This window comes from Atractosteus spatula, chromosome 7 (assembly GCF_055471065.1).
Source record: "Atractosteus spatula isolate fAtrSpa1 chromosome 7, fAtrSpa1.hap1, whole genome shotgun sequence".
Lineage (NCBI taxonomy): Eukaryota > Metazoa > Chordata > Actinopteri > Semionotiformes > Lepisosteidae > Atractosteus > Atractosteus spatula.
The window spans coordinates 34,915,751-34,975,021 of NC_142712.1; the positions used below are offsets into that span (position 1 = coordinate 34,915,751).

At 44.0% G+C, this 59,271-nt stretch overlaps 1 protein-coding gene across 3 annotated transcripts; it reads right to left on the minus strand.

The window, feature by feature from the left end:
• Positions 1-810: 810 nt before the first annotated feature.
• rap1aa (RAP1A, member of RAS oncogene family a) lies at positions 811-51,163 on the minus strand. Of its 3 annotated transcripts, none has more exons than XM_088920274.1 (8): positions 51,097-51,163; positions 18,952-19,040; positions 15,428-15,496; positions 15,259-15,315; positions 14,298-14,438; positions 6,797-6,940; positions 5,706-5,824; positions 811-1,846 (listed from the first exon to the last, which is right to left on the minus strand). In XM_088920274.1, exons 2-7 carry the CDS (start codon positions 19,006-19,008, stop codon positions 5,735-5,737), a joined length of 558 nt encoding a protein of 185 aa, XP_088776400.1. In that variant the 5' UTR covers positions 19,009-19,040; positions 51,097-51,163; the 3' UTR covers positions 811-1,846; positions 5,706-5,734. The 3 variants fall into 3 exon arrangements, with proteins under 3 accessions (XP_088776400.1, XP_088776402.1, XP_088776401.1); XM_088920276.1 differs by lacking the exon at positions 51,097-51,163 and adding an exon at positions 50,985-51,004; XM_088920275.1 differs by lacking the exon at positions 51,097-51,163 and adding an exon at positions 50,722-50,833.
• Between the last annotated feature and the right edge of the window lie 8,108 nt (positions 51,164-59,271).

Below are 59,271 nucleotides of genomic sequence, written 5' to 3' on the forward strand. Positions count from 1 at the left end.
TGGCAGACCCTGTGCCATAGCATAAACAGGGCAAACTGGCCACACATGGTGGTCCAATGCCCTGTTGAGTGACTTTACATTGGCATTTTCATTTTTAGGTCTACAAACTGTAGTTGCTCACACTAAATTATACAATAGCTCCATCTACTGGACAAAATAATTCCACCTAAAACTCTCCATGACAGAAATCAAGTTGTGAATGAAACGGACAACATTTACTCCCAAGTCAGACTACTTTAGTATCCTGCCCAATTCATGACCAGTTTTAAAAGATGTTTTGGTCGTTGAAAGGTTAAGCCACAGGTATGTTATTAGCATCAGGCCTGTGCCAAGTACTGGGTCTTAGAACAGAGCTTCCTGGTGACTGACTTCATGACTGGATCCATGCAGAATTAAGATAACTCATTAAGAGAGTGTCTGGTACAGAGGAAGTCCCATCCATGATTGCACATCTTGTTCATGGTTTTTGGGGATAAACAGCAGGTTATTTCTGGGTGAAGATGGCATAGTGATCAAGAGCTCCTTGGCTAAGCAATCAAAAGCTCAGTTAGTAAGCAAGATAACAGAATGAGGTGAAAGCCATGAATTTTGGGGCTCCCAATTTCTAACCCAAAGGTTCATCTTTAATCGAACACTGACTAACTCTAAACCCTAACAGTTTCATTTGTGAACTATTAAATATGCTAATGTTTCCAACATACCATACATAGGGCAGTCACTGGGTTTGGAAAGTGGTGATGAGGAAATTTCCAACCTTGTTGCTGTTTGGCCCCCTGCACCTGAGACTACTCTTCGACAAAATGCACCCAGTAAATCCGAAAATCATTTATTCATTCAGTTCACATTTCCATCGCAGGCGTTTTCTGAACAGCGATGACTGAGACACTTGCCAGGCAGAGAACCGAAGAAAAACATCATTAAGTTAAAAAAAAAACACCAAAAATGATAGAGCTCCTTTTGGATAAGAAACATATATATATAACAAAAATTACAATGACCAAAAAATAATGAAAATGTACTAAAATTTAATTATTCATAAAAGCCGGAATTGTTTGTGACAGGAAAACACAAGAAGCGATATTAGAGTTGGTTTAGTATAATATATTTCAGCTTTGAGAGACATAGAAACCAATTATTATTATTCCCACAGTTTTTTCTATAAAATACCTATTTTGTTTCCCCAAAGCATATTTATGCAAAAGAAAAAAAAACATTTGGAATTCAAATCCATTATGGGAAATCTGAAAGCCCAGTGACTTCAAATACAAAATAAAGTCACACAGGAAAAGAATGTTATTTGCTGCAAAGCCCATTAATGTCAGGAAATAAAAATATATATGGACTTCAATCTATTACTTTTGACACAATTAGTGCTTAGGACTGGTACATGATAATAAAAAAGGTCAATAATCATCAAATCTGCTTCCATTTGCAATATTATATATAATTTTAATTGAGGCCATGCTGTTTGTTTATAATCATAGATCTAAATTTCAACTGCCCCCCCCAAAAAGTTTATTATCTATTGCCAGACATGAAAATACTGTAGTCTTTAAACATTTTGTTAAAAAAAGAACAAATGGAGGCCAGGAAGCTGAAGTTTCAGGGTCTGTCTTGACAGTCAATCCTACCAGAGAAAAAATCCGGATTCTTCGGCTGACTGATGTATAAAAAGTACAGAGGAGTCCGTCCGAGATATGTGGTCGATTATTTTCACTTTTCCTTGCAGTTGTAGTTGTAGTAGTAAGATGCTTGTTTTTTTTTTCTTTTTGAAGTTTTCATTTCTGGTTGAAGGTCTGGAATGCTGGCACTTTCCAAAGAGGCAACAGTTCTTCATTTCAGCATTCTGCATCGAGAGAGAGACCAGGGTTAGAGCAGTGGCCTCAAAATGACACTTCAACACTAGGTGATACCGATTTCTTCTAGTAATAATATTAGGACAGCACTGAATTGAAAACTGAGGGGGACTTATGTAAAAATTGTACATTGTGCTTGTATTATACCATTTAGAACATGGGGCACAACTCATGTTATCAAGTACTAAAATGATATTAGTGCTTTGCAACCAAATCTAGGAGGAAAATAAACAAATAATTTGCTGTTGAAAAGAGAAATGCGAGGGGATTTGATTCAAGTTTTCAAAACCCTTGAAGATGATGAAGTCCACTTAATGTGAAACACATCGTTGCAGACCACAGGGAAGAGGTTTTAAGACCTGAAAACAGGAGCCTCCTCTTTTAAATAGAGAGCAAGTCTGAAACAAGCTACACAACCATCTTATCAAACCCATCTGCTCTCCTGAATGGAGGAAATCCCCAGATCAATTACCCAGCAACCCAAAAGAACGCAACCTTTCATACAGTTGTGATAAGCGCCTGTTTTTGTTTCAAAATATCCTTCTGACCAGGTCTAGAATAATGACACTGCAGGGTTATCAGCCTTTACCAGTTTCACTTAATCTTTCTCCTTATGCCCATCCAATCTGGAAGTGCTTACAGTTTCTCTTTCGTAAAGGTCGACACTGGTGAAAAGACTCAATCAAGCCACACAACAAAAACAAAATGAGTACATTTAACAGCCTGTGCTTCGGATCAATGTGGATACCACACGGTCTTGAAACTTGTAAAAAGGATGCAAAGACTGAAAAGGAAGAGCTCAGCACAAGTGGAATTATGCCTAAATTGAGTGAAGAAAGGCAACGGTACATTGCCGATGTGCGGGAAGGCAGGAGCCAGGTCTTCACACAGAGAGACTCTCTTAGGGAAGGCCAGCGGCTCAGGGTCTCTGATGAGTCAGCCGCTCCGAAGCTGTGAGAGGAGCTGGGGCCCAGGGCTCTGGGCAGCCTGCTCCATCAAACAGGACTGCCGGCTGATGGAATCAGCGTGCCTTTATCCCATTAGCAACGCTCGGCTGCCCAAACAGAAATGAATAAACACAGCCTCGGGCCAGTGCGCCGTGCGACAAGCACAGCTCGGCTTTAATCGTGAACGACATCGCATCATCATCTGGAATGTGTGCTGGCAGAGCCAGGGAAATGGAGAGAGAGGCAGAAAGCAGAGCTGTGGGAGGGCTCATTCAAGCACTAGGGGGGGTGTCTTCTGGGACAGAACAGTTTACAGAGGCACTGGCACAGGGGATCTACAGCTGCACGAGTCTGCATTGGTTGACTATCCAGCACTCTGCAAGAACTGAAAGCGTTTTGAAACTGAGAATAAATAGGTAATTCTCACCAAGTCTCTCATTCCACCCACCCACAAAAACAGAGAATAATAACAGTAAATTCAGCCCAAATGCAGACCTGACCTGACCTTACACAGGCCAAGTCAGGGTGTTATACTCCTGTTTGGGTTCTCCTGAGTGATCTGGCAGCTCAGCAGTGACACTCTGGTCTAAAGACTAGCTTGATCAGCAATCCCACACTGCACTTGGGAGGGGCAGCAAGTTAATCTTCTGCCCTTAGTTAACATAGTTAACAGAAACCTTATGAGTTAAGGGTGTTTGTCTATGTACCCAAGTCAGATCTATTGCAACATTATTATGGAAATTAATTTTAATCTGATTTGTCAAAATTGACAAAGCAGAACGGTAAAAATGAGAAAATAATGAGGCATCAACACAGCAACAATATAGTGTCATAATTTTAGCACAACCTAAGTACAACAGTGCAACCTTACTAAACATTAAAGTAGTAGTTTTAACTCCCCTGTTGAAGAAAACTACTTTGAAATAATAAATACACACTGTGCAAGCACTTTAAAACTCAACTGTGCCCACTGAAAAACTAGAACATGAAAACAACATCCTTTCCAAGTGATCCTTTTCAGTAAAGTCCCTATTCCAAATCACAACTCTGGTCAAGGAGTTACACAAGGATTTTTTTTCACCAAGCACATTTTAATTGAAGAGTATCCAGCTGTATACTTGCAGATGATCTGGTCTGTTTCTTCGAATCCTGCAAAAGCCATGAAATCTGGACTTTGTCTGTGCTGACATGTACTCTTCAAATACAAGTTCCACAAACCACGGCCTTGTAAACAACACAGCGCGTTTCACTTAATTGGGCTCAAACAGACAGACACATGGCCTGTTCACAGGCTAGTGAACAAGGGGAGAGGTGGGGAGGGGAAAACACATGAAGGAAAAGGCAAAATTGAGCAGGTGAACAGGAAATAAAGAAATGGGAGTAGGTAAGAAATTTCAGGGCCGGGTGTGAAAGGTGAATAGAGGGGATCAATCTGTAGCCTAAAGGTACAGCTATACCTGTTCCCCTGAAGATCATTTTTCTGAACATTCTAATTTTCACAGTGAACTGAAATAAACTGGGTGCCGTGGTAATCGCATCCCTACCTACAGGAAGGGTGCAGTACTGCTTGGTTAACTGGAGATGGTGCTGTTTCTGTCCAACACTGCTCTGAAGTCAGGAGTGTGAGGGCTCAAGGCCATGTCCCAATACGGACACTTGTGGTCTTATTATATTATTTTATGTAAAAAGAAAATTTCATTAGGCTGCTTTAGATTCATATTGTATGTATTTGAGGTATGAAGTGTTGAGATAAAGCTTTTGTCACCCATTTCTGCTGATAAATATTTACCTACTGTGTATACAGAATGACATAGTATTTAATAGTACAAAGCTCTGAGGTAATGCCCAATTTACCTTCAGTTTACTTTAACCACTTTGAATCAATCGTGTTCAACGGGAATAAATGCATTATGTTCCACGTCATTTTTGTACTGGGACAATCAAAATTAAATGTATTTAATAGGACAAAGCTTGGAATAAACAGAGAATGGTATGGCCAGGTTTTCTTCATTTCCTTCACCTGTTTTGAGCTGAGCCTGCTAAACATGAATGTACACGAATGTACTACTTTTTGGACAGATGAGATGACATGTAGTTTCATCAAACTGTGAGTGAAGAATGAAAAATGATTTTTAAAAAGTCGCTGCAAACACGCACATAGGCACTCTGGAAAAGAAACATCAACAACAGAAAGCATTCTAATTGTGAGCCATGGTACAAATGAGTGATGCTATGCAAGGGTGTCCTACTACCCTTTTATAACTGTGCACCCTTGAATGCTTGGTGCACTTGCACTATGTCACAGAAGTGCAGACTTGGAGGAAGGGTTTAGGGCTTAGTGTGGCATTTCGGTCACCGCCCTAGTCATCTCATCATAAGCTTAAAAGCCCCTGATAAGGCCAGTTATAGATATGAACACAACTTACAATAAAAGGAGTCAACTGCTGCCCAAAAAGAAAATACAGTGAACCTGGTGGTATCTAAATTCACATTAATCTAGAGTTGCCTACAAAATTGCAGTTTAAACGCTGAGGTGCAGGAAGTATATGATTTGCCTGCTCATCATCCAGGTTAATTCTGTATAAAAACATATTAGTCTTACTGTCGGTATCTAGAAAGGTGCCCAGAGGAGTAATACTTCTTTATACAAATGGATTGAACACCAAAAATGATTTAACACTTGATCTCAATAATTAACCTCAAAATTCACACACAATTTTCATGTGATGTCGATGTTATAAAATTTAACACAGCTCCTGGATACTGATATAATGTCACTTGGTACTGTCCTGCTGAAGTTTGATGAAGATTCCCGTTTGTAGATGGCAAAGGTACCAAGCCTCTGTCCCTGGCATCACAAACTCAGCTTCAAAACAGAGCGAGGCCAGACTGGCACACCCACCTGGCTCAGAGCTGCTGCTGGTGGGAGTTTTAGAGCAGTAGGCAAGACGATTTCTTTTTCGCCTTCTTCTTTTCCACTGGCGTTTTCCTATTTATCTGTCTGACCAGGTCATAGAAGATCTAGAAGGGAAAGAAAAACGGATATCAAAAAAGTGAGAGAAAGAAGATCTGGAGACAGCAGAGTGGGCTCTATGTCGGATCTATGTATCGTGACCAAGGGGAAAAAAATCCCACCCTGCCTTTGATAAACCTCTGATCTGCCATCTCAACACCATATCAAAAACAAGCTCCCCTCAAGCAGACTTTTCCCCGATTAAATCCAACATGAATGCAAGACGAAGCTGGCAAGGTTGTGGAAGAAGAATTTGGAAAAACCGGGAGGCATGAAGTTTTGAAAGGTTGGAGCGCTCCACATCCAAGAGGCACCGAAAAGCAGGAGTGGTGACACCTACTGAACCAAAATGTTCCTATGTCCATGGAGAGTGCTGGGAAAGCAACTCCAGATAAATGATAAATTCCAATCAAAAATTATCAAAACTTTCTACTTCAAAGCTGTGGCATGACATCAAATTATACATGTACACCTGTTTCAGGACCTTCAGCTCATCCCCTTCCTGTGCTCCTTCCATCAATCGCCGGTGATATTTTATACAGTTTTTGTCAAATAACAGAAGGAAGAACAAGGCCCTAAAAACATGCACTATATCTTGCTGGGGTACCCTACTCAGTGTTGGACAGCACCACCACCCAGATCTGTAGGCCCAAATCTGCACTTTACATTGAAGCTTCTAACGGTTGAGCAACCCGGGAGCCCAATTTCCTCCTTATCAACTCTTTTTGGCTGTACAACCATTATTCCAACGTGGAGCAAAGCTGTTAGGGGTCCGGTCTGCACTCCCGGCCCTGAATCTCTTCCCCTACTGCTGACTGCAGAAGGAGCGGTGTCCAGTATGGTGGAGATGCAGCCGATGGTGTAACCAATAAGACTCATCATGAACCACTGCTAACAGTCAGTTCAAAGTGTTAGCAAAATCAGTAAAAAGGAAAAGACACACCAAGTGTTGCTTTAAGCGCTGCAAGCTGGGTCCTTACCTCGTTAACGTTGATCTTTGATTTCGCAGAGGACTCTAAAAAGGCACAGTTGTTCCACTGTCTGGCGAGGTTCTGTCCCTGCTCCTTGCCCACTACCCGCTCGTCCTCGAGGTCACACTTGTTGCCCACCAGGATCATGGGGACCTGAGGGGGCAGAGACAGAGCACAGTGCTGATGGACAGGAGTGGACAGTGCTGTTGGGGTAAAAGAGTTTGATAGGCTCAATAGCCTCCTCTTGTCTTTACCCTGTATTCTTATCTCAATGTCTTTTGAATCCTCTGTGATTCAGGGACTCCATAAAGTTAGATAATAGCATGAGCTGAATGTGAGTGTAGGTGGCCTCCAGGTGATTGATAAACATACAAATAATACAACTTTTAAATCTTAGTCGTATTTAGCTTTTAGCCTTATGCTGAACAGGGTAACATTTCAAAACATACGCTACAGTACATGTAATGCAATCCTTCATACTATTCTTTCCTCCACTGTGTTTCACTGACTAAAATGAAACAAACAGGCAGCGTGTTCGTCCCACCCCATATGGTTTGGAAAAAGAAACGTTTCTAGCAAATACAGGTAACGGCAGACAGCTCCGAGTGAAGCTTTGCTCCATAATCTAGATGGACAGATAACTGCAGGATGATTTTCCTGCCAGTAATCCAACAAGCGACAAGGCCAAAAAGCTACACTTTGGCCTCTCTTTGGGCCATCATTCTTGGTGTACATTACAAAGAAAAGATCTTTCTGGGTGCTGAACCTAATCTTGTGTACATTGCTAAAACCCCTTAAAACATGTTTCTACAACTCCTGGGTAAAATTAGTTTCCTGCCTTGTTTCAATACCTCAGGTGATTTTTCACAGTGGGAAGAGGAAAGTAGAGTCAGAAAGAGCTTCTCTTCAGCTGAACTCCCATCAGCTCAGCTGGAAGCCCGGTTATGAAGAGCCTGTAAGTGTTGCAGTGGCTGTTTCTTGTGAACTGTACAGGAATTATCTAGTGTGTGAACTCTGCTGTGACACAAATAAGTGGAAACAGTCAAATCTGTCAGCAAGCAAAGACGGAAAGCAGAAGAGTTCCATCAGATGACAAAACTGGTAATGAGGGGAAGTGTTTTTTTATTAGAAATCCTGTAACAAAAGCCCTTTTGGGGAATATGCTCATTACACAAGAGGCAGGGCTGCCAAGAAATCACAGCACCAAGCGCCGTTCCTGAAAAGGTCTGTCTTGTTCTTTTGCTGGCCCTTTCCAAACCCCACCAAAGGAAGTTTTTCTGAGCCCCCAGGCTGAAGACAGGGTCCTCTCTTGAGAAACGGAGAACAGGAATGTTTGGACTGACCACACTATGTGGCCGCACTTCTTGTTTGGATTCCAAACAAGCGTCTGGCATGGGCTGAGAAAACACTCAAAGCAGACTTTCCCTTGCAGGGTCCAAACATCAACAGGCATTTCCACAAAAACACTCAAAGGAGCAATGCAGACTCAGCTTTCCAGAACACTAGAGCAAGGCCGCGCTAAGAGCACAAATCTTCAACCTGTCATATTTTTCCATGGGTAATGTATTCATACGTATGTACAGTATGCGGATTTTCTCAGAAGGTGATCTCGTGTTGGTCTGTACACTGTCAATAATGTTACCGTCACTGTAACACAGCTATGGACTGCAGAAGATCTAAAGACGAAAATGAAAAACAAACAGCACAAGATCTTGTATAATGGGAGTTAAAAATGTTTAACCTGAGTAAATGGTGGGCTGTTGTGGCAGAGGGGCAATGTTGTACCTTTGTGCCTGTCCTTGTGAAAGAAGTAGCATTTGTTACAAGAGTTTCCTTGTTTGCATATTTTGTAAGATGCTTTCCTTTGTCACAAATTTTACAAACACTATTTTTAAAGGAACCTCACAATCTCAACAGGCAAAAAATGTTCCTCCTTGCTATTTTTCAGAGTGGAATGAACCTTTATTTGTTCCTTTGTAGCCAGTGCACATTGACGCAGATCTCTACTCAAACGTTTCTATGCGACTTCAAAGGGCCAATTAATTTATCAGTGTATGTCTTACGGATTATGGATATGACCATCTCCCTTTTTAAAAATTATGTTTTCTAATGTGCAATATGGAAAGCAGCTCACACCGTAAGAGAGGAAGAAGAAACATGTTGCCAAAAATATGGTCTTTATCAAAACAAAAGGTAATCCATCAATGAACTACCAACCAACCACTGGACACCACATGGTCTCTGCCAGTCATGTACCACTTTCAGGGTAAAAAAAAATCTGGGAACTTGACGAAAGAATCATGTTTCTCAGTGACCAAACAAGGGCATCGTGCTGACAGAGTGCCTGGATCTCCGAGCCAAGTGAGCTTTAGGCAGGAACAGCGCTGTCCGGAGTTGCGGCCCGAGTTTCCATGGGCTTGGAAACAAACAGCCCAGGAGCCAACACACAGAACTGAGCCCTGGTCACCTTGCTGTCTGGGACAGAGCTCCTCTTTGCAAACACTACCAGGCAAAGCCTGACAGCAGGACATTTCATTTCTGAATGGAAAAAAAAACAGCAATACCTCATAACCAACCAGTCTGTTATCTAGGCTTGCCTGTTCTGTTATACAGTCTCTCGATAAGCTCCAATGTCAGCAAGCACTGTCTTACCTGACATTGTCCAGGAGAAAAATGATTAGCGGGCAGCTGAAAAACCTATAACCTGACTTTGAAAGTCTTTTGTCCAATTAATCAAAGTTTCATAACTTTGAAAGTGAACTGACCATTCGATCAGTTCACTTTCAAATACTTCAGCACAGCACAGATAGTCAATATCCTTCACTAAAAACACAGAGAAATTATCTCACCTACAGTCCTGTCTGTTTTAAGTGCATATCACAGTTCTGCAGCAAAATTGATCCAGAAACCTCAACACAAGAAAAATACAAGAGAATGCTTTCCCTGGTCCCAAAACTCCAGCATCTTATTTCTGAAGGAAGTGATTGCCTGGGAAGTAGCCAGACAGCAGGAAACACAACAGGGAATGAGGAGATTATAAACCACAGTTGTGCACATTTGATTTTCCTTTTTTAATATTTGTACAGACCGCTCTATTTCAATGAGCTGACAGAGTTCACGTTTGACAGCTGTTGCTGAACAACACACAAAATGCCACCATAAATCAAAGGTTTTCATTCAGGACCCATTTCTTTGCCCAGAACATAGTGGGAGTCTGGACCCAGCTTCCCAACCTCATTGTTTTAACAGGCCTGCCTGGGATCCTTAAGGAAACACCTGGACAAGATCATCCAATCAGTTAGCTACTGCTAAGCTTCTTGTCATTTGGAACAAGTAATAGGTTTATTCCATGCTGAAAAAAAGAAGAAAGAAAACACAACGTTTCGGCCGTGGAGCCTTCTTCAGGTGTGAGCTAGTTTTTTTCAGCATGGAAAAAACCTAGTACTTGTTCCTTTGTAGCCTACGCATGCTGATGCAGCTACCCACCTGAACTACTTCTTGTCATTTGGTCTTATTCCATCCCTAGACTTACCTAATTGAACCAATTTCATAGCCTATATCAAAGCTCTCATAAAACCCAACTATCTTCAGTTTCTCAAACCCCTGCACAGTGACGGGACCAAAGAGCAGGGGCTGGACAAGACATCTTCCTCCCAGCAACCACAGGACTCGTGGACCTCTCCTCCAGAGTTCACCAGAGTCACGCACTCTGGCTTGCCAGGAGCTGGGATTCGAAGACCGATATGTGGAAGTCGACATAGCTCAATCAAATCAAAAGGCGGACAAATAAGATTCAGCTCAAACAAAACTGCATCCATTCAACAGTGCGTGTGTGCGCAGTCTGTGAGCATTAATCCTTCAGACAGCAGAGGCAGCCTGAGGCAGGGGAGGAGAGAGCAGCCAGAAATAACATTGTCACGACTAATCGCCATGCTGCCTAATCAATGTGCCTTTCACGGTGCTGGGTTTAGGGAAATCGTGATGTCAGTGTGCTCTTAGAGCACCTCGAGGAGAAGAAATTCCGACAGGCATTTCTGCGTTACTCACTCACAAACCGATTTCCTCTGTTCTAGCTCAAAAGTGATGTGCTGCCACTTTTTTGCATGGTTGTTCAATGTGCTGATGCTCCCATTTCTTAGGCAGTATCAAGAGCTAGCCCAGAAGAAACGGGTGCTTCAAAGCACCTCAAGCTCAAAGGCCCTTTTGGGGCTGGTCTATTTTTCTGAAATAACTGGAGAATGCAGACTGGTTTTGGAAACTACTTAGCAAACCACCAACAGTCCAGCATAGTATTAAATAGGTGAGAGAAAACAGAAAAAAAAGATCCTTATTCAAGCGCACTCCCTACAATGCAGATAAACTGAGTGGTTTTCCCATTTCCTTCAAGGTCCATAATGCCTCCGAGAATCTGTGTCAGGCACTCCGTGACTCCCAAGGACAAGCTATGTATTGTGGATGAGCTGCAGTAGAGAGCAACCAGGTACATTATGGGATGTACAACACTGGCTACAAAACTGAACTTTTTTAGTCTTAAACTGAAGACCGTGAAAGGACTTAATACAAGTCAACCCAAAGACAAAGTCAACCCAGAGGACCTCTTCAAAATGAACGGTGAAACAGAAACCAGAGGGCACTACATGGAAGTTTAAAAGAGAGAACAGAAGGCATTTCTTTACCCAAATGTTTGAGGGAGTATGGAACAAGCTACCCAGCCATATTATTCAAACTGGCTGCCTTCAATAGATGCCTAACTACCAAATGAGTTAGATGGGCCAAATGGCTTCCTCACTTTTGTAACTTTTTGTAACTTCTTAAGTACTGTATGAGACAACACCAACATCCAGTTGCCCACTGTAACAGAGCAGTACAGTGGTGTAGAGGAAAAACGGCACATAATGAAAAATTAGATGCCAGGAGGTCACACAGGCAAGAAGAGAATCCCATTTTCCTCTCCTTGATAGTCCGCAAGCCTATGAGAGGACCATTCATCCACAGCCTTGATGAGCAGACAGGGGGGAAGAGTACTGTAATTGAGTAAACTCCACTTTTCTGGGCAAGTTTTTTGCTCATCAGATCTTGAGAATGAGCTGCCCTCTCCTTCTTTATCAGCCGCAGAGAGCATGCTGGGACTGAGAGCAGGACAATTATGGGAACTATGAGCATCCTCTTTGGAAAAAAAACAGGGAGTGCAGGTATTGTTTTATTTTGGGAATCCGAGAATTATGCCATACATTCGGAATGTGTTTGGATTTTCACTGTTCACTGTTCAGAGTGAAATAAAATTATATATACTTAATATGAATACATTCGTATTTTAGCCTATGCTAACTAGTCATGTGCTTTCTATCTTTGTCTTCTTGTGTTCTACAGTTTTATTCTAGGTTTTCATTTTCAATTACTTTTCAGAAAGTTTGAGGACTTGCTTTTTCACTTGGAGATTGTGTGTTACAATGTCTAAATAAAGATCAAATAAATTCTGATTTAATGCGTCTCGATTTCAGGTTGCTAGGCCACAAAATGTTACTTTGAAAATGAGAGCCGCTTTGAAATGTAGACTGTCTACAGGCACTTTAAGTCATAATTGTGAATGTTTTACCAACACAGAGGGCTTATTTAGTATTTAGTTTGGCCTAATAAAACAAAATGTGCATTGCAAATAATCAAATTATGGGCACTGTAAAAATGTATCCTCTGCTATGCTATGAGGGTGTTTTCCACAGATCCAGCCATAGAAATATCAGATTTCCTTGTGCCACATTCACAACACTGCTGTCTGAACAGGACAACTAGTGGTACATAAGTTCTTCTGCCCCCAAAACAGCAACCAAGTGCATCAGTGCAAAGCATTACTCCAGCTCTGAGCCCCACTGTCAGGATGTTAAGTGTCCGAACCAAAAGTTAGAACTGAGACAAGAAAGCAGCTTTCTGCCCTCAGATGTGCTAATGAGTATTCTCTTGCAGAAAATCAAGTATATCATGTACCCTATGTATATTACGTTTTAGTGCTTATGGCTTGTGAATTGCTTTACCTGATGTGTCCATTGACTTCCCAGGCTTGGATTAGAAAACCAGTGTCCCACATAAAACCCTGTGGTAACAGCAAGTGTTCAAATAGTTTGTTTTTTTGGACAGGATCAAATTTTATGCATTTTCACTTCTAATTAGCGAACTTTCGAAAAAATGCCATCCCAGCAGTTTAGGCACGCATCGCAGCACTTCACTGCAGAAAAGAGCGGTCATAAATCATCCACAAACCACTTTATCACCGCAGCCCAACAGAGCTGTCTATGGGAAACCTACCATTCCAGATGTGAGCAGGGAACAGCTATAGTGCCAGATGTTAGACTGTCTATATGCCCAAGAGCTCCACTAGGGTGCTCCCAAGGGGAACAGCTATCATGACATCCTCAGCCTATAAACTCTGGGACCAGAGACGGGGAGACTGTCTGACGGCAGTCCCAGACTTTAGCAGTTCCAATGAGGACAGCAGTTTTGAATATTCACTGTATGCAGCTTTGTTACCCAGTCTAAAGATCCTGAAGGGAGGATTCAACGGATGGCTCCGCAAGGACAGAGAAACGACAACACCACAAAGTAGCGAGACCACGGCGGCAAAATTTACCTCAAACCATATTGCTTTTCTCACAGCCAGAAGCTGCAAGTTAGTCATTTACTGACTAAGATGAATTAGACACCTTTATGTTAACTATTTCTGTGCTACGTAAGGCTTGAGCTCATAATGATCAAAGCATACAGGTGGACAATGGAAACACAAAGATACTCTGGGTCATAACAGCTCACAACATTGCCTTGAGCACTGTTATCCAAGTCACCACTACTTATTTGGGTATAATACATAAAGTATCACTGTTATATGACAAGGACCTTGACCTCAATCAATCTCAATGTGTGTGAGATGAGCCCGACTCTCCTGGCAATTGGAACTCATTTCTACATACATAACCAGTCCTGTCCAAATACACAACAGTATTAAAAATATAACTGATCACTATTACTGTATCAACCATATGATGAACACAACATAATTAAACACAACACTTTCCGATGTATTAGTTTTCATTCTCCCTAAAGGCCACAGATCATAGAAGGCCATCTGGCCCATTAAGCTCGTTTGGTTCTATTTCTCTACAGTTCAATAGACAGGACTGGTTGTACTGAGATCAGCCACCCCCACCCCAAGTACGGTATCTGTAGAGTTGCCGATAAAACCAAGTATTGAAGTTGAAGGCGCTGGTTCACGACAATTTCCTTTAGTTGCGACTACTGTTAATATTAGTAACTGTGTTTCACAAACATTTTCAGCATTTTTATGTTTCCCCCTTGTAAATATATAGTTTGATTTAGTGTTTTGTGGGCAATTTGAATAGCTGTCACAGCACCATAAAACCATGAACACCTTTGGTACATGGGGTGGGGGATAAACTACACCATTGAGTGAAAATGGAGAGGACATGTGACCTGTAACCCAATCAGAGACATGGCTACTCACGTCTTCAGTGTCCTTTACTCGTAAGATCTGTTCTCTTAAGTCCTGTAGGTCGTTAAACGTTGACTGCGCTGTAATGGAGTATACTAAAGCAAAGCCCTGGCCATTCTTCATGTAAAGGTCCCGCATCGCCGTGAACTGCTCCTGTAACAAAGAGACAGAGCAAGAGGGGTGAGTGACCCCCCTTTTTGGTCCTGAGATGTCCGAGTGCCACCCCAGACACACACAACTGCCACCCCTCAACCTGACCTGAGGGCAGGCAAGGAAAGGGACGTGTAACCATCGTTTTCATTGGATGTCGACTGGGACACCAAGAGGCAGAGAACAATCTGACTGCGCCCCGTCTTGCAACCTCTGCTGATGGCCCTGTTGTCATCTAACCCCATAAGGCCAGCCGCGCAGGGAGTGATTAAAACCACATGAACAATTCAGTGCAGCGCTGATTCGTTACAGCACTGAGCTCCCTTGCCTTTGGGTCATCTCCAGCAATAGTTTGTCGATCCACACCACACAACACAGAAAGGGGAAGAAATAATAAAGGCAAACACAATACGTCAAATTAAAAGCCTAAAATTTAAATCAAGGGATGATAAAATTGCATAACAAACCAGAAGTAAGTCCTCATGTAGAAGGTTGTGAACATTTAAATCACGTGTTAGACTAGATGAAGTTATGCCAGATAAGGGAAACCAGATACATTCTAGTGCTTAAAGGTGTGTCCTACACTGTCAGGATGAAGGAAATGAACCTTTTAAGCCTTAGTCTTAAACCAATTGTTCCCTTGTGCAAGCAGCTCCTGAAAGCAGGCCGACTGGGCACAAACACACGCGATAACAGGTGATAATCTCGAGCTTCTAGAGCCAACGTGGTCGGTTGGGGTTTTCTCCTCTGGAGAGCAGATATTTGTTTTTTTTTCCCCCATTTCGGTTTGACTGATCAACAAAGAAACTGGAGCTCTACTTACCGTTCCTGCCGTGTCGAGGATCTCCAGCATGCACTGCTGCCCGTCCACTTCCACTTGCTGCCCGGGGGAGACGGGAGAGAGAGAGGAGAAGAAGCTGAGTTCATTCTTAACGCTGCACACCCGTACAGTTCGGGTCCAACCCAGAGACCATCTTCACTGTAACACCTACCTTTCTGTAGGAGTCTTCTATTGTCGGGTCATATTTCTCAACGAAAATTCCCTGGACAAACTGGACTGTCTGAAGAGAGAGAGAGAGAGAAACTGGGTGAGCAATCAATAATCTCATGTTAACGCACGTGTTTGCATCAGTATTTCTAAACCTGTGCGCACCAGTCTGAGGAAACATCCTCATTATATTAATACATTAGGCATTATGAGGACTGGGGAGGGCATCCTCACAAGAGAAATTGTCCTTCTTTATTTTTAGTAACCAAATGGTGTCCATCTTAAATTCTAAAAGTGCCAGAACTATACATTTTTCTTTCTACTTTCTGCTGCACAGTTACATTTCAAGTAAAAACAGAAGTCGAGGGAGTTGTTCAAAAGTACAGCATGCAAACGTCTGAGTGGTAGAAACCAACTAACTAAAGCACTAGCTCAAGTGCCAGTTCTGGACGAACACTGAACATCGGTCTATACAAGATGACACCCCTACTTCCGCCCTTGTCACCCTCTTACTCCCCCCACCTGCAGAGCCAGAGTAAATCTACCTCGAATAAAATAGCCTAAAGAAACAGCAATTCAGGGCAAATCCAAACTGCGTGCAGCCCCAGTGGACTGAGTAGGGGCTCAGAGCTACTATGAGCGGTTTAACTCTATACCACCAACAAACACGTAAAAACTCCTAGCTGGTTTCAAGTGCATTTAAAAAAACATGTGCCACTCATTTACCAAAAATAACATTTAAATTACATAAATAAGTTTTGGAAGACAGTAAAAAAAAAGCAGTCATACCATCCCTCAATTACAGAAACTGCTTTTTCCTAAGCAACATTCCACAGAGCAGCGGTCATTACCAGTGGCATCTGGGGAGCATCCCACTAAGAACACTTGCATTTAAAACAACTACATAAAACACTAAGCTACAGTTACATAATGGGTCAATTAATACACAAGAAAGTCAAACTGAGACTCTTTAAACATCTAGGGTTGGTTTCACAGACTACTCCCAGTGTTCCTAAAATAACACCATGTAGTTCATGTTAATCTGGGTATGTGCAACCAGTGGCTAATATTTAACTTACACCCATTCCAACATAAATGTCACCAAAAACACCCTCTCAATAATGCGATTGCTTGGTACTTCATTTAGCAGTGGGAACACATATGGAGGTTACACAACGTTTTATGAACAAAAGGAAAAGCACACACAATCTCAGTGCAAATAAAATGTATCTTTTTTGGTTTCAGTGGCAGAAAAGGCCCTTTTTCAAGGCCTGGCTTTGAGGACGTACTTAGCCAAAGTAAAGCAATACATTGGCAGGAACACCACAGAAGGTTTTAAAATGCAGAGCAGCCAGGGTAAGCTCAAATCATGAACAAATCTTGTGGAAAGAAAGAGCTGTTATAAATGAACCTCCTAAGATATCAAAAACTGCTACAAGGCTGTTAATCATTTTCTATTTGCCTTCTTAAGGACAATATCATAATTTAAAAATCAGTGCATTTTAAATAGAAAATCATTATTAATGGTCTTGGATATTTTTCGAATTGGCACAAATGCTCTGCACAACGAGGCACAAATTACTATTAGGGAAAACGAGCATCTCCTGCACAGGAGACACCCTTATACACACACCTCTTTATAATGATAGACTCCCAAACAGCCTATTCCTAAACGGAAGGCAAAATACCACTACAACCAAGTGATGTGAGTGGCTTGCCCCAATAAAAAAGCACGGCCAAGCAAATCAGAACATCCTTTTGTTTATTTTTAGTTCTTGGTTCTGGAGACCCAAAGATCGAGGCATGGGGCGGGCACAGCGCCAGCAGGCCCCAGGAGCGAGGCCTCTCCCAGCCCTGACCCCAGCACCCCTGCCATGCGGTCCTGGAGCTCGGCCATGGCTCTTTCCTAAGTGGATTGGCATCCGGGAGAGCTGGGCTACCACTGCCAAAATGCGAGGACAAGAGCCCAACCGTGTAAAAACAAAAAGAAGAACTGGTCTGACAGTGAGAGACGCTGAGGAGGCTCGCACACTTCTGTATCTGGGCCCTCGTGCAAATGGACACGCAGAAGGCCAACATTTTTCAAGAGTGTCCTGCTGTGCACTGGTATAAAAGTATAACTTCACTGTGACACAGTAGAGGAGAATGGTGAACAACATGATACTACAAAATGGCAAAGCAGGTGAGAACCTGGGAAAACTATGAGGATGCCAGGGAAATTTCTCACGGTTCCTTTTTTCCCGGTGGGTGTTTTTTTTTCTTGGTCTGAGGTGGGGCCTGGTTTAAAAATGGCAGGACTCCAGTCAGTTTGCCAGTCTTTTCTTACCTGGTCCTTCTAGTTTGCTTCGGCAGTAGGGTATGTCACAGGAAAACAGGAGGGGAAGCATTTAGGCGCTGCGACATTGCATCTCGCAAATCTCAAAGCGCTACGCAGCAGGGGCACATTACAGTGCTTTTAAGCTCAGGATCAACAAGTACAATTTACTGCACTGAGTCTGATTTAATAAACTAAATTAGTCTGAATCACAAAATCGGAAAGCAAGTAAAAAGCAAGGAGAAAACCATGGTTCTTTTTTAAAAACAGCAGAAGCAACCACGACAATAAAGTGAGTTGCTTTACAGGCTGCCAGGACCTCAGGCAGTAGGTGGACACATTACAACCCTCCATGGGTTACATGAGACTCAACATAAAAAATCCCACGGGTCCCAAAATCAAATTCAAGTTCTGGAAAGTTCCGGTCAGATAAGTGAAGCATAAGGTAAGCAGTGAGTTTCCTCTTCAGATTAACAGCACAGAAAAAGTGGAATGCGGTCAACACCAGCGTCCACCAGGGCACAATTTTTCTTTCAGTCTTGCTTTGTTCTCGCACATGTGCTCCATCACCTGCGCATCATCCGTCTTTCAATTCTCTCTCTAAAGTTTCATTAAGTATTTGCTGTAGATTTTTAACTGCATGTCATATTTGGCGTTCATCCTCATTGTAAGGTTTTAAAATGCTTTTTCATTCAGCAAAACATTTTGATTTCTGAAGATCATGTGTGTTCATTCCCTCTACAAGTTCAAGCAACTGTTTCTGAATTCTGACAAACTCGGGGTTTGGAACAAAACCCTTATGTAAGTCAGGGAGTGTGTTAAACAGCTCCACAGCGTGGAGGCCTGGAATCGCCTAGGACTTCCACTGCGTAACCGGCAGTTACGTGCAAATACATATGAAACCATGTCATTTATAAGTAATTGCAATATCAACAAAATGGGAGCTAAACCTTAGCACACTTGCATGATTACAAGCCTGTCGGGTAATTCACGAAACTGATCAATTTCAATTGCATCATGCAATTTTCACCAAACAAGTCTCGCTGCCTCTCAGGATAAACTTTCAGAATAGAGATGACTGCTACATCCAGTCTGCAGAGCGTTTACTATGTACTGCAGAACAAGAGCCGAAACTGAGCGAAATCCCACTGGCACTGCAGGCTGAGTGAGCAACAGTGTTATTGCAGCAGCTGTAATGAGAAAAACACACTCACCAGAGCGGACTTGCCCACACCTCCGGAGCCTAGCACCACTAGTTTGTATTCACGCATGGTGGGGTCACTTCACCAAACAGCGTCGCAGTCTGGAAAACACGAGAGAGAGAGTGAGCGCATGTGACAGGAGAGGGACTGGTAACACTGCATGTTCTGTTAATGCGGTGTTCAGGTCACCTGCTGGGAGGGGAAACCAGACCAAACCACAGCTGTGGTCTTCACAGGCCACGATTGAAAAGCCTAAAAAGGCAGTACCTGAAGACTAATGACAGGTTCAACTGGCTTAGTTAAGCAAGTAAGTTAATTCTCTCAGGTAGTTAAGAGCTCAGAATGGCACTGAAGAAACAGAATTCGATTTTGTTTAAAATCAGTCCAGGGTAGAAATCAGGGTTTCCAAGTCAAGGTTTCCTAGTCAAAGACCTCAGTCTCTTCTGTTGTTCCTTCCAGCTGAGCTTAGCTGATCTACTTTACTCCCGATTTTTTTTTAAACTTGCTTTCCACTCCAGAAAAGTGGAAAGTTACCTACAAAATTTCTCAAAAGTACAGTGGAATGGACAATCTGAAAAGAAGATGGAAACCAACATTTTATAGGCTGTGCAAAATGTTAGTCCAGTTGGGATTTCAACAAAGCGTTGCTGGAACAAATCCTGGAAGACACCAGGTTCCGAAAAGTCATGAACTGGCTTAGCAGAGACTTTCTATAACGCATCCCCTAGGAGAGGAGAATTGACGCACATTAAGCTTTACAGAATAACTGCAAATGCCTCAAAAACCTCTCCAGGCCCAGACTGGGATCTCTGAGTTTTTTGCTGCTGTCATTACGGCAGAGTCCTGCCCACGAGTTTTCCTAGGAACTAAGCTGTAGGGGAATCGTGACGGATGAGCGGAAAAAGAAAAAACAGCAGTTGTTTTACCCTCACACACACAAACTAGACCATATAAGGACATCTTCTCCCTCTCTCGTCTCCTAGAAAGAACCCACCCGCCACCTTAAAGTGTTTCACTTCTCCAAATCGCCTTTCCTCCTCGCATGCTCCTAACAAATAAGGCGCGAGGCAGAGTAACGTTCTCATAAACGCACAATTACACACTGCTGCTGAGCCTTGCCAACGCACATGCACAGATGTGCTCCTAATCATGACATCACCAAATAAGCAGCGTTTTTTTGTTGCTTTATTCTCCCTCCATGTAAGGTTTGAAGTAGTGAGAAGAAGAAGAACACACTGTGCAGATTTCAGAGGTTTTGTTTCTTGGCTCTGGCTTGGACCGACAAGAGCAGAAAACAAATGATAACAAATGGAAAGGAAACAGGGCAAAAACAAAAAAAACTTTGCATTCAGGAAATCCTTCTAATTAGATATCCCCATATGAAGCCACATAAAACTACATGATACAAAAACGGAGGCTGTGCCATCAGCCAACCTTGACATGTTCTGTGGCTGGCCAACAGCCACCGGGACTGGGTGGGGCCAAGCTGACCGTAGTTCCCCCCGTTTGCCATGCGACAGGTACCTCTGGTTTCCTGCTGGATGCATGTGAGCTTGCAATCCCTAAGAATCGCCCACACACACCTCCCAAAGTGAGCCAGTATGAATGTCACATGGCTCCGTCAAGCTGATTAACACAGGGAGGCTCCACACTGGTCATCCTGAATGATCAACACAGCATAATGACACTGTCAGTGCTGGTAATGAAAAGCATTAAGGGACACAATCGTGTGTGTTTTATTAGCAATACCATGTTTAGTTTCTAGAATTTGGGGGGCACTGTATGCAGGCTTTACCCAGAAACCAAAACAGAATGAAAAAAAAAGAACGAAAGAACCTCTTTTACACCCCACCCACTGTCCTGGGAGGTGAACAGAGACTGGGCGGCGCCCTGCTCCTCACTCACAGGACACGCAACATGGATAGGGAACGAAACTCCAGCGCGGGGGTCAGTCAGGGGCCGAGATGAGGCACAGAAATGGGAGGCACTGAGATCATCCGAAAAGGCTTTAGCAGCCTGAGTGGAGAACGCCTTTGGGGATCCCAATCATGTGTCTTTGCTGTTTCGGCATCTCATGACATCTGCCCCGTGTCTCCTTATCGTGTATACCGCACACAATATACGACGACCTACACATTCAACTTTCTAACAGACCTAAAAAGTTGCTCAGCCAACACAGAGAAGGAAGGCAGCCGCAGATATAATAAGATACGCAAAACCGCTCTTGTGCAGCTCGACAGCCCCGCACTTCCTTCTTATCTGTGCTGCCTGAGCCGGTCTTCCTTTCAGAAGGAAAGTCAGCTGCAGCTGATAATCCAAGAGGAAAGAGTGGTAGAGGATCCCACAGCACACAATGGAGTTGCTGGGGGTGGCAGGAGAGAAAGTAAATGGGCACAATTTCAAGACATTTCCAACCTTTGTCACAGTAAGGGTTCAGGCCTGAAATCAATTAGCAAAGCCGTCACATGCTTTAATGTAATTAGCCGATCTGTAAATAAGGTTACGCAGAGTCTCCTGGAAAGCTGTGATGCGGGTCTTTCTCGATATCTATCAAACCACGGCTGACAATTACCCTAATTAGTCTCCACAGTCAACAAAGTCACCTTCAGCACCACCATCCGATGCAAGTCACTTCCAGGTTCAAATATGTAGCAGAGACTAAGCAAAAAGGGAGAAGAGAACCTTCTGGAAATACCTCCCCACATACTCCACCTCTGTATTTGTGACAGGGACTCACATAGGTGATGCACACCTATCCTCACCAATGCAAAACAAAACACACTGCACATAACTGCCAGCACAGTACCCAAAGGAGCCACTGCATCGATAGGTCACACTGGGGCCCTAAGGAATATTTTATCCTTGGGACAGGGAGGATAGGTGGCCTGTGGCAGGAGATTTTCAATTTGAGACCAGGGCTCTGCCACTTTCCTGCTCTGTCATTCTTTGTGCTCCACTCTTTGGATGAGACTTAATGCTACCAACATTTTGCTGTGTTGAGGTCACACCTACTCTCTCCTTCAATGTTACATAATCAACAATAATTGCTGCATAACAGTATTTTGTACCGATGCCTTGGTCCTTGCCTCTCTGAGTTCAACTGAGACCAAGAGGTACTTCACTCCAAAACACACCTAACCACGTTTTTGTTACCGAACCATCTTCTTGTAAGCAAATCCACAGATTAATTATCTACCAGCAATCAAACGAGAAGGATGAGTCGAAGTGCCTCCTCTTATCTGTAATATTTATATTCTCTAGTCTCAATCTCCCATTTGCACCCAACATGCTCAAAATAAGCAGATATACCCCTGACAGATATTGTGCATAGTGCACAACACAAAGCACAAAGCAGAGCAGACAAAGACCACAGGGTCTATGTTTTGAGCAGCACGAAGTGGACTGTATGCAGAAAGCTACTTTTCCATGGTTGCAGGAGTGTTCCAGGAAAATAGGACAATTCTGTACAGTCCAGAGAGAGGCAGCATTTTTCAGCATTGCAGGGCTGTGTACAGGTGTGAACATACTGGATTCTCTTTTCTGATTTTAGGAAAAAAAGCATCGAGAATGAACCTGGCTGTCTTAGTTCCACAATGAACTGGTTGGCCCTGGCCAGGCCTCATGCGCTTTTGTTTGTTTTGGGGGGGGTGGCCTGGCTCCTGCTTGCTTCACTTCCCATAACACCATTTGCTCAGTTTACAACGAGACTTATTCAGGATGCTTACTTCAGCACAACAGCGTCTAAAAAGAAGTTCTGAAGGCAGACAGGAATCAAGGTCAGGAAACACATCACTGCTGCACACGCCCGGCGTGTTATTTCACAATGAGCAGCATGCAACGCCAATAAGCTTCCCCCGCACACTTCCTGGCAATCAGCAGATGAAGTCTTATCAGAAGCATGTCAACATGGGAAGCAATCTAGACACTCCAAACAACCTTAAAAAGTGTTAAAAACTAAGAAAATATTCCTGAACGTGATTATTGTTTTTAACACAATCTGTTCTCAAGGATAAATCAGCAAGATGTCAAAGTGACTGAGGTTCAGATCTGGATCTAGTCAAAGTTCTATCTCCCATAAACCTATTCTGTTCAACACCCCTGAAAAGGCAGTTTAACCACAAACCATCGAGTTCACGTTCCTTGTTTCTTCCTTTTTAGGAGAAATCAGCCAGTTGATGATGCCTGTACTTTGTTCCTGGGTTAAGTTATCTCATTTAGATTGTGCATCTCAAGAAGCTTTTATATAAGCATTAATGCACAATGAAAAAAATACATAGATATGTTATCTGTAAAGTGGGAGAGTATAACAATAGTTCCATTCCTCTCTCAAACAGGAGAATAGCCTGGCCTGATCAGCTACCAGCCTTTTAACCCCTCCAACAGCCAAAGTCTTGTGGTTTAGTATTATATAACAGTGAGATCATGTGATCAAGTGGCAGCGATAAAGAAAAATTGAACTTTAGGCTGCTTCACTTCCTTATGTCCCAAACAGTGGCACATGGTTCCTGAGACTTGTACTCAAATCCCTGATGTCAAATGGCCTTCTGGGTACTCCCTGACCTACCACAGGTTTCCCAACGGGCCATGGGTGACCTGCATTCAGGGGAACTTCAGCAAAGCATGACAAAGGCTCAGCTACAACACAGGGAACCAAGAACAGAGGCCATTGGGAAAAGAAACGACTCCTGACGTTTTTTTTACCTAACACGAGGAAACTCAACTCCATAAGCAGACACAAACCACACTTTAAAACATTGCTACACAGTTCGATTATTCCCTGAGCAGCTTCTCCCGCAGGGATAAGAATGAGTTGAATAGTAGCACAACAGGAAAATATCAAGAAACAGGTGGGAGTTCAAGCAGCACCATTCTCCAGAAGTGGCGATTATTTTCTTCCTTTTCTTTCCTCTTCATTCCCTTTAGGATCAGAGTAGATCGATACTTCTCTTGCACGCTGCCCAGTACTTCACAAGCCTCATGCAATGCTCAAGGCTAAACTCCAGCCTTGCTGATAAAGAATATCCTCGCACCTCGCTGCCCGCTTATTGATTGGCCCCGGTTTCCCACGATCGCAAGCCCGATAAGGACATCCACTTTTGTTTTTTTTCCTCCTCTCACACGCGGCCTGGGCCTGCCAGTAAAGAGCATCGCACACTCTCTGCTGTAGCCTTGAATGCAGTGAGTGAAAAGAGCTGTCAGATCACAAATTTGTGCTCCAGCAAAGCTGCGTCTCTGTCACCTTGCTGCAGGCCCTCTCCAATGTGCAATCTGTGCTTCGCTGCGCAGCTACTCACACGCAATATAAGTTCCAGGTGAACTTAAAGCTGCAGCACCTTTTCTGCATCGATTCCTTAACTTCCCCATGATGTCTCCTGTGGTGCAGACAAATTCACAAAGTGTGCTTTTCATCTTAAAGGACACCAATTACCTTTACATATAGATGGGACCTACTTCAGCCACTACTCAAGTGCTGCTCCGCCTCTCTGACACATAGTAGCTATTCCACCCCAGGTCAGCTGGAGGAGGGAGAAACTGCTTCACCTGTTGAATGAAGGAGGAACTTCAGGCCAGACTGTGCAAGCCCGAAGTGAAATGTCACCAGTAAACACCCCTACTCTTATAAACAGTACCCTATGAACTTTCAAGCCAAGTCAGAACTTTGACAGCACATCTCACCCAAAGGAGCACCTGCTACAACACTGACACCATGACTGGAGCACTGGTTTGGGAATGGTGGACCAGCAGGTGCACTCTTATCCCTGGACCAAGAACACCACTTACAGCAATAAACCAGTTTTACTTAGGACTAGTGGTCTTGCATCCCGGTACTGACTGATTAACACAGAGGGGGTAACTCGAGCTCCTTCTCTCAGCCTGGATATTTACAGACAGATGAGTAGAAGCAGTTCTACATATCGCTCGTTGGCTTCATCAGGACAATTTGCATGTGATCCTGCAATCGGAGTGGGACGGACAGCTATAAAAAGGAATCCTTATTTACAAAACAAATTAGATTACAAACAAGCTCACAGTGAGCTCACTTGCTCACTGGTGCTAATCGATCAGAGGAGCTCATCCTACCTTTTCTTAAAGCTGCCGATGGAATCAATATCAACAGCACAGCAGGGAGACTTGCACCAGAGACAAAGCACCCTTAGTGTAAATTACACGCAGAACAGCAGTGAAGATGTGCCTCTTATTCCACATTCTGTGTGCTGCCTAGTGTTTAGTTTAGTGAACTAAAGCACCCATTCTGAAGTGACCCTCTCTGTCAAGCCAGTGTTTAGATGACATTTGCTGAAGGTGATGAGGATCTACAAGTTTTTTTTCCCCTCAAGGCACTATTTTGAACCAGTGCTAATTGATATGCGAGCACAGTAAGGGAAAACAACTGTTTAAGAGCCTGAAAAAAGATTGTTGTGGGCAGAACTCTGCGTTACATGGCAGAGATTTATTTAAATACCACCTTGAAGTGCAATTTAAAAAGCCATGAAAAAACAAACAAAAGGTATATTTGTGCAGCACATACTGCACACACTTGTTTTGAAACCAGAGGTGTGAGGGAATACTGTGCCTCACACATGAAACTGAAAGCATGGTTACAACAACCAGGAAAAAACAGTATTAATGATAATAATAATGATAATAATAATAATAATAATAATAATAATAATAATAATAATAATAGCTTACACTTATATAGCGCTTTTCTGGACACTCCACTCAAAGCACTTTACAGGTAATGGGGAATCCCCTCCACCACCATCCAGGTCTGCCTGCGCATTGGTGATGCGACGGCAGCCATAGTGCGCCAGAACGCTCACCACACATCAGCTATCAGTGGGGAGGAGAGCAGAGTAATGAAGCCAATTCATAGATGGGGATTATTAGGAGGCCATGATTGGTGAGGGGCCAATGGGAAATTTGGCCAGGACACCGGGGTTACACCCCCTACTCTTTTCGAGAAACGCCCTGGGATTTTTAATTACCTCGGTTTTACGTCCCATCCGAAGGACGGCGCCTGTTTACAGTATAGTGTCCCCATCGCCATACTGGGGCATTAGGACCCACATGGACCGCAGGGTGAGCGCCCCCTGCTGGCCCCACTAAAACCTCTTCCAGCAGTCAACTTTATCCAGTTTTTCCCAGGTCTCCCATCCAGGTAGTGACCAGGCTCACACCTGCTGAGCTTAATTGGGTTGCCAGTTGTGAGTTGCAGAGGGATACGGCTGCTGGCCATAAAACACACATCTTATAGGCACATGTATGCATTTCTATGGTATAAACTGTATGATGCAAAGTCTACAATATCATCTCCCTGGTCTGGCTAGACCCGAGCCACAGGGTTCACCTTTATATTTAAGCAGCTTGGCAACACAGCTGTCCAAGCTAGCATGCAATCCCTTCAGCATGTCCATCACACTTTACACTGATGTTGTTACATCTATGCCTCTGCTAATTTCTTCAGTTTCACAGTAAGCTCCTAGGCTTTGTGGCATGACTGATCTAATTGCGATCTGCGTTTCTGCCACGGGGCAATGCTGAAACCCAGGGAGGCAGGATACGTCCGAAAGATGCCAGGAAACATGTCCAGTGCAGGCAGGCGAACAGGATGATCTGTCTGGAGAACCTGGCAGAGCTTCCTCCACACAGCCCCAGGTGTCTTTCATCTGCTGCTGCCAAGTCACTTCACAAAGCGCCCGTCTGGTCCAGTAGGGATCTGCATTCTGGACGTGCAGAATCGCACACGACAGCCTGAAACCAGCCACAGACAAAGGCGATGACTCCCAGAGCACGTTTGTGAATGAGAGACTCAGAACAGCAAGGGTAACTGAGGGCCGCGATTGATGCACTCAGTTTCCGGCTGACAGACTGCATTCTTATCCAGTTGCGTTCAGCGCTTGGCCCATAATGTCTTTTATTATCGAAGCATCATACTATGTGTGGCTGCAGCCCATGTGTGTCCATCGTGTTGCAGCAAGGACTAGAGCAAGACTCCGTCCAGTAGTGGCGAGAGATGCCCACATCGATAGCAGCTCGCTGGACAAGGCCTCTGCTGCCCAAAGAGCAGCCAAACTCTTGACAGCATAGTGCACTGAAAGCGCAGCATGCTCTGGGAGATCTCAAAACACATAAGGATGTGAACAATGACATGCACAAGTGAGCATAAGCAAAATGCAGCTTCAGGAAAGCATGTGGGAAAAGGCAATCTACTTGTCTGAAGCAGCATCCTACTCTCCGAAGAGCTGCGGGGGAAAAACGTAAACGCTCTGCAACCCAACACGTCTGCAAGTTTCTATTTGTAAGAGTGACGTTCGTTTTGACTGCAGCTTACAGCAGAGAACCACCTCTGAGGGACTCCAGCTTTTCACTGTGAGCCAGTTACTACCAAGACCAACGCCTCTACAAGGACTCGAGTCTCGTATTAACCCCTCTCCTAGGGAAATTACAAAAACAGGTTTCTTATGGGTGCAAGGTGGTCACAAAGTGCAGTCTCGGTTTCTGCAAAAGTCTCGCTTATTGTGAACTCAGTCTGCTCGGAATGCAAACAGAACAACTTCCCGTAATCAGCCAGACATACCTTATGGAAAAGGGAGTGAGGGAGTTCTCCACAGACCCAACACTGAAGCAGTAATATCGCTAATGTACATTTTTTTAAAGAATAATGAACGATTGTATGCCTCTGACTAGCAATATTTGCAATCTTGTCTAAAGAGCACTGTTTGCTCAGACATGTGGTTTGCCCACAAAGGGAACATGACCACCCAAATCTCACAGTGTTTCATATCACCCTTCCAGACGAGTACGCTCTTCATCACTGCCAGCTCTGTGGGGCAGTGCCACACTCAACTCACTTCTGCCCCTCGTTGTTCACTACAGTAGCTTATTAGCGTGGCAGGCAGGAGTTGTATTCCTGACACTAGATGAAACATGCCCGATCTGTACGGATGTGATCACCTCTTGAAGAAAAGGGACTTCCTCTTTCCCTACAGCCCATAACGGAACGGAATACCTCCACTTGCAGAAAGGCCAGCAAAAAGATTCAAAAGTGAAAGCGATGCTTCTGCAAGGCTTCGTCACACCCTGACTGAAGCCGAGTCTCTCCTGGCAGGGAACGTTTCACAGCTCCTTAAAGTTCCTCCTCCCTTCCCCAGACACACAGAACACACTTCATTCACAGCAGGAGGCTGAAATCCAGCCAGAGGCCTCCAGGAGCTCCAATATGGAAACAAACAGCAGGTGTAAAATACAAATCCAAGATCACCCAGAAAAGGGTACAAGCCATCAAGAGGAAGAGCCACAAAACTCCCAAAATAAAAGAATTTCGAAAAAATAAATCTGGAACAACCAACAAAACCATTGAGGTTTAAGGAAAACCGATTCCAATAAGTACCTCTACACCCAGTGTAGCAAAAACATGGCGATCAACTGTGGAGTAGCTCCAGGGAAGTTCACTGGCCGTTTGAGGAGAAATCATATTGCACACGCAGGTTTAATTACCAAAGGATAAAGAAGCACAAAACTAAAGCAGCATGAGCAACTATTCTTCTGAAATTAATTCCATTGTGCAAATCAGTTTACTCTGAATATGGAGGCAAGGTGTTTGAAGGTGAAGCAGAGGTTGTATTTTTTTAAGGAAGTTAAGGAGTTTTAATGTAGGAAGCACAATGTCGACACTTTATAAGAACGTTCTTCAGAGCATTCTAACCTTTTGTATTCAGAGCTGGGGAGGTACCCTGTCCTTGCAGAACAAATGTTACTTGCACAGGGAACCACATATTAATATAAAATTATAATTTTAGATGATCCCTCACACCCACTGTTTTTATAAAATACTCTTCTCCCTTCTGAGAGGAGGAACCAGATCTCCTGTATAAAGACTAAGAGAGCTTTTACTTCCTTTATACCTAAAACTATTCAATTGTTGAATAATGAAAAAAATGTTTGTAGGTAGAGATCTTACTACTGCTTTTTAAACAATTTAACATGTTTATTGTTTTTTAATCTTATGGTACTGGAAGAGCTCCGATTTTGTGATATTGTTGAATGTTGTTTTGTATTATGGTATTTTACCATTGTTGCATTGTATTATTGTCATATATACTGTATGTTAATAAGCTCTTGACGTGCAAGAAAGGTTGATTCAATTATTTGACCAAAAGCACGCAATTCTCTTTTTTCTGACTTTGAATCACAAGCTACTTCAATGCTCTTGCTTATTGATTTAAAACAGATCTGCTCTGGGCACTGATAATTTCTACAATCTAGCTGCCCACAGGAGCATTCGCAGCTGGGCACAAGAGCCTGGCCCCCTCAGCATTCACCACTGCCCCTGCAGAGCTCTGTACAGCACTGCTCTTCTTGTGTAGTTTATATTACTGCAGGTAACACAAGTCTCCAATTAAAACTCGTTTGCATTAGCAGCGATGTTCCCTGACAAGCCACACAAAGTTAGAAAGAAATTAAGACAGTATATATAGGTGGCTCCGGATATCAGCTAACCTGTTCAAACAACTGGATTGCAAAACGTGCAGAGCAATGAGATGCAGTGCCCATACACATACAGAGGTGGAGACGTGCCAGTCCTTCTACACAAGCAAGCCATTAATGACGCGGTGGTCACATTCAGCCCTGTCCAGTGTGTAACATTTGCATGGATGGGCGTTTTCTCAAATGCATAGAGCAGTGCTTTTCAACTTACGGGCATCCTGTCTTTCCTGAATAGCAGACAACATGATCGGCGTGAGAGAACTCTTTGAGCTTGTAGGTTCAGACACCGACTGCACCTGTGCTCGGCTGCTGCACCGCCGGTGGCGTTTCGGCAGACGGCTATGTGGGCAGCGAGGGCACAGGCGACGCTGGCAGGCTGCTGGAGCATCTCTCAGCACTTCGCGCTTTGGAGCAAAGCAAATCTCTGGCACGTGCGTTTAGAAACCCATCAAACATGCACTCACTTTATACAAGGCAGGGGGCGGCAGGGAATGAAAGAATAATTCAAAGAACACCATTTCAATTAAGAAGGAATGAATAGTTAATAACACTTTAAAGTTTACTACACTTAGCTAAGCTCTTCGATGAGACAGAGGAAACGAGAAAAGGTCTGTTTGTACTGGTCTTTGCCTTTCATTTAATACTTGGATGTTTTTAGCAGTCTGTCAGTGCAATGAGCTCATTCCTGCTCTGCGGATAGCGCCTGCTATCTCTTGCTTGCTCTGCTCCATGCAGTGCCTATGACTGCTCCAGCTAGCGCAAGCCTGTCACACCACTTGACTCAGCACGGCACTGTGACTGACAGGCGAGCTATCTGCCTGCTGCACAGCACATCCGGGCAAACGGCAAACTGGCGCGTCTGGGCTCGTGCCACCCTGTGGCGCACTCCAGCCCGGGTCCTCTCTCAGCATCCATCTCCGGTGCTCTTCTGCAGTGTCAGGGCGCTGAGCTGCCCTGGGCGCTGTTGTGTTTCTGCACGATTTCCCTTTTCTGTTCTTCACACATCTGTGTGTCCCCTCAAGAAAGAGTCCTCATGGGATTGGAAAGACTGCATTTGGCTGCTAGCAATCAGTCCCAGATCTCACCCAGGAATAGCAACACGCAGATCCCGAACTTAATAGGTAAACCTCAGAGGACCTAATCGTAGGTAACAAATTTTACCTCTCAGTAGGGGTACTATGGCCAGAGCACAATAACCTGTATTTAAATAGCGTAAAAGAGCAGAAGCATACAAATGAGAGGAGGCTACTTAGCTCATCTAGTTGTTTTGGTTGTCAGTACAGTAAAGCATAACAAGCCACATGAAAGAAAAAAGTCACAGCGATAATTGAACGGCTAAGAAAGTGATGTATTGTGGTGACAGATATAAAGGCTGTGTAGTGCACCACCTTACAAAGAATTTCCCAGAAAGAGAAATCAAATCACCTGACAGAATTGTGCAAATGCTCAATACAACTCCCTTCAGCCGACACATGGGAGTTTTTTAAAAGTGGTTATTTCTCCCAACAACAGCTTCAAATCTAAAACAGCACAGACACCCTTAAAAAGAGTGCTGTATCTCCCCCCCATTCACTTGTAATCAAATGATATTTTGACAAGTTTCTTCCCTAGATCTTAAGCATTTCAATGTGTGGTTTTTAATCTTTTACTTCATGCGGACTATTCCTAAACACACTCTACAATAAAGCCATCTGTGAGGAAGTGTGGAGGGGATTGAAATCTGTGCTGTCTCCTGCTCTGAATCCCACAGGTGCTGTACACTAAAGCCTCCCTGTGAATTCTGAACAGAAAATGGGATTTTACCAAATAACAATTTGAGGAAGAAAATCGGGCTTTGAAGCACACAATATTAAAACCTCAGAACAACACAGATGCTGTTTTTGAAAAATAATCACAACACTAAGAGCAAAGCAGGAGAGAGACAAAAAGGTAAGACAGGATTACTATTCAGAACATCGATGCTGATGTACAGTGGTGGAAATTGTACAACCAGCAATATTTTTGAAAGGTATACTCCTTTTAAATGCTGCAGGGATCTGTATAAAATAGCAGGCCAAGACTTCTAGCACAGAGCAAGGCAAAAAGTACAGCATCATAAGGACTGCGGACAGACTGTGCTACAGTGCAGAAGGCCATAAACGTATGTTATGTAACATGCATTTCAGTACACTAATCATGCCTCTGCGGGAGAAAGTAAGAAAAATACAAAATCTGCGATTTCATGGTAGATCTTGTATGCTGTTACAGCCCGTGCAACAATTTCAGTAAATTCATCTTTTTTTATATTTCCCTTGGCAGCTCTCCTAACTGAACCCAAAAAACATTTAAGACATTTCCCAAAGAGCAAGTGGTCATAATTTCTCTAGCCTGATCAGATCAAAACTCTCGGAGGGACAGAGAAGCTGGAAGTTGGCCCGCGCATTCCCAAATTCCTGTGGAATGGCATCATCATGGCTGCCAGCGCTGAGAGCCTGGGAGCTAAACTGCTGGACTGTGTCTGTTGTCCGGCAGCAGGACCTGCATGTAATACAGAGCAAGCTGTCCGTCACACGATCCAATCAGGGTTTCACTGGGATGACCAACCACATGAAAAGCCACTGTCGACGCCAGAAACAAATTTTATCTGCTTACACCGATAGAGCCTGGGCAAGCTCGAATTCCCATCAGTCAGAAATCCTCATAGGTCAACAGGTCTTGAGGTTAAAAAGAACAAAAAATAAAGGTTTTAGATATTACCATCTTATTAATCCAGAGGCCTCTCATCCTGCTGTTCGTAGACAGATCACAAATGCAGCTGGGCAGTCCGCTGCTCCAGACACCCACAACTCTTCACGTGAAGAAAGCCCCCCTCCAGTTCAAGGAGAGCCCCCCAACAAGAGAACTGAATTTCAAGGAAGGGTCTAAGGAGTCTTTTAAGGAAGAAGCCTGCCCACATAATACCTCAGAATGTGACTAAAAAGGTCACAGATGCAGCCGAAAGGTTAGAGGATTTTTCTAGGTTTTACACCATTGGTGAAAGCATAAGAGTAACTTTTCCTTTAAAAAAAATCACAAGGGCACCAGCCAGTGGTCATTGTTTACCCCTACCAAGACTGTGGGAGTGGAACAGCAGGAAGACTGCTCAGGAGCACCCCAGTGACTTCCAGTTAAATACATCTTACAGGAGCAAGGAATGAGTCCCACAGCTCAAATCCAGGCTGTAACACCAGCTGAGAGTGGCCAGCACACTGTCAGCCAAGCACAACTAAGGCCAGTTTGGCAAGTGAGAAAGTCTATTGTTCCTCAGACAATGGTGCTGAGACACTAGTCAGGCTTCGGCCTGGTTACAGCAGATCTTCAAGGACCGAGGCTCAGCACTCGAGCCCGGATTTCACGCAGAGCTGGAAAAAGGGTTCTACTCCAGTACTCCAGCTCCAGTTGCTCGCCAGGCAGCCCAACAGTTGAGATGAAGCTCTCACTGCCAGAAGGTGCCCACCTCAAGTCCAGACCCTGCCGCCCACAGACTGAGCTCAAAGGAGTTGAGTAGCTCACTCTGGGTTGGGCATCTGAGTCCTGCACATGAGACACCAACCCAAGAGCCCACAGGGCACAGTTCGCAGCAGTGATTGATCGCTGCCTAGTCATTTTGGAAAGGAGCACCTATCCAAGCTGTTTCTCTCAGCTGCCAAATACCTTGAGCAATGTGGGTTTACTGTCAGGGGGACTATAGTACTGCATCACCATGAATACTGTCATACCTTAAACAAATCTTTAAAAAAGCAACACTCTTCCATATATACACTATACAAAACTGAGAAAAGAACAGAAGACAAGAGATCCATGCTCCTTCTCTTCCTTCTCTCTTAGCTACCAAGGAAACTAAAATGGACCCCTTATTTCCTGCAATTCCCTCTCTGCTGGGTTTTGCTGCTTAATTAGCTGGCCTGTAATTGCTTTGTGTGTTGTAAATTCCACTGTAGGCAGAGATATAGCTCTATATCTTATCGCATAAAGTGCAGCAGATGCAGAGAACCTGTGGTCGACTTCTTAGTCAGTGTATGTGGAGGCTGGGGCTTTGCCATTAAGGTTTGTGTTTTTTATTTGCTTTTTGAGTCACTCACTTGTAATCGGGAGAAGGAAAAAAAAAACAGGCTTCGCGTTTCAACCTAAACACTCGACACAAAGCCCCATGCTGGGTAAGGTACTGAAGCCTTAGTAACCAAAGGACTTAGTATCATTTATGTCCTGTTAGGTGACACCGTTCCACCAGTCTGTCTCATTGTAATGAAACTGGCAGCACAACAAAAAGAACGAAAACAAAAATACAATAGGGTTTCTCAGAAATAGCAGTATTAAGTCCATCCTGGGAAAACCACATCTTAGTGAATGACTGAAAAAAAAAAACGTCATTGGCTATATTTGCTGACACAGCCCGGATCTCTTTGGCTGAAATTACCGAGAAGACGGAAGCCAAACCCTCAGACTCACTCGTACCTCTCCGCGGCCCCGCTCCGTACAGCCAGCCCCACGCCAAAAGACAGGAGGAGCCCAGCACGGCGTCCACTCCTTCGCAGCACACAGTAGCGACCAAGAAGAACCAGAACTCCCACCCCAACACAAAACACTGCCATACCTATTTGCGCCCGGCAAGTGGGACAACGCTGATAGAAAAGCACTAGAAAACTAGAGGCCATTCAGCCATATACCCATCCAAGTAGCACTCAGGAACATTTTAAAAGATCCGACTGAATGTGTATCGACATGGCTGAGCAGCCTGATCTGAACATCCGCCACCCTTTGTGTAATAGGAAGAGTCTCGCGTTTCTCAGTCGTAAATATGCTATGTTTTCATTTCCATTTGTGTCCACGGCTTAACATTCATTGCGTGATGAAGGCTATTTAAACCTTCCAGGATTTTGAATCCTTCTAGAGAGTTCTCTTTTCCCACCAGGCTACGGAGACCAGGTCCCATGGATGACAATGGCTTTTCTTTGATCAAAGTGAGGACTGACAAATGTCTTTGAATTTTTTTTGTATAACTTTAACAGGACACAAATCCCGCCATAACTTAAAATGAACAGGAAAAGATGAGTGAACCGTCCTTTGTGGGAAAACAGTCCAGTGACTTAAAACTGATACAAAAGCTACCCTAACCACCCCTACTCTTCCCAGAGTGAAGTGAGAGAGGAGCTCTTTAAAAGTTCCCTTTCTATTAAACTAGTTCAGAAGCACAGAGAGCTCAAATCTGTACTTCCCCTTTTCAGTTTTGATCATCAAAAAATTCTAGCGGTATCACAGGAAATTTTAGAGTAATATTCTCATTTAGTTCTCTAATTTAAGAATAACAGCTTAGTAGCTAGGCTGTAATTCACACAGGAAATGAAAAAAAAATCACTGAATAGAAGGGGATTTTTTTTTTACCTCGTTGTGAAACAAAGCTTGTGCAATCTCTGTGAAACAAGGAGGGGAGCAAGTCTAAGTTAAATGTTCAGGCCATTCAGGACACAGAGCTGTTTCAAAGAGAAAGTGACCACAGCCAATAGCTAAACATTTTGAGCCAGGTCACAGGTGCGTGAATAATGTCTGCTCCAAAGACACCTCCAAGACAATGTGCAGGCTAATTCATGATCAGAACACTATTACTCAAGTTTATACAGTTCTAGGAATTTCTAATAGGTACATAATTAGCTAGAGGGAAGAACCTGTACGCTGAACAAGCTCAGGTTACATAGATTCACATCGGTCAACAGTGAGCCCCTAAAAAACACTCCTGAGTGGCACTGAATACTTTGTCTGCATCAGCAAATAAGGGCACTTTCTGCATGACAGGGCTGTATAACTCGTGGTAATGTTGCACAATAGTTAGTTTTTGATCTAATGCTGAGGCTTATTTCTCATGCCACAGCAGCAGCGGTTGGCACGCAATGCTTGGAGAGACTAGTGAGGAGCCCCGTCAAATGGGACCCCGATCCTGGGAGGCCAGGAAGCTCTTCTTCACACAGAGATCGCGGACAACTAGGCCACACCGCAAGCGTAGGATGTTTTTAGCCATTTGGGTGTGTTATTGTTTCTGCCAAGATGTAGGCTGGTCACACTACCTCTTTAAAGTATGGAAATCCAAAACAAAAGCAGATAGAAAGGCCAGATGATTGGCCCACAGATCCCATTCAGCCCAACTGCCTGCAGGTAACCACTACTGCCATATATAACCCTCCTATTTTTACTGCAGCGCAGACTGGCTGTGGGAATAGAGCAAGAGGCCGGCTCTCTCATTGCCAGACAGACAGAGTGGGCTGCCAGGCCTCAGCCCAACAACTGCAGGCCCTGTAAATGGGGAAAAAAACATCCGGCTCCTGGGACACAAAAGCACCAAAGGGCTTGACAGCAACGACAAGAAGGGAACATTGCTGTACTACCAGAACCAGTCAAGTCCCTCATGTAGCAGAGCAAACAGCGTCTGTCAAACCCCAGCATTTACTCAATTCCTTTCTTCCGGTCTCTTGGTCTGAAGCTAGCACCTGTATATGACGGCACCACTATTACGCTTTCCACAGGAAACAACTGTGTCACAGGCTGACACAACCAGTGTCCAAGTGCCCACAAATTGAAGAAAAGTATTCAGCTCCTGAGTATTCACTGAGAACAGATTCGAGAGGGCAGGCACCACAGCTGCACAGAGCCGAACACACAACATACCCAGGCAGCCTGAGTTCCAGTTTCGTTCTTGAAGATTTCATCATTCAGTCTTGAAGACAGGGCAAGCATTTGAAAGAAATTCAGTTTTAAAGGGCAACAGTGCTGTTCCTGGCTGCACAAAACCTACCCCACAGAGTCATCAACGTCGCCAGCAAAACACCCAGCACTCTGTCACATCTTTTTAGTTTGATCACTGCAGTCGAAGTCACACCAGAGCAGGGAAGCAGATCACACTCCCGATGCACTGCAGGGCGATCCACTTCAGGTTTCATAAGATGCAGTTGTTTTGGTTTTTTTACACAAGCCAAGACCAGATGCTAGAGATTTCAAGCTTGCGACCTCAAGTCAATCAGCACCATTCAATATCGCGACATCTCTGGGTGCTGATCATCTAAACCGGGCTCCTTTTCACTAGAAATCTACTGACACAAAGGGAACGTTTTCAACCCATGTCCTTATTTATAGAGAAAATGATCGTGTAAACAAAAAACACAAGAATAAAACTAACCAGCGTCTTCAGTCCCTCTGGATCAAAACAGAACTCATAGCTGCCCTGGTTAAGAGAGGATTTGTTAAACCACAGATCCGCACTCTTGCTTGGCATCTCCCACCAGCACAACACCCCTTCGGCGGATGTGCCCCCCGTCTCCAGAGCCCTCCGAATCTTCTCCTCTTCGTCTACAGACAAAGGCCATGTCCCCCAAGCATATCCAGAAACCCCCGCTGACCAGTAGATCACTGGGGCAGTGTTCTCAAGAGAGAGACTCAGACCGACGCTCTCAGTTGTCGAGTTACAGGCGGTCTGACTAGTGCTTCTCTCCACCTGGCCCAGACACTGCTGGTTCACTTGCGAACTGCACGTCAGGGAGCGGATTGGGGGCACATTTACAGACTCTGAGGAGTCAGTAAACATACAGAAACAGTCCCCTGCAGATTTCACTGCAAAGCCCCTTTCTGTCAGAACAAGTAAACAACTCATGGCCTGACTGGAGTGACACACTTTTTATATCAAACAATATACAGTCTAATGATTACATACTATCAGACTTTTTATCTTTGATTAAAATCAAACAAAGATTGTGGTCTTTAAATTGTTACCTGACCATCTGTCTCCCTGCAGGGTCAGGGGGATTCCAGCAGCAGGTCCAGACAAACTCTTTTCTGCCAGGCAGTCAGACAGCCAGGGGAATACCAGTGAAAGACAGCCCAAGCCCAGAAGTGGTGAACTTGGCAGTTAACAAGCTCTCTTCCTCACTCCCGCATCTACAAGCAGCTCAGCAAAAACTGACCTGATGTTAACTGTTTGCCAGCCAAAGCAGCTCCTTTGCGCTTAAACATTTGAAGATTGATACACGCCCAATGCAGACACTCAAAAACGAGGCTGCTATACTAGAGGCAAACTTTAAAGTGAAAAACCAGTGAGGTTTGGGGGGTTTCTACTAATTTCTTCCCAATATGGCAAGGTTCTGAGTATTTTCACAAGATCGTATCTGTGGCTATAGGGAGAATGGCCCTGAGGACACAGAGGAGCAAAGTATTCAGACCCTTCTTCTGAAACAGTTTTCCTCACTAGATACCGTAACAGTCTAAATACTGTGTCCTACTGTAATCAGTCACCCAGAGCTGCCAATGACAACCAAAGCAGTGAAACACTGTAACATGTGGGCAATGACAAAGACAAGGCCTCTTTCAGGAAGACTGGTTTGACTTCAGGGGATAAAAGCATCACTGCTGCGAGACATTAAGCTTAAACTCAGCTTGACCAGAAGGTTTTCTGCAATACTTATCCAGGAAGAAGTCTAAAAAGATGTAGATCCATTTCTTTGACATCTCTATAATCTTGTAAGAACTCCTTTTTTCCTACAGCTAGGCACCAAAGATTAATATCTTCTTCAAAGATGGAACAAACACCTGATAGCATCTAACAAAACTGTGAAGCTAATTCCTTCCATTCACAGGAAACTTTTTTTTTTAACTGCTGGCTGGGGCTAATCACATAATCACTGTTAACCCCTAAACTACAGGAACGCAAAAGCAATGGACAAGACACTCAAGCACAAAGTAAAACACCTGTTCTGTCTGAAGTGCAGTGAGCTCTCCCTCCTCTACACTCTTAGAACCCCCCTGCAGCAGGGCCAGGTTGTGCACCTCTGACACAGAGAGGGGAAAATGAGCCAGTCCGCCCACTGCCTGCCCCCAGCAGGAAGAGGCTGAGATCTAGCAGTGCCGATAAGAAGCACAGAGATGCTTCACGAGGCAGCAGGAGAAAGTGCTACAAAACACCACCACTGAGCCAGATTTGCATGCCTGGGTAAAGCATGCATGCCTGGGGAGACAACAAAAATCCCTATTCTCACCAATCACCTGCTCGCACGTTGATAGCAATACTGGACAGCCGACTTGACATCCCAGCATGCACAGCTGAGCAATATCCACCTCCCCATTGGTCATCAGTCTTGGCGGGCTGTGTCCTACAAGCATGTCCAGAAATCCCTGCTGTCTGCACCTCTCCCAGTACATCACTCAGGCAGTGGCCTCAGGAAGAGGCTCAAAGCGGGTAGCAGGCTGTCTGACTGCCGTTTCTCCTACCTTGCTCAGACACTATGCATTCACTTTCTAACTGGATGGGTAGGGTGTGGTGTGCGACAGGGTTAGATTTATAGGTCCAGGGGTCAAAAAGGAGGGTAAATAAACATACAGCTACAATTAGAGCAGGACATTCCCTGAGGACTGAAAAAACATCCCTTTTCAGTCTGCCCAATCAGATAACACAAAATCAAAAGGAACAGCCTGACTGAGGTCACAGAGAGGTTCATGACGAGACATGCCTGTGATGATTTATCAGCACTCTGTGACTGACTGATTCACCTGGGCAAAGAGAGGAAAGGTTTCTCACAAACTGTACCTTTGTTTTAAAAATTATAATTCCTTACACTTATATAGCGCTTTTCTGGACACTCCACTCAAAGCGCTTTACAGGTAATGGGGTCTCCCCTCCATCACCACCAATGCCCAGCATCCACCTGGATGATGCAACGGCAGCCATAGTGCACCAGTACACTCACCACACACCAGCTATCAGTGGGGAGGAGAACAGAATGATGAAGCTAGTGCATAGGACTGATTGCATGTTTAGAATAACCAATTACAAAACCTCAAGGCATTATTCCCTGCCCCTTCTGATCCAGCTCCTCCTGGTAAACACTGTCGATATAATTCAAAGTTTCTTGCATCTTGAGGAGCAAGGGTCCATTCCAGTCTTGTCCAAAAGAATCATCTTGTGTGATCCTACATCTGCAGCATTAACCTCAAGCAATAACCAGCAAGTCTTCAGAAGGTTGCTCAACACACAACACAAGGTCTACATCAGCAGTGACTCTTGCATCAGACGCTGCAAAGGTCTCAATCAGATCGCTATCTGAGAACACAGCTCATCATAAAGTACTGCGCAATCCTTAGCGGTCTTCAACCATCTTGGTCTATTAATAGCTGGTTTGAGGCAGTCAGTTTCTAACTATGTAGCAGAAGAGGAAGCCCGCTAGCTTAAGAACCCGAGCAGCAATCCAGCCTCAGCCACTAATGTAGAGACAGGGAAGCTGATCTTACTCCAGATCGGAGAGGGGGGGGGGGGGATTCCAGCAGACAGTGCTGACAGGCTATATATATGCACAGTATTTGTGTGTATTTTAAAAAGATTAATTCTAAAAGTGTCTCAAAGTCACGCCATCTGCACATCTCATTCATCAGCAAGTGAAGCACGCTCATCGCAGCACACGCCATGCACGGGCGGGAACCCACTGTTCTTTGGTTCCGTTTGTAAAAGAAGATTACAGTGCTTTGCATTTTTCCCCCCCATCACCTCCACAAGTCTCTCAGGACTTGTTCCATTACCATCATGTTCCATTCCTTCTCAGGTGATTGAGTGTGGCCCATTTAACCTGCTGGGCTCCGTTGGGCCCCCAGACCCAGACTGGCCATCCTGGTATACGATACCCACAACTTCATTCAAGCAGAACTGGCACAGGAGTCAACAGCACAGGAAAGAGAAGGGAAGCCAGTGCCTGGAAATTACGCAAACCACAAGTGGCGACTGATCTGAAACAAGCATCTCGCAATCCAGAGAAATCGAGTAAATTTAGACAAGTTTTCAACAACGCGTGTTCAGAGGGGGAAATAAAACAGTACAGGATGTCCGAGTCCAAGTGGAGCACAGCTGGTTACAGGCTCCGCGTCTCCAACAGGTCATTTCCACACCGGAGATCCCCATTTACACCGTGCTTCAAGACGTTTAGGACCTGGCCAGGATGCAATGTCAAAAAGGAAGCTGGGGTGCAGATATAAGTCCCTGCCAAAACTGCAGCACGTATCCTGGTAGGTCCGGAGCGCAAAACCTGGGTTCCAGAGGGGCCACAGGCCAGCGCCTTTTACAGGCCTTTATAAATCACACGGCACTTTTCTCAATTAGTAGCTCACTTGGAAACACAGATGTGCCACTGGCCTGTCACATCGATCATCTCATCTAGAAAAACCCATCCGAGGCAATGCTGCATGGAAAAAGGCCGAGCAGAACCCAAAGCTACCCAAACCCACCTCTAGAGGAGAAGACAATCTACTCCTGTATACCTTGTAACAGCTAGTCCAGTGAATCCTTAGCACTGCTCCAGGGTCAACCCTGATCTTTCTGCAACAGCTCTTTGGAAGGAATCACTTCCTTAACTGAACAAGTATTGATACTTTTCCCTCATCCAGAGCAGGTGGCGTTAAAGTGCACTATCAGAGCTGCCGGGCTGAGGAACATCGAGACGGACTCTAGGAATAAGCTCACAATAACATCAGTGTATTTTAATTTCAAGCGCATGGGAGCCGCTTCGCTCATTATTGCTTGCCCGTCACAGTTGAGAGGTCCCAGTCCTTCCACACCTGTTTCAGAAAAGCCCTGAGCTTTATCAAATGGCCAGCTTTCAGCTGCAGATTCTGCCCAGCAGGGCACCCATAATATACCCCCTCTCCCAACCCCGCGCCCACATCCCTCAGACACCAGGCCAGCTGGCTGTCTATAAAAACCCTCCTTGGCCTCTCCCTACTAACAGCTAAACAGCACAGTGCCGAACCAGTAAGACTCTTGTACATTAACCAGCGCAGGAAAAAATGTGTTTAAAATAAACACCGGCTCACAAGACCTGCTGTCTCTCATTAGGATCTGAAGTGAGGCCGTCGGCCTCCACACACCCCCAAGGACTTGCACAAGCACTCGTTTCCCACGTCAGCGTGGGAGTGGAAGGACTGCGGCATGTCAGGTACAATTACAATTAATGATGCTGAAATGGGGGGGGGGAGAAACAAGAGCAACTTAAGTGATGATTTTAAATACTCAAAAATGAAATGAGTGCAATGAAATAACGGGACCTTTCCGGGTTTGCTCCACATCCACGTGGAATGACTTATTTACCACCACAAGGACCCCTAGTTAAAATATGGACAGTCTCTGGGAAACCCAAGGTTAAAAAACCTGCTGGCGTCACACTGAAGAGATGAGCGCTGCTGAAACCAGGCCCAGTCGACCATCACATCAGAGCTGAAGATGTGGGAAGCTGAAAGGTTTTGATCATCTGACGAATCAAAACAGCCTTTACTGCAGTTTCTCTCACTGTTTGATCGTTCCCCTCAACAATCAAACACCTTGTAAAACTTCCTAAAGACACTATTATGGGAGCTGGTTACAGGCTATCACACCAGGCTTGTTTCCCACAAGCCAAACACTGACGGTGTCCTGTATGGAAGACAAGTCAGGCTGCTGAAGCCGGGGATACTGCAGCAGCAGCTGGTTGAGTATCTACACATCGCTTTGGAAGAAAGCTGTCAAACCTATTTCATGCATGAGGAGGAGGAGTGTCAACAGAAAAAGCAGTGTGTGTACTGTATCAAGACATTCCGCTATTTCATCCACAGGAAATCCCTTTACCAACCGGCTCTTTCAATGTGGAACTCAGAAGCTGAAAGCTGGAACTGAAAAATCCTAAAAGATATAAAACATACTGAAGTGAATTGTTAAACTGTGCAGGTCTTTCCACTGGCTGCCAAACAGCATCAACGTCATCCGAATGCTTACAATCAAGCAGGATGTGTTAATTGTAAACCTACAACTTGTTGAAACTTGGACAAACATACCTATAATATTTACACTACTTTCAACAAGAGATGCCTTGAAGGCAACAAGGCTCGGCAGGTCCTTGAGAAGAGCTCATCTCTTCCAGTGCTCTTCCTATTCGCTGTGCCAGCAACTAACTCCGCCCCCTTAGTTCCAGGGGTGGAGTTAGTTAGGGGTAGCCTTGAACACCACACACATTAAATCTCTTCTGATATGCTTGGAAAAAGACGCGTTGTAATTATCAGCTTCGGGCTAATGTTAACAAATGAGAACAGAAACAGGCCATTCAGTAAATCTTCTGGTGAGTTTTCTCCCGTTGCTTGCAGGGATAGGATCCTTGTGACCCTGTATTGGTAAAGTGGTTAGAAAATAGATGGATGACCCAAGAGTAAAGGAATATTATCAGATCATTTCTTGTAAGAACACAGCCACAAGCCCTGCCTCGTCCACTGCTGGGCCTGCCAATTTGCATTTACAACCCCTGGGTGTTGATTTTCTCAGCCGCCTTATTGTCCCAAGGCTCATCAGCTCAACTACGCCATGAAGGAGTTAACTTGCCACAGTAAAGGATTTGCAGAAGGTGTCACAGTGTGCACGGCTGGTGTGCGTTTTCACCACTGATCAAAGCATGCTCAGGCGTCAGCTTGCACTCAACACACTGCCACTGAAGCCTCGCATTCCTGAAGAGACAAAAGCCTTAACTGTCAAGGGAGGTGCACTACTTTCTTCTCCCTGCTGTACCTGTTTATAGATGGCAGGCGACAATCCAACGGGTGTTTTGAATGTTCCGGAGGGGACGAGCCACAGAGCACTGCCGAAAAATGTCAAGGGGCTCCATCTTTAGGAGGGCCGGAAAACACGGCAAAGAGATCTGAGCTTGCTACCGCATCCCCAACCTGAATGGACAATTTCTAGTTTTTAACAAGAAAACGGGGCCATATGCCTTAACGGACTCTCGTTTCTTAGATGATGTCCGGCTGAAGCCACAGCTAAAAACTCATTAGTTGCCTCAATGTTGTGTGGGCCAGAAGGTTCAAATAAAACAAAAACCACAAAGTAGCCAGCAAAACCTTCCTTCAAGCACATGTGACCGGCTTTTACAGCCTTGTTTAAAAGGGCAACAAAGCAGCCTGAGCTTCGGTAGCAGGGAGCAATTGGTGCAGATTGCCTGCACAACCGTCTCCATCAGCTGTACTGACACTGAATGACTCAGAAGCTAAAGCATGTGTTATTTACTGCTGCCATGTCTTTCTCTAGTCACACAGATGGAGACAGAAAAGCACTTCACGAAACTTTGCAAAGCACTTCATAGGACTTAACAGGGTTTATGACTTGTAATCACTTAACACGTTCTGTACAAGTCATGCCGAGCAGAATGTTCTAGGATGTGACAGTAGAATGACAAACCATGTTTTACATTCTCACCTACCTTGGGGAAAATCCTGGCCTGCTACACCACAACCACCTCTCAAATCGCCTCGCTTGATTTCAGACTGGGCTGCTCTATAACTTAATAGCTTACTTTACAGTATAACAGTAGGAAAAATGCAGACAAACTGAAATCAAAGTAACAGAACAAGCAGCTCTTCTGCGACCTGAACAAGTATCTCACCCAGTGCTTCTCTACAGAGAAGCGCACGGATTGGCGTTTCAAGAATGCAACATAAACAGCCACTGACCTTTGACCTTTTCACTACATGGCAATATTTGGCAAAAACTTCATCAAACAACCGATGACCATGTGGTCCAAACTAATTCAACGGGCATTTAAATAGATTTCTAAAACACAAGAGAAAATATGTACAAGGAAAAAGCCTTCAGACCAACAAAGTGCAGTAGTTTCTGCTGACAAGGGCATTAAAACCTTTCCTGAAAGATCCAGGTGCTGCAGTACCCCCAGCGTGCGTTCTGCAACCTCAGAGTGGCCATCGACAGCATCTCCTCACGTCTCAGTCCAGACCAATCGGGGAGAGCAACACTAAGTAGGAGAACAGTTTCACTTCCTTGTTCCGTCCTCATCAAAAAGCAGTCCTCTTTTAAGACATGGCGGGCAGTTTGTAGCCAGTCAACAAAACAGACTGAACAGCAAGGGGGGCCAGGTTGGGGTTGGCGGGGGGTTAAATAAAGACAATTCCTTCCCCAGAAAGTAAACGGTCCCCAACAATGACTATATGATTGAATCCAGAGTCCAAACAAGTAAGAACTGAATTTCTGTAATGGCGAAAGGCTGTGAGGATTCCTTTGCTTCACTGTTGCCCAGGCTCATTGCTCTGGCCTCCATTCCAGTTGTCTTAACCTAGGGAAAGTGGCAACAATGGCTGTCCTTCATATTAGACCTTAAACCAATGTTCTGGCTACTCGCTCATTAAAGATCCCAAGACAATGTAAGAGAATCTCCACCCTTGTCTTGCACAATCTGGCCTGCCTGAAGTTCCCCCTTCATTCAACAAGTGAAACACTTTCTCACCCAGGTGGGTCAAAACTTCACCCGCAGGATGAAACAGGCCCACTCCTATATGTAGAGCTCTTTGGGGTCCTTTGGAATTAAAAGCACTTTATAACTGCAAATTATTATCGAGGCAGATGAGTCTCATTTTCTAGCAACATATAAAGAAGCGACAGATCAGCCTGTTCACTTCTGTGTCTGTGGTTCCACAGGGTATATTTCCATGACCATTATTGATTGCTGTGTTAAGTTGTGATTAAACCCAAGGGGATAAACTTGGCACAGGATGGCTAAGGGGCTAAAGCAAAGGTTCTCCTAAACATTAGGTAGCTTCTTCCTCCTTTACAAGCCACCAATCACACGCTCTAGCCTACAGGAGCATCAGGAGTAAATACAAGCTGTGAAACATTAAGGCTCATTTAGCAATGAGGGTTTGTCATTAAGATATATCATCACTAAGGTTGTTTGCATTTGGTGCAGTATATACACTTCATGCTCAACAGGTGGCAAGACACAATTAGCACAAATCATGTACCTGCACCTGTAATTCAAATCTCTTCCAGGAGTACTTCCAGGCGTGTGCAGAATAACTCCCACCTGCGTCTGCACATCAATACTAAAGCTAATCACTCCAGGTGGATAGAAAAATATTTTGATGGACTAGTCAAACCGAACCAAGTTCCTGTTTCTATGCCCCTGATCCAAAAAGCAGAGCAAATTTGATAGAAAATGTGTAAAGTGAAAAACTGCTGATGAAGAATCCTAATTAGAGTCTCTCATCTGTGCTCATGGCTCCTAAAGTGAGCACCAAACACTCCCGTCTGGAAATGTGGGCAGGGATTAAAAAAATAACAAGGTTGCTCTGATACTTTCGCCAATGCTTCCGATGTTGCACAGAAATGGAGGAGAACAGCTGACTCTAGAAAACCAGATTTCGAGAAAGGCACAGACGTTTCCCACCATGGTGCATATTTATAAAAAGTGAGGAGACTTTCACTTCTCCCTTTGGGAAGTTTCGGTTCGGAGGTGATGAATCTCAACCAAAAAGAAAATCAGGACTCCAAAAGAGCTCTTCAAAGTGCAGATTCCACAGAAATGAAACCAAAAATCCCAGCCCTCCTTTGCTCTGAGGTACTTTTGTCAACTATCTATTCGTCAGCAGCTTTTTCAAATTCATCCAGCCTCCTGCAGCAGGAGAAATTCTCCTAGACTCTATAGGGCTTCTGCCTCATGGAGCTCCTGATTGGTTCAGCCCAGACTTCAACCTAGAGAACTGCAGATGAAACTAGGTGATGCACTTCTGTGTGACCGTGTGTTAATTCACAGACTGTGCTACTCACTAATGCCTCATCGAAACCCTTTATTATAAGATTCGCATAGTTTCAATTCACATTTACATTTTTTTGCTTGCTCTTTTTTTTTTTTAAGATGGAAAACATGTGATGACAGCTCCTCCTGCACTGTCCCAACAGCAGTTTGTCCAAGAGAGAGTAAATTTCACACTCAGGGAAGTGAAAATGTTATATAAAATTTTAAGCCCCACTGAAAATGCAGGGTATGAAGATATGGCAGGAAGTGGCCTAGATGCCAACAGGACTAGCCTGGGATGGCGTTCACAACAGTAGCATGTCCTGTCGTGTGGAGTTAGGGCTGTAGTGTTATCATGCTTCCCAGACCCCAGCAGGGTAAGGTACTGTCAGCAGCAGCCATGCCAGGCCTTGGGCTGACTGCCAAGTCAAGCGCAGCAGAGCAAAGAAAGACCCCCCAGGCAGAGGTCAACGAGGTCGCCCCCTGTGTCTCCGGGTCAGTACAGAAACAATATCCAGTCCAGCCATTCATATTCCAACCACTTTACCTAATACAGGGCTGCGGAGGAGCCAGAGCCTTTCCCAAAGGCAATAGGCAAAAGGAAGGGAACACTGTGGATGAGACTTCAGTCCATCTCAGGGCTGACAGACACAAACACACTCGCACACCAGGGCCAATTTTCCCAGAAGCCAATTAACCTGCCAGTACTGTCTGTCTTTGGACTGTGGGAGTACACGGCAGCACCCAGAGGACACCCACGAGAATATAGGGAGAACATACAAACTCCAGGAGGTCCGTTTAAGAAACGACACTTCCCAAGTTTTAGCTGCTCTCAAAGAAAATACAAAATAAATCCCACTGGTCACAGCTGTTCTCACTGTGGGCTCTTGATGCTTTACAGCTTCCAGCCTGTTGACAGCCACCTAAGTGAATGAATGAGATTTGTAACACTGTTAACGTGCACTGCTGAAACCAGAAACTCAATACAGGAAAACAGTCAAACAATTAAACAACCTGTATAGCTGCAGTGAATCACTGAGAGGACACATTTTCGAACAACTAAGTATAGACAGTAATGACACACTGGAAGGCAGGTTAGTAACACCAGAACAGTTGCAGCATGCACCCTAAAAGGACACTGATCAAGAGTGGTCTTTACAATTACTAAAAATCCCCAAAATCCCAGCAGTACATGTCAGTAACTCATACAGGAATTCCCCCAGTCAGCCTTTCAATCACTGCTGGGACATAAGCTACCACCTCACCTCTAATGCCTTAAGAACCACAGTAGCTACACTGAACAGCAAATAATCTGCTCACAGTGGACAATCGAAAAAACAGACAATGAGTCTAATTATAGCAAAGAGAGGAGCTCGCTCCACCCAGGCCCGTACAGACCATACAAACTCACAAAGGGGAAATGGCTGGACTAAATTTAACAGTGGCAGACCTAGAAGTGTCACGCCGCAGTTATCCACAGCATCAGGCTCTGAAACAGAGCCGTTTCCCCATCTCTCCCAGTCAGTCGCCTGTGGTGCGGGAAACATCCCTGCAGGCGCCTCCACTGGATGAAATTGGAATCTCGTCATTGCTTTTCCCTAAAAATAGGGGAGTTTATATTCCACAAGGGTCTCCGAGGAATCTCCCGAGAGCATTTTCACTCTCAGCAATAAGGATGGAGGGAAAGATATACTATCTCCATATATTAATACATTACACCATCCCAATGTAACACCATAACACAAATTGAGATGCATTTATTTTCTGCAATTGTTAAACTTCCATCTAGCTAAATAGAAAAGTCTTTAAACATTTTAAAAGGAAAATTCTTTAAAAGAAAACAGGTACAAAAAAAAACAATAATGGAGTTTTGCAAAGTAGATTTCTGAATAGAAAAGGGTCATTACAGGAGCAGCAGACATTTTAGGGGAGCTTTGATTACTTTATTCTCAGTCCTATAATAAGATATTTTACAGGATAACCATTCCTAAGCTCACTTGCTACCAGAAGGCATCCAGGGGAAATTGAGCAGGACTGACAAGAAGCACTATTTAAACAAACTATTTACACAAATAGTTGTTGGTGTCTTGTTTTGCTGTGACTCTGGATAACCAGAGGGTGCTACATTCAAACTGCTCCAGTAAGATCCCTGCTGTATAAACTGGAAATCTCCAGCTCAGGATACCCCCTAGACAGGATGCCAGTCCATCACAGGGAACACACAGACATAAACAAACACACTCACACTTGTACCAATTTTTCCAGAAGCCAATTAACCTACCAGTATGTCTCTGGACTGCAGGAAGAAGCCAGAACATACAAATTCCACGTAGATAGCACCTCAGAAATCAAACCCAGGGTCCCAGAGTTGCAAGGCAGCAATGCTAACCACTGCACTACTGTACCACTCTGTCTGGTTAAGTAAAGGATCCAAATATTCTGACAGACTATAATTGCCAGCCAGCGATTACAATAATTTCAAACACGCACACCTACAGTCAGAGAATGGTATTTAAGATAATGGGCAAAATACACGTTCACGTTTCTGGCACAATGCTGCCTTCTGAAAGTTTCAAGCAGAGCTTTGGAAGGCATGGTGGCAGGGCAGGGCTTGTATTCAAACACCCAGTGACATCACATCTCTAAGATGCTCACAGTTAAGAGACAGCAGGTCAAGTAACTACCCCAGGGTTACGGAAAATAAATAAGTCCCAAACTTCACAAGATAAAGATTACCAATAACTAACACAACATTACACCAGACATACGACAACCAATGCTCCAGACTCATATCATACAGACACCTAACCTCCACACACCCTAGCCCAGAAACATCTCCACAACTCACATGAAGGGACTGACAACAGCTACACCAGATCTTACAGGTGCAACAGAACACTAAATAAGCAGCTACACTTCTCTCACTTCACTGCACAAGCTATAGTGCATAAATTATGGTAGGGACAGCAGAATAAGCAAATGTCCATATAAACACTGTGTAAATGGCATTAACACTGTCCAAACCAGGTGTTGGACAATTTAGTTTCTCTTCAACACGTCATTTGCAGTAACACCTCAGTCCTCATTTCCACCAAAAATAAAAATGTGTTTAGTATGCAGTTGTGACAACACTTCTTAAGCTGAAACAGAAACATTTTTTATTCTGACACACACGTGCATGAGGCAGGAAGTCATTCGTCTTCAAAATGTTAACCTCTTATTTCATTGAGCAACGGAGAACCCTATAAAAAACATAAAACGCACAAGACTACACTGAGGAAGACTGCACTGGGAATTGAAGGATGAAACATACACTGTCCTCGATCACAGCTCAGCAGGAAAAAAAAATGCATCTCGTCTATCACATGTGAACACACTCTACGAAACATTAACAGTAGGGAAACTGTCAGTTACCACAAACTGTTACCGGCTTATATCTTATAAAGAAGCGGATGATTCTGTCCTTTTCTCCTCGAGGTCCTCAGAGCCGGCAGTGAGGTTTGCACGCGCTGCCCTCCACTCTGACTGCAGGAGCTCAGCACGCACGTGGTACCGAGCCGTAGCCCACAGCACAGATGCACAAGGCCGAAAACCATTAACTGAACACCAGGCTGCCTAACGGCTAACGCTGGCCAGCCGTCTCAGAATCAGATTTCCCAAACGCTACTGTTCACTGCAGATAACAGCCCGGGCGCGTTGCAAAAGCCATCCGTGGAGAACTGAGGAGCTCGAAGCGGTAATGTCCTGTTTACCTGCTAGACGCGTATCTTACCCTGCAGTCAAGCATACACTATTTTTAGGAAGCTGTAATAGCGATATTTAAGGACACGCTGTGCCACACTGGTGTACAACTGCCGGCATTACAGGGACCCCAAACAGCTATAATTATGTCAACATATACATAAAACGATATTCATACACTCTAACATATATTAGTTACAAGACCACAGATACAACCAATGCAAGGGTCTAAGATATTATTTCAAAGCGTGGGGGGGGCACGATGTGCTTTATTAAAATTAACGGAAATAGTTGAGATCTGAGCTACAACACAAATGCAAAATGTTACTGTGCAGGTCATCACCGGCAGACCGTCGAAACCACCAAGGACAGCATCAGTCGCTGTTCAAAACGGTTTAGGCAAGATATATTCGCAGAAATGAAAATCAGTGCGTGTAATTGTACTTTTACAAATCAGGGATTCGCCGGAAACCACACCAACAACACTTCTTAAAGTAGCCAAAAAGGACATAACTGAAGCTGACAACTTGATTTAAACAAAACACAAACTGGCCCCTTATATCTTGTTTGACCAGCGGCTCCCACCAACGTGTTTGTCCTATAATCTCCTGGAGTCAGAGTCACATAATGAGTGGGTGCTGTAACTAACTTTAGGTCAAACCCGTGTTTTCAATCATAAGCAAGACTGGTCACAGCAACGTATGAACAATCCTGAGACAGGGGGCGAAACGTTCCGTTCACCGGAGAGGGGTACACAAGGTAGGCACTGGGATGATACGATTAAGTTGCTGAACACTTCATGTAAAGCACTTTTCTCTTACAGACACCGCTGCACTCCAGAACGTAAAAAAACTGTACCAGATTACGGTGAAGAGTTTGAACTACAAATCAAGAGCAGCCAGATATTAAAAAATATAAAGACCAGACTCGCAGATTATCTTGCTGTCAGGAGATCACGCGTCTAAAATACCACCCTCAAATAAAGTGCAGTTTCAACGGCCTTCTCCGTTCCCACTTGCTCTCCCCTTCACGGTTCTGCAAGCGATTTCTTTCTCCGCCATATTCCACTCGGCTAGATGTGTTTCCTCCCTTCCGCCCGGCCTGGAGTCCGCACACTAACTACGCTACTGCTGCTACACCGTGCACACCACTTTCCGTCTCCGGGTAGTGTGAGGAGCGTATCCCTCGCTAAAACCTGGAATACCCCCACCCCCCGCCTATCCCCCGTCCTCTAACCCCGGATCCTTGAGCTCCTGGCTCCGGGGACTTGATCCCCCCCCGGTCTGTCCTGGTCGCGACCCGTTTTGACAGCCCCGATCCCCGGTTAAAGTTGGACTCCGCTACTCACCGTCTCTCGCTCTCTCCGCCGCTCCGCCAGTGTCTTCGGATGAACTCCGGGCTCTGCGCTGCCGACGTCATCCCCCAGCCTCTCTCTCGGCGCTCTTAAAAGGGCAACGGCGCCTTCTGCTTCTTCGGCTCCTCCTGGGGCCGGCAGCCTGCGTCCGGGCTCAGAGAAACCTCAGGTCCGGCCGGCAGGGCACCGGCTGTACCAAACCGAAACTCACATGTATTCAAAAACAGTGCAGTGCCGTTGCTTGGGTGGGTTTTATTCCAGAAAGATGTAGCGTCGTTTGCATTGTCTCTAGTACCAAATGCACGTAAGAGAGAAAAGGCAAGATCCCCCCTTAACGGGCACTGTTGGCACCCCTTGCATGGCCAGGCAATGTGAATCTCGTAAAGCAACATTTTCACGTTTTATTCCGGGTTCCTTCCAAGCTTCTTCGGACAGGGGTTCGGGGGCTCTTCTCCTGTGGTTTTAGTGATTTTAACCTCCTGTTTTGTGCTTAGTTACAAAAGAGCCGGTAGCCAGCTCTAATATTTGTTCTAGTGATGTATGCGACATCTTTGACCATTTTAACTCAACTAGCTTAATTTGTCCGAAAGAAAACATAATCTGTTTTAAGGACGTTTCTTTCCCAAGGGGTTTAAAGATGGACTGAAAAGAACACCCTGGGTATTAAACATTATCTAAAGGTTTCACGGGTTATTCTTGTTGCTTATCCTGGACTGCCTCGCGTGAGCAATTCTACACTGTTGTTAATTAGGGACCGTGAAACTGATCTTTGCATTAAATATGGATGTTTCCTACCGAACAGCCTACTCAGGGACACTTTAGGGTAAAACTAAGGAGAAAGTTCACTTAAGTGTCTGTTGTATGGCTAGCCACAGAAAGTTACCTAAGATTGTTTTACAGAGTTGGTTATATAGTAGGTGCCCTGGGATGAACACAAATCAAAGTTTATTGCCTTCTAATTCATGATGGAACAGTAGTTGAGTAGTTGCATTCATATCATTCTGATTATGTTAATTCATTTTTATTAATACACACAAAACTCCTTTCTCATTACAGTTGAACTAAATCTGTGCAGTGTCCAGTATTGGTCCTTATAAAATACAGTTGCTAGGAAGTGGTGCTGTCAGAGCTTTCCCATAACCTGTGAGTATTCAAGGCTATCCAGAATCCTATGGAACTGTGTCACTGTAACAGATCAGGCCCATTACGCATGAGACTTTCACAACATTGTGGGACACCTGTGAAAAAATATGCTCCTGATCTGTCCTTTATGGTAATTGTAATGCAGTCTCTTAGGGAGTATTCGGTCTGTTCAGTGTAATAACATTAAAATAAGCTACATGACTGACAAATTTAAACAGAATTTGATTGAGAGCCGACCTAAGTTGTTTAGGGTCTACCAAACTTTGCTCGAGGTCCTACTACTTGAAAGGTGAAAAGGCACAAATGTCACAAAAATGAGAACTTTAAGCGTAACTGTCAGCTATGAAGCCCAAACAAATAATATTAAATAAATATTTATTTAATATCATTTATTTAAGCTGTAAAGAAATCGTGTGATTAGAGTTCATTGTACAGGTCCCATCCTGAGGCTATATCTCAACACAGTCAACTGAGAAATCAGAACATTCATATTAGAAATGGAGAATTAATCCTTACATCACTCAAAAGATCCTTTGTGTTTTGACTGATGAACAGAGCGGAACATTAACACCATTTTAGTTTTTGAACAAAACAAAGCATTTATTAAGTTAAGAAACCCCAGGTCTCATACCCATCAATAATACCACAGTATCTATCAAAGTGTGTATAGCTGCATGAGCTGCAAAAATGCTATTGTCAACACATCTAACTAGGGAATATGTTTCCTGAAATGCTTGTCAGTACGTTTTCTGCTGTTTGAACTGGAGCTGCTGTGATTTCCTCCACAGGAGAAATGTTCAGAAGAGGAATCACATTAGGCACACATCACAGCACGTACAGCGTCACCAGTGGTCAGACTCATGAGGTTGAATCTGTAGGGCTTGAAACCAGAGCAAAGCTTCAAGACGGTGCCTGCGTGCAGAAGAAAAATCAAACCATCATCAGAATTATAAATGATGATCTTGCCTTTTTACATCTGCATTCAGTCTGGGCCCAGTTCAGAGGCCTGCTGCTCAGTCAGGGATAGTGAAGACTTGCTGACCAATGTATCCCCATCAACTTATTTTTTTTTTCCAAACAGGTGCTCCAGTTTCTTCACAAAGACGTAAAGGTAGACAGGTAGGCTTCTGGGAAAACTGGCCCTGGTGTGAGTGTGTGCGTGTTTGTGTGCCCTTCAATGTACTGGTGGCCCATCCAGAGTGTATCCTGCCTTGTGCCTGTTGCTTGTCGGTATAGGCCCCAGCTCCCCAATAACCCTGTATTAGATAAAGCAGTACAAAAATGTGTGGATGGTGTAATATACTTTCATATGGAAGAAGATGTACATATATTCATATGGAAAAGTAAAAAATTAAAACATAAATTATAAATAACTACTTTGAAATATCAACTACATGTTAAAAATCTAGTAAGTAAAGGATCAATACCCTCCAAATAAAGGAGAGAGTAAGTTTTTCAAGGAAAGCAAAGTTGTGTCAATAATCTTGGCCATTGATCATTTGATGCTGTTTTTCTTTTCTTCCATTGTAGTAATATTATTTAATTTGCTATGGTAAGAGTTAGTGGTAAATAATTGTTTCTCCCTGCCTGTTTTATCTCATATTCTTGTGGTAAGAATCAAGCTCCACACACAACATCAGACAGACAGTAGGATCAACCTAAGGAACTAAGCACAGTTTGGCCCTATCTTCCATACTTTGCCCGCGCAATATAATTTCCAGTTCCTGGGGGAATCTGTTAGCAAACAATTTACTGAACAGATAACTGACACCTCTGCCAGTGTTCTGCAACCCCTAAGGATAGAAATGAGTTTGTTAGCCCCCCCAACATCCATCTTAGATAACTCGATATTAGCTCTGCCACAGAGTGTGAGAACCCTACTGTACATTTAAATAGGCAGAACGTCTTCACCTTATGTTCATAAACCAGGGTCCAGTGCTGATTTTCCCAGCTGAAAGATTCACCACCAGGCCATAGTTGCTTGGCAATTAGTAAATTGTAGATCACTCTATTCCTCTCCATAACTCAAATAGTGTGACATTCCAAAACACATTTTTCATTGCTTCTGTTTTCTGTGCATTTTCTTTTTTCTTTGGTATTCATGAACTTCTTATTTTTTTAATTTCTTGGGGTGGTGTGATTTCTCAAGTTTATATTTAATGGCATATTCTGTCAGAGGGGTATTCGGTGTGTTTAAAACCATGGTCCACACATTTGGACTGGGGTCGTTGAATGGTGTTGAAGATGCTGTTGCCCTTTTAAGATGGGTCATAGGAACTTCCTTTTGGAGAGCCCCTGGGCAGTAGAATCAATGCCATCAGTCTGATTGTTTACCTCTGACCTATTTCCGTTAATGCATTGAAGAAAACTAAATGGAGGTTTGACACTATACTCTCTGAGAGAGCTGGCAGGGAAAACGTTGCAAAATGTGAAACACATCTGTTGGTGCCCTTCCTGTCACCCCTTCAGTGATGCTGTCAGTCAGTCAGAATGAAACACTTTTGTACAGAGTATGATGGGCATACTTACATTCTGCTGTGCACCCGCACAGCTAAATACACTTTTTCCTCTATTTCGTTTGCAACATCTTTACTTTGCTCAGTCATAAGTGAACTAACATTTTTGCATTTGCATTTTTTTCTATTCTCTTTAGAATGTGAATACGAACTTGCATTTGACATAGAGGAGGCCGGCTGGTAAGAAGTTGTTGGAATCTTATTGGGCGCAATGAGTCAAAAGACGGCCAATAGCGGGGTAGAAGGAGGGACAAACAAATAAAACGAATGCTGGGAATGGGATGTTCAGTACATTAAATTTGGTCTCTGGGGATTTAAACTATGGCAAAAATAGTGAAAAAAAATTTGAGGTTTTTGATGAAGGCAACAATCTTTTTCCCTGTGGTTCTGAGGGTAGTAAATCTGGGCTGCTATTTAACCACAGTGCCATCAGTCTACAGGGTGGCACAGTGAGGCACAACAGTAATGGACTGGGTGTTCATGTTGTGTGTGAGATTCTTTTACAGGTGGCACACAGGAAGGTATTGCTCTGCCCTTATGCGCAGTGGGTGAATGCAGCACAGGCTGCAGTGTAAGTTTCCAACACATCTGTCACGCCCCACACTCTTCCTCGCAAACGCCATTACATTCCCAAACCCACTGTTTCACAATCTCTTTCTTAATTTAACCCATCACATTTCTACATGCACCAGATTCCACAAATTCTCACTCCCAGACCAATTATCCAACCACGTCCCTTTCCCTTCAGTATTTAAAGTTCCCTCACACACCAACCCATGCTCACTATTGAGAAGCCTCCCGAAGTATTCTCTTGTGTGTGTTTCCAACCTTTTTGACTGATCTCCCGGTTCCTAATCTTTGCTTCTGCCTTTTTTGACCACGCTCTTTGGATTGTCTTTCTCAGATTTCCCTGGTTATTGGACTCATTGCTTCTCCAATTGACCAAGCCCTTAGATTGTCCCTGTGCTACTCCATATTCTAAAGGATTCACGGTTACGCATAAAGATCCTCCTATTCTACCTATCGGTTCCCTGACAACATCCTGCCTCTCTTGCAGTGTCTAAGCTCAGCTGAACAATATAAAGATCTCTGATGCACCTAGTATGCTTGTATATCTTGCTCAAGCCAGGGCATCGCAGCAGCTCTTAACTATTATTGTGTGGAAAGAAGCATGAATCACCTGGGATGCCGATAGAATCCATCTTTGCTGATTTTAGTTGTTCAAGTAATGGAATTGTCAAACAATCCAGACTGAAGCCTATTGCTGCAAAAAACACATTAGCTGCCTCGAAGGATAAAGCTTTTAGAATGACACAAAGCTGTCCCACTTTATGTCATTAAGATAGGCTATAACAGACATTAGTTACTGTTGTGTTCATTTATCAGATGGAAATTTGTTCTTGCAGTGAAACAGTGCACAACAGCTAACTGAACAGTACCTGTGACGAAGCCCAAACTTATACTCTGACCATTGTATTCAGCATAAGAAGTGGCATGTCTTTGCTCTATTATACTTATATCACACTCACTTCTCTCGCTGACTGTTTGCTTCCAGGCAATGTATTCATTCCAATTCATGGTTCCTAATGTCTCTAAGTACATCACTAGGCAATAGATTATTCATATTCATTCAGACTTACTCTCGGGCACCCAGATTACTTTTTTACTCTTAACTAATACTCTCTCACACGTATTCGTGTCTCACTGTCAAACACTTCAAAAACCTTCTATCCCTCCTCTAACTCTCCTGGCTGATCCTGTTTGGCCAGGGTTACGTCTCTATGATACCCCTGGTGTCCTTGAGACTGCAGAAGCTGGTTTGTGGTTTGCTTCTTTATCACTTTCTCAGAAATCGCTGTCCTCTCTGCAGCTCTTAATGAACAGGGTATATTTGAGGGTCAAGCTGTACTACCTAGAAAACACGTTTGAAGGGAGAAGATACCCTGCCAAGCAGTGCCTCAGTCCTCTTGTCACGCTGGTCCAGCTATCCAATCCTTTTCCTATGCACACACTCCAAAGGCTAGAGACATACTCAGGCTAGCTGTGCCCAATTCCTGAGATTTTCTCAATTAACATGCAGCCATCTTGGCTCCAGGCAACACCATAGTTTTAAGCCAAAATGTCTGCTTTCTCGTAGAGTCACCTCTTGCTACAGTACATCACAGCATCTTTTACCCCAAGTCAAGCATTGAGAAATGCACTTCTCATCAAAGTCCCAAGTGAACAATTCAGCCTAGAATACAATCCAATCATGTCAGAAGAACAGCCACTGTCTATGCAATTATATCGCCCTAACACTGTGCCACAGCAGATCTGAAGCCAGAAAAAAACATTCTGACTCTGTATGAAAAATAAAAATATCACCTTTGACCTTCAAAAAAGGTAGGTGGCATTAATAACTCGGTGACACCTGAAGAAGGCTCCACAGCCGAAACGTTGTGTTTTCTTTCTTCTCTTTTCAGCATGGAATAAACCTATTACTTGTTCTTTTGCGGCCTAAGCAAGCAGACACAGCTACCCACCTGAACTACTTCTAAAATGGTGTATACATTGTGTACATGAAAAAAGTGTGAGGTATGGACAGGTTTACATTCTCTGACTCATGATTCAATGAGGCCATTCTTGTACATAGTTTGAGAGCACAGAAGAAGAAGCTGTCACATCATCAGTGTGGCCACCAACAGTGTGTCACAAACTGAATTGCAATCCTCTGGTCAACCACAGACCGCATCTCTCTGCTCCTCTTTTTACAGCCAGGGCTGGCAGATCTTAGGTCAGGGGGGAACCTGCCTAAGAGTGGCTGTTAAGAAACATAGAGGAAATGTCAGTGAGTGTGGGGGGAACAGAAGTGGGGAAAGCACAAGGTTTCGGGAGCATTCACAGCCCTATCCGGTTACAAAACCTTTCCACAGCGTGATGCATGCAGAGGATGGAGAAATAAACAAATCACATTCCTCCCACTTATTTCTCAGTCTGCTCAGGACATTTTCTCAGGTCTTTTGTTTAAACCACCTGTGAATTCAAGCACTTGAATTTACTATGAACACATAACCCACCAACAAGAAAAGTCCACATATCCATTTTTTTCACATTTTCTGACAAGCTCTAAAAGGGAGATTTAAAATAACCCTAGCAATGTTTTTTTGTGTATTTTGCAGTTTTAGCCTGAAAACGTCAGATCAGTCAGAACAAATTTGAAAGTTTGAAGACAAACCAAATGTAGCAGATCCCGCATCCCCTCAATTAGGATTCAGTAAGGGTTATCCTGGGAAGGTTCTAGAAAGCCGCCCTCACACCTGGTTTGAGATCATGACTTGCAGCAAGATGGGCTCTCAGACGGAAGCCTGAAGCCTAGTAACCGCATAACAGTATTTGTTTCATCAGAGCACTCCATAGAAGAGCTGGAATCGGCATTTGCGAGCCAAGAGTCTCTTTCTGTGAGCTGCTTTGATTAGATATTTGGTGTGCATTGGCAAAGCTATAAACAATGACCCTGCAATTGGGCCTCCTTTCATTTGACTTTTGGCTCACTTTCAACTCATGGTACAACACATTGTGAGTTACATTGCATGTATTAGAAAGATACTGCTATTACTCCGTTATACTTATCGTGACTCACTTGAATTTATACCACTAATATTGAATATCTGTTAGGAGCTGACCATCTTGTAGCAGGAGGCAGCACACAATGAGCTATAGAGCAGGACGTTAGGAGATATGACAGGCATGGAGGGCAAGATGGGAGGACATGGCCGTTCAGAGAGCAGGTGGATTTCCACAAAGTGGAAAGTTAAAGAGCAGAGAGTGGAAACTGTTTTCTGGAACAGGAAGGTGGAAGACAGAGAGCAGCCCCTTAACAATACACACCTGCATGCCAGCTGACATCTTAATGAAGATGGGTCTGGACTTCTAAACTAATTAATTTAAAATTAACATGGTGCCTGATGGCAGGGATGGGTGTAAAACACTTCACCAAAACCCTGTTACTTGGTCTTCAATGTTGTTGCCCTCCATTCCCCACAAGTGGATGATTGTGCAGGAATAGTGCATGCTTTCTAAATGAGGTGCATTATATAGACATAAACACTTGTAAGGGTTCCAAAACTTACAACACTCCAGTTACATGGCGATTTGATCCATGTTTATTAAGCTGGTGTTTTAGAACACTGAGATTTGTATAAATTACACTTTTAAGCAACATAAGCTGACTTAGGTGTGCATTTTCCTTTAATTCCATAGGCATGTGACCAAATGTACTCAATATTAGAGTAATGATGGGCAGCATGGTGGTGCAATGTTTGGCATTGCTGGCTTGCAGTTCCAGGGCCCTGAGTTCAATTCTGGACCTGGGGTGCTATCTGTGTGGAGTTTGTATGTTCTCCCTGTATTTGCATGAGTTTCCTCCAAGTGTTCCAGTCTCCTCTCACAGTCCAAAGACATGCTGGTAATTTTATTGGCTTCTGGGGAGGTTGGTGCTGGTGTGAGTGTGTGCACGTCTATGTCAGTGTAT

Bases quoted from the DNA above. Each gene is read 5' to 3' on its own strand.
- rap1aa (XM_088920274.1), bottom strand. From the start codon at position 19,008: ATGCGTGAATACAAACTAGTGGTGCTAGGCTCCGGAGGTGTGGGCAAG. The intron at 15,316-15,427 runs GTAGGTGTTACA...TCCCCCGGGCAG, and splicing joins TAGAAGACTCCTACAGAAAG to CAAGTGGAAGTGGACGGGCA. The intron at 6,941-14,297 runs GTGAGTAGCCAT...CTGCCCCCTCAG, and splicing joins GAGTAAAGGACACTGAAGAC to GTCCCCATGATCCTGGTGGG.